The 72,089-nt window shown below is 36.0% G+C and overlaps 1 pseudogene; it reads left to right on the forward strand.

Annotated features, from left to right (window-relative positions):
- The first annotated feature begins 24,525 nt into the window (after nucleotides 1–24,525).
- LOC149199025 (UDP-glucuronic acid decarboxylase 2-like) lies at nucleotides 24,526–58,830 on the forward strand (annotated as a pseudogene).
- The last annotated feature ends 13,259 nt before the right edge of the window (nucleotides 58,831–72,089 follow it).

The raw sequence follows: 72,089 nt of genomic DNA on the forward strand, positions 1-72,089 counted from the left end.
CATTTTTTATGGAGACAGATGATATGAATGCTTGGTTCATTGATTCTGGTATATCAGTTGACATGGCTTGTATAAGGTTTGGTTTGATGAATACTATGAGAACATTTATGGAACATATGTTTATCTAGGAGATAACAAATAACTTAAAGTTCAAGGTTATGGAGTAATAAGTGTGAATTTGCCTAATGGACAAGAGAGACAAATCCATAATGTGATGTATGTTCTCGGTATCAAAAATAACTTAATTTATGCTTCTACTATTGATGATCAATATTTAAAGGTGAACTATATTAAATCACAATGTGTTGTTAAAGACATCCAAGAATGCTACAAGGTTATTGCCACATGTACCAGAGTTGGAGGGTTGTATAATTTGGATGTGACAGGACAAGTCATCAAGTGTTGGAATCTACAACAATGTCAATAGAAGAGCTATGGCATCAAAGGTATGGGTATTTAAATCACAATGATTTAATTTTACTTCAAAAGAAAACAATGGTTGCAAGCCTTCTCGTTGTGAAGAATGATCATGTTGAATGTGAAGCATGTGCACTTGGCAAGCAACATAGAGAAGAATTTCCTGTACATTATAGAAAAGGAAGAGGGAGATACTTGAATTGATTCATACTAATGATTGTGGACCTATGCAAACTACATTTCTTGCTGGGACATTGTATTTCCCTGTTTGTGTTAATGATAGATCTAGGTATACATGTTTCTATTTCATAATAAAGAAGAGTGATGTTTTTGAGTGCTTTAAAGAATTCAAAAATATGGTGGAAAAAACTGGAAAATGCATCAAACTTCTCATATTTGATCGAGCGAAGAATATAAATCAAGAGAATTTAATCAATATTGTAAAACAAATGGGATTCTACAACAATTTACAGTACCACATACACCTCAACAAAAAGGAGTTGCTGAGAGGAAAAAAATAACAATAGTAGTTGGGAATGTCGTATGCTTCAAGGTAAAAATGTCTCTCATGGTTTTTGGGCTGAAGCTATTGATACTATTGTTTGTTTTAAAAATAGGAGTCCAACCTAAACTTTAGATCTTAAAACACATTTTGAATAATTTTATGGGTATAAACCAAAAGTGATTCATTTAAGAGTTTTTGGATGCAAGTCATTTGTTCATATCCCAAAAAATGAAAGAAGAAAACTTGATGCAATTTCAATTAAGTGCGCATTTATTGGTTACCGTGGTGATGAAAAAACATACAAGTTGTTTGATCGTAGTTCACATAGATTGCTTGCAAGTAGGGATTTGGTGTTGCATGAGAATGGAAATGGAGGAGATAAAAGGAATAATACTACCACATGGCATACTAACGATTATGTCAAAATAGATTAAACATTTGAATGGGAACATGAACAAGCACAGGAACAAGTACAAGTTTAAGAGAAAGAAACATTAGGCAGTCATGACACTCCAAGAAGAGGAGAAGAATATGAAAGAAAGAAAACTCCAAGAATGTCATCGCATTAAATTTAGGCACCCATAAGGTATAAATATTATGCATTGATGTCTCATGTAATGAATGTTGTAGAAGCTTCAGGCTATGAAGAATCTAAAGAATATAAAGAACATAGAGATGCAATGAATGAAGAATATGACTCTATAATGAAGAATGACACATGGGAATTAACATAATTACCTAAAATTAAAGTTCCCATAAGATGTAAATGGTTGTACAAATGTAAGTTTAATGTTGATGGTAATATTGATAAGTATAAAGTATAAATCTAGATTTGTTGTAAAGGGATATTCACAAAAATAGGGAATTGACTATAAAGATACTTTTGCACTTATAGTTAAGTTGAACACAATTAGAATCATGATTGCATTATCTACAAAACATAATTGGAAAATGCGTCAGTTAGATGTCAAATTTTATTTTTTGAGTTACAAGAAGAAGTTTGTTTGGTTCATCCCGAAGGGTTTTTAAATAAGGAACATGGGCATCTTGTTTGTAGGTTAAAGAAAGCTTTATATGGTTTGAAAATTGATTAAAATTTCTTTTATGAGAAAGGTTTTGTGAGAAGAAAAAGTGATCCTAACCTGTACACCAAGAAAGATGAAGTCGTGAATATTTCTTTGATATCTTTATATGCTCATGATATTATCCTAATAGGTAGTGCATCCAAGTTGATTGAAGAAATTAAAAGTTACCTGTCATAGGTATTTGACATGAACGATCTTGGTGAATTGCATTACTGTATAGGTCTTGAGGTTTGGAGAGAATCTAGTAAGGAACAGACCACACAAAGCAAGTATACAAGGAAAATGCTTAAAAGAGTAAATATGATTAAGTGTAAAGAAATATCCACTCCTTTAGAAAAAAACACAAAATTGTATAGTGATGATGGAACTAAATATGTGAATGGAACTTTGTATCATCATCTGGTGGGAAGTATGAACTACCTCACCACTACCATGTCAGCTATAACATATTTTTTCAACATCCTTAGTCAGTTCATGGCTAAGCCTTGTGAAAACCACTGGAAAGAAAAAAATGAAGTCCTTTGATATCTGAAAGGAACACTTAATTTTAGTATTATGTATACTAATGAATATGATTTTGAGTTGGCAAGCTTTTCTGATCCAGATTGGGATGGAAATCATGATGACAGATGATCAACCCCTATGTATGCATTCAATATAGGATCGAGGATCCTATCATGGAGAAGCAAGAAACATCCAATTGTTTCTTTGTCATCCACAACAGTTGAATACAAAGCCTTCGCCAATGCAACTTGTGAAGTTATTTTGTTAAGGAGGATTCTTGAATATGTTGGAGAAACAAAAATATGCCCAACAAGCATCAAATGTGACAACTAGAGTTCCGTTAAGTTGGAAAATAATACAATATGGTATCAGAGCCATACGTTGAGATCTCAAAGACCAGATTTGGGTTGTTCGAATAGAGTGTGATCTCAAATATTGTGAGTGTGGTTTATTATATCTTCTGCTTCTCTTCTTGTTATTTCTTATTTCAACATGGTATCACAACTCTAATACCAAATTGGAATAAAATAAGAAAATACCATGATCCACCAAGAGATTTAGTTTGCATAGGTCCACATATATCAACATGAATCAATTCAAGTATTTCCCTCTATACTTCCTCTTTATGTAGAGGAAATTCATCTTTATGTTGTTTTCCAAGTGCACATGCTTCACATTCAACATTATCATTGTTCATAACACGAAGACCTTCAACTATTGTTTTCTTTTGAAGTAACATTAAATCATTGTGATTTAAATTGCCATACCTTTCATTCCATAGCTCTTCTATTGACATTGTTGTAGATGCCAACGCTTGATGACATGTCCTGGTCACATCGAGCTTATACAGTCCTCCAACCCTGTTACCTGCGACAATAACCTTGTAGCGATCTTGGATGTCTTTAACAACACACTGTGATTTAATAAATTCCACCTTTGAATCTTGGTCAACAATATTATAACATAAATTAAATTATTTTTGATACGAGGAACATACATCACATTATGGATGTGTCTCTCTCCATTAGGCTAATTCACACCTATTACTTTATAACCTTAAAATTTACGTGATATGTTATCTCCTAGGAAAATGTATTTTCCATCAATGTTATCATAATATTCATCAAACCAATCCTTATTACAAGACATATGGAGTGATTCACTAGAATCGATGAACCAAACATTCGCATCATCAGCTTGCACAGACAATGCAATATCAGAAACAAACAACCTAAGATTTTTAAATCTATCACTGATTGAGGTGTCTTTGTCCATAAAATTTCCATTGTAATTTATGTTTCTTTGTTTAGACTCATTATATCTTATCTTATAACAATCTTTAGAGTTATGCCCAGGTTTTCCACAATAACAACAATTGTCATTTTTCTTATCATGAGTTGGAAATTTAGATTATGTCATACCTTTCTAGTTTGCTTGAAACTTGTCTCTTTTGTTTTTTATCCCATGGCTTACCTCTATATGGTTGTTTACCCTTGGATACCAATTCCAAATATGAACTATTAAAGAAAAATTAAAACTCTTCATCCCCTCTTCCAGTTGTAAAAGAATTCCTATCAATTCATCAAATGTAGGGGGCTTCTCTCTAACTGGGAGACTTAGAATAAAGATTTGATAATGTTGCACTAAGCCTTTTTAATGTGATGGTGACCAAGTCAATATTGGACACATTTTCATCAATATCGCCTAACTTATCTTTGACACAGGAAATGAATTTGCTTATATTTTCATTTGTTTCCATTTTCTTTAGACAAAAGCTTAGTCTTAAAAAAAAAAACCGGGTTTGTATTTGTTGTTACATAGAAAACCTTGAGCACATCCCACATTTCTTTTGATGTCTTGTAATCTCTAATGTGAGGAATTATATTGTCCTTTATGGACATATGAAGCAACACCTTTGCTTTCAGTTTTCATTTATCCTATTCTGAAGGAGAAGCAACAACAGTGGGTTTGGGCTCATTCCCACTTACAATTGACCTAAATGGTAACTTTCCAATACTATTAACAACTTAAATTTCCACTTAACATATTTTTGGGCTCATTCCTACTTACAATTGATCCTAAATGGTAACCTCCCAATACTATTAACAACTTAAATTTCCTTTTAACATCAAGGTTAGTGGATTCATTTTAACATAATATCTACAATCAAGCTTAGTGGATTCATTTAAATATGTGAGATTACACTCTATTGTTTAAAATTTACCTATATAAAAAAATTTAAATAAATTTTGGACTTTTTACATTCTAAGAAATTGGATCTAATCTATTAAAAATAAACTATAGCACACACAACAAAGAAACCAAATCATAACATTACTTTTCTAGTCTAACTTCTCTAAAATCCGACGGGAATTTATTGAAACCACAAGCTTGATGGGTAATCTTTGATGGGTGTTAAATCCATATATGTAGTAAAAAAACTAGTTTAAATAACACAAATCAAGATTTCACCTCAAATTTGTCGGCTGGATTCAAGCACCGCAAAGCAGAAAGAAAATAACTTGTCAACCACACAACTCACAATTCTAGAACACTCTATTTCTATATTATTCTAACAACCTTTGACCATAAAGTATAAAAAATATATAGCTTAATTTTCCTTTTTAATATTTTGAATAATTTAAAAAAATGTTAAATATTTTAATAGAACTTCCTATTAATAAAATAGAACTTGGTATTAATAAAATCTCAATTTTTTATTTCAACCCATTAATTTATTATAAAATTGGACAATTCCCCGTAACTTAATTATATCTGAAACCATCATTAACCCAATTTCATATAATGATAAAGTAAGGTGAATTGAGTGAAACTCCATAATTAAAAATCTTGTTACATGTTTTGTTTTAAATTTATAAATGTTTCACTTATATATTAATTAATTTGATCACCATCAATAATAATAATGAGGTTATAATTTAATTCTTATGATTTTTTTTATATAAGAAAATAATGGAGGAGTGCAGAGGGAGAAGGCGTAAGTTGGGGGAGCCAAAACGTTCTGATTATAAGAAAGGGAGGAGGGCAAAGGGAGGAAAGGCGTAAGTAGTGGTATGAGGGACAACAAAAACTTTTTTATGAGAAAGGGGGAGGAGAGGCCTTAGCTTCAGGGTCACACATGAGGGCCATGTTTGACGTTTCTCATTGGTATATTAGACAGTTGTAAACAGTTTGACAATTTCTGTTCGTCCCGGCAGCTGATAAATTGGCGAATTGCACAACCTTCGCTGAAGTCCAGCTTTTCGCCGAAGTCCACCAGATTCTCAAAGCAGGAATCAAATGCTGCTGGCTGGACGTCTATCCCCTAGTAATGGTGGTGCCTCCACCTTAGATTCTGCTGTTGGCTCGGATGTTGCTGGTGGAACTGCTGCTAGCTATGGGTCTAAATATATTTAGTTGTTTCTATCCCACAACCTCTGCGCTCATTGAACGACTCTGCTGCAATGGATGGCAGAGGGTCCATAGTACCTTACCCCGAAGGCCGGGGGAAGCACTGGAGTGATCCAGTAGCCAGGAAGGGGCCTGATTGATAAGTGCCAAAATATTTTCATCGACTCCGAGACTTCATGTTTCACCCTTAGCACAACTCTGAGTCTTGTATCAGTCAAATGCATGGGGCACGGAATAAACCCATACGGAGTGAATGCTTCAATCATGGGATGCTGCCATGCGTGCTTTGAGGCTTGATAGCGATGCTTATATACGTTGCACCTCTATGTGCTACTATCTTCAAATTCAGGTATTAAATATGAATCTTCACTGAAATAAGCTTCAAAATCATCATCGCGCCTGGCACCAAGCTCATCTACTATTAGAGGACCATGTGTCTGGTACTTCAAGCCATTAGGAAAGGGTAATAGTATTTGGAATAATGCTTAATTAGTTATGTAAATTTCTGACAAATTAGTTAGTAGACTTTGTGTTCTCTGCAAAATTAAGGCAGCAAATTGTTAGGGTAGTCAGTGCTAGAAATTAGCTGTAGTAGTGCTGGAAATTAGCTATAATGCCAGTAGATTTATTTCAGATTTGATTGATAAAAATTAGTAATAATTTTACTATATAAGAATGTAGTTAATGGTTCAATTAATATATAAGATTTGCAACAGTTTTTAGCTCACACAATAACTGTGTTTTATTTGTTTTATTTTTTTTATATGTATTTTTCTTCATAGTATTGTTGGCTTATCAGTTGGCTGGAAATAAGTCATTTCATATTCTACAAGTGGTATCAAAGCAGGTAAAATTGTTTTGGGTTAAAGTTGTATTGTTGGAATTTCGCCAAAGTTAATCATGTCAAATTCTAACCAGATGCTAGTTCCAGAATTTGATGGGAACGATTATGATTATTGGTGCATTAAGATGCTAGCTTTTTTTATTGGAAAAGATTTGTGGGAGATTGTTGAATTAGGATATGAGGAGCCAGCTGATTGGAATGCCCTTACAACCAATGAAAGAACAACAAGAAAGGAAGCAAGGAAGAAGAATGCTCAAGCTTTGTTTCACATTCAGATAGCTCTTGATAAGATCTTATTTCCAAGAATATCAGGAGCAAAAACTGCCAAAGCTGCTTGGGAGACTCTACAAGAAGCTTACCAAGGTAGTAATCAAGTTATGGTGGTCAAGCTTCAGACATTGAAGCGAGAGTTCGAGAATTTGAAGATGGTGTGAGTGACTATTATGTGAGAATAAAAGATGTGGTCAATAAAATGGCTACACTTGGAGAAACTATAAGTAATGAAGTTTTAATTAAAAAAGTATTGAGATCTTTAACACATAGATGGAATCATGTTGCAATAATCATGGAAGAAAGTAAGGATTTGACAAAACTACAGTTTGATCAATTGGTTGGATCTTTGATGTCTCATGAAGAAAGATTGAAGGACACTTTTGAAGGTGTAGAGAAAGCTTTTTCCTCTAAATTACAAATTACAAAGAATGAAGATGCAAGCAGCAGCAATACCAAAAGAAATCAAGGTCAAGGTAAATGGCAAAGCCAAAATTATTCAAGAGGTAGAGGAAGAGGTGGCTCAAGTGGAAGAGGTAGTTTCAGAGGAAGAGGTAGAGGTAGATTTGATAAGAGAAATGTTCAATGTTACTATTGTAACAGGTATGGCCACTTTGAAAGAGAATGCAGATTGAAAGAAGGTAAAAATGCTAATTATGCTCAAGAAAGTGGTGAGTATCCTCCAGATCACTTATTTTTATCTTATGCCAAAGGTGAAAATACTAGTAAAGATGTTTGGTACCTAGATTTTGGATGCTCTAACCATATGATAGGGAATGAGAAGCTGTTTTTAGTAAAGGATGGAAGTTTCAAATCCAAGATCCAGCTTGGTGATGATAAATCATTGGAGGTTGCTGCCAAAGGAGCTATGGAGGTCCAAACAAAAGAAAGTATAAAGAGTATTCATGACATTTATTATACTCCACAATTGAAGCATAATTTTTTGAGCATTGGACAGCTATGCGTGAAAAATTATAAAGTAGTCTTTGAAAATAAGACATGTACTATCTATGATAAGAATAAGGGAAATAGGGTGATCACTGTTGTGCCTATGACAAGAAATAGGATGTTTCCCTTGAGGTTTGATGAACATAACAACAATCTTGCAAATATGGCTTATGAGGATTCAAGTTGGTTATGGCATCTCAAGTATGGGCATTTAAATTTTCAGAGTTTGAAGTTTCTAACCTAACATGCATTAGTTTCTGGTTTGCCCAAGGTAGAAGAGCATAAGGAGGTTTGTGAAGGGTGTGCTAAAGGAAAGCATGCAATGGAAAGGTTTCCAAAGGGTAGTGCATGGAGGGCTCTTCACCCACTTCAGATTGTTCATTCAGACATATGTGGTCCTATGCAGACTAAGAGTTTGGGTAAGTCATCATATTTCATCACTTTTATTGATGATTACTCACGAAATTATTGGGTATATTTTTTGAAGACCAAAAGTGAAGCCTTGGATACATTCAAGAAGTTCAAATCCCTTGTAGAAAACGAGAGAGGGTGCAAGATCAAATGTTTGTGGACTGACCGTGGAAGAGAATTCTTCTCAAAATCTTTCCAGAGTTATTGTGATATGAACGACATCAGGAGGCAGCATACTATAGCATACACACCACAACAAAATGGAATAGCTGAAAGATGCAAGATGCATGTTACAAACTAAGGGATTGAGAAACTCTTATTGGGGAGATGTAGTGGCTACAACAGTATACATCCTCAACTATAGCCCCACCAATGCACTCGAAAAGATGACTCCTTATGAAGCTTGGTATGGAAAAAGCCCTAATGTTAATCGTTTCAAAGTTTTTGGTTGTTTGGCTTATGTGCATGTACCTTATCAAAATAGGAAAAATTTAGATGCAAAGAATGAGTTATGTATTTTTATTGGGTATAGTGAGACAAGCAAGGCTTATAAATTGTATAATCCTCTAAATAACAAGCTTATTGTCTCAAGAGATGTAATTTTTTATGAAGGGGGAGTTTATGATCATCAAAAAGGCCATGATGAGAAGAAAAAATTTGTTTTGAATGATGATATAATTGTTGATAATGATCATGAGCAGCCAACTAATGTTTCTGTAACTAGTGGCTTAACTCCACCAAGCAGCCCCTCATCAATTTCTTCAACATCAAGTTCAAGTCCAACTTCTTCTCCAAGTTCTATAAGGAAGGTAAGAATATTGAGTGATATTTATCAGAGGAGTGCAAATCAAGCACATGAAGAAAGCCCAATAGGTGAGATAGTCAATTTTGCTTTATTAGCCAAGGCTAAATTTGAACCATCATGTTTTGAAGATGCATGTACTAATGAGGTTTGGATGTAAGCCATGCAAGAAGAGATGGATTCCATTCAAAGGAATGACACTTGGAAGTTGACAAAGCTTCCACATGACAAGAAAAATATTGGCACCAAATGGGTCTATAAGACTAAATTTAACAGTGATGGGAGTGTTGAGAGACACAAAGAAAGATTAGTTGCTAAAGGATTCACATAGAAGTATGGAATTGATTATGAAGAGACATTTGCACCAGTAGCAAGACAGGAGACCATTAGAATGTTGATTTCATTAGCAGCTCATAAAAAGTGGAGCATACATCATATGGATGTGAAAAGTACCTTCTTGAATGGGTACTTAGAAGAGGAAGTATATGTAGAGCAGCCACAAGGTTTTGAAGTGGAAGGAAAGGAGAATAATGTTTACAAGTTGAAGAAGGCTTTGTATGGCCTGAAGCAAGCACCAAGAGTGTGGTATGCAAGGATTGATAGATACTTTCCGGAAAATGGCTTCTAGAGAAGTAAGAGTGATCCTACCCTTTACTACAAACAAGAAAGTATTGATAAATTCTAATCATAAGTTTGTATGTTGATGATCTATTGTATATGGGTAGTAGTTCTAAGATGAATGATAAATTCAAAGTTGCTATGATGAATGAATTTGAGATGAAAGATCTAGGCATAATGAAATATTTTCTAGGAATGGAGGTTTATCAAAGTAAGGATGATATTTTCATTTCTTAGACAAAGTATGCACAGGATATGCTAAATAAATTTGATATGCTTGATTGTAATCCATCCCCTACTGTTATAGACATTTTTGTGCCTTACAGCATTGAGCATGAAATGTCCATAATCCAAGGGATCCAAAGTCCCTAAATGAGTTTTTCCTACCCCTAGAGGAACAAGGTCAACCAAAGACAGCTTCTCCCAGAAGTTCTCCACCAAAAACCACTCAGAAACAGTCAATTCAGGATCAATTCAGAGGCTCCACTAGCTGTCTGCGCTGAAATGCAGAGATTAAACTGGCTAGGTGCACTGCAACGCAGGTAGAAGCACTACCAGGGTGCGCTGAGCGGGAAATGACAAATGGCAAGTTCATTCAACGAGGTGGAAAGACCCTGGAAGCTTCCAGAATCTTCTCCAATGACACTTGCCTCAATGAATTCGACTAGTGATGAGTAAGAGGTTCTCAACCTCCAAGTGGAAGAAAGAACTGACAGAGAGAAGCCACAAGTCAAAACATGAGCTGACTCATCCTCTCTGCTCACATCTATATATGGATCTCTCACCCAGAGGTTCAGGAGGCTGGAATTTTGTACTTTGCAGAGAATTGCTGTTGGTTTGAGATTGAGATTAGTACATTGGGTGATTTATGCTTTGTTGGAGGAGAGGAAGGGATTCCTTTGCTGGGAGGTAGATGCTGTATCGGAACTCACTTGGTTGTATCTCCTCTTGGACTTTCTTATTTCATCAATAAACTATTTGAGTTTCTCCTACATGTTGTATACCAATGATGTTTTGTTATGCTTACATGTTTAGCTTAATCTGATCTTGAGCTTTTTATGAATGTATATCTGTATCTTTGTGTAGTTTCTCTCTCTTGTGATCTTGCAGGAATTCGGTGAAGCTGGGCCGGTGAAGGAGCAAGAAGCTGAGAGCTACTGAAGAGAGGAGCGATTTGGATCGACAAACTAGCGGAAGATACAGGTTAGTTAGATCCTTCTTCCTCACTTGCATTTCATAAAGAAGAATACTCGAATAAGTTTACCTGTTTGTTGCTAAGGCACTATCACCTCTTAGAGTGGGATAGGGGCATTCCGAATTGGATACTTTTCCCAACAACAAATTGGCGACTTCGCTGGGGAGAGTATCTTGTTAGTCTATTTGTGTTTCTATTGTTGTTCTTCTCATAAACTCAGGAGTGCTGAATCAAAATGCACTTGCCATTTTCAAGTGCAAAGTAGAGATCTGCCACTCTAGTCCACTCACTGGGCCTGTTTTTATGATCTGAACAAACTGATCCACAAGTGCTCTAACAGCCCTTTGTGATAGATCTTAGTCCTCCTTTAAATCATCCTCCTAATTGTACCTAATTAATAGCTTTGATCCGGCCAAAAACTGTTGATTTAACTGCAAACCGTAACCCAGAACCCAGAAACAACTCTCGTTTCTACTTTAGCGCAGACTCTGTGAAGAGGTTCTACATTTCAACGCAGGTCCCGTGAAGGCTACCTGCGTTGAATGTCAAAACCTCTGTGTTGGGAGTGCGCTGATCAGTCTTTGCCTTGTGCAGCTGTGGTTCCTTGCTTCCTTTTGCTCAGTTTTATCTCTTTTTTTTGCAGCCTGTTATCAGTCAGTGTACCTATCTGAAACCCCTTTTCTTTGCCTCAATTCCGCCTCAGTTGTATAAAGAAACTGTATTTGTTCTTTGTGTATTTGTTACATCATTTTCAGTTTCCCATTACAAAAGTAAACTAGTCATACTGTCACCCTTAGATCTAGACCTGTCATAGGTGTCGTTTTGATCTTAAGAGTGAGTTTGTTTGCTGTTCATAGTTGATTTAGATTTTACTTTTGTCGTTTGGTTTGAATTTATACATTTCTAGTGTCGAAGCAAGTAAATCATAAGGTGTCGTAATCGTCTTTTTGATTTTGAAAAAGGAACTTGTTTATATTTTCACTTGAAATCGAATTCAAGTTTGTACAACAGCTTTCTTTTTAGGCATCAATATTAAGAAAGCGAAAACAAATACATGCATTTGTGCATTTGCATTTTGATAGTTTGCATGCTTTGATTTAGGGAAAGTGCATTACAGTGTGCTCTATGCTCTTTGAGAAAAGTTTGTATCTTCCTTTTCCCCTTGTAGCTAGGATTTTCATTGTTGAAAAGATATAAAGCTTGCTTATCATCTTTAGACTGCATTTAGGAATTGTATCATACATCTCATGGTGATCCAAAAAGGCAAACTTCTAAGAAAGATCAACCTAAAATAAATTGAATGAACTTAACAACGCTTTGTAACTTAACGCACAACATAGAGGTCTAGGCTAGAGACGTGTTCTGGCGTCGTAAAACCTGGTGACTGTCGATCTCGCTGATGGTTGGGTGATTCCTCCTGAGGGACGATAGCGCCAGTACGGATTGTGCTCCCACGTACCGTCGAGTATATATTGGGAGACCCCTATAGGCATAAAACCTTTATCCTTAGGAAGCCGTGTCGGCCGCCCTACTGATCGCAATGCACTGAACATAGCATTCGAGAAGATTGACCGCCCATACCTTAAAAAGTATTCTGCGGTTTTGCGAAAAGTTTGGCGCACCCTCTACCTAGAACTCCAGAGCAGTTCCTTTTGGCCTTTTTTGGACTCTATAACGGAAAAAGTCCATCTGAGCATTTGTCACTTCGGGCTCGTTAAAACATCGAAGGAGACTAGAGTCATCTTTAGCTTTTTCTCGACTTTTTAAAATTGAAAAATCAAGTTGTGTCTAAAGCGTCGTTAAAATTTATTTTAAACGGAACAATCACCCTTTTTTCCTGCATTGATCTTTAGGTTGAGAAATGGAGCACACCAACCAAGGAATTCCCCTTGGTGGAAATCCTAGTCCCTTCTCCTCTTGGGGAGATGTTGGTGCGCCCCATATGGCCACATTGTCGCTTCCAGGACTGACAATTGGCTTGCCGGTCTGGCTCTTCTCAACCAATGTCGTTCAGAACACCACTATTCCTGAACAGTCGAATCAACAGTTAGACCAGTCCAGAGTTGCCCACCAGCCTTCTACTTCCTCTAATTCTTCCTCTCCTCCTTCCTCTTCGCTTGACGGAACTGGTAAAACAAAAAACCAAGTTCCTAAGGAGAAGAAGGAAAAGAAGAAGAAATAGAAGAAGAAGAAGGAGCCAAAAGCGACTGGGGGCAAACAAGTGTCGTCTGACAGAAATCCACACACCGCACTGACTAGGCCTAAATCGCCATGTGTCATATGGAAGGGAGACCACTTCCACAAAGATTGTCCCTGCATCCCTCGGATACTAAGGGACTGGTCTCCCCGTTTGCACAATCCGGTGGCATCAACCTCTGATAGCCATGTTGAATGCATACCGTCAACTAGCGAAAGTGAAGTCCTTGGACAAAAAGGGAGAGCTAGATCTCCCTGTAGACTGTGCGAAGGCAACCATGCCATCCACCGTTGTCCCTTCTTAGACGAAGCGAAAAGAGTTTTGGATGATCGTCCGGTTTCACCGTTACGACTTCCTCCTGGATATAAAAAACTCTTGCCAAGTCCTTCGTTAGTTGAAAATCCAGCTGGCCCGCTCAGGTGGTCAGCTGAAGCGTCGGTCATTAAAGATGAACCAGCTAAATCCATACTCGACGAAAGTCAAAAGGTCGAGGTGGCAGTTGACCCGGTCTTGCCTTCAGAGGATTTATCTTCGAATGATACAGTCACTGAAGAGAATAAAGATGATGCCATCCAAATTCTCTTCATCAGCACAGACTTCGACGAGCACGGGGGCACTCCCCCCATTCCTTTATTGCAGGAAGGAAGTTCGTCAGAGCGATACCCGGCCATTTACTCGGTCCCACCACCAAGCAACCTAGTTGTCTCCTTCAACTGGAACCAACTAGGCAGACCCCATTTGCCAGCAAGCATACCATTCAAAATTATCGTCCAAATATACAGAATAATCATGGCTGGCACCATCATTGATGAGGGGGCATCTGTGAGTATCCTTTCCTCCACTGCTTGGAAAGCGCTTGGTTCGCCAGCGCTTTTGCCTGAAATGAGAAATCTGACAGGCTTTGATAAAGGAACCAGTCGACCTTTAGGGATCCTCCCCAATGTGCCTATCACATTGAAAGGGAAGACCGTTCAAATGAATGTGATGGTCGTTCAAGGACCCTTGGATTATAACCTACTCCTTGGACGAGACTATATATATTGCATGGGAGCCATCGTCTCCTCACTCTTTAGAGTAATGTGTTTTCTGCACGAAGGAAGAGTGGTCAAGCTCATGGACCAGCTTTCATTTCCCGGATCACGCATCGCAAATAGTAATATACCTTCCCTAAATGGTCTCTTCATGCAAGAAATGTCTCAACCCACGGTCCGTCCTCCCGATGAGCATGAGTAATTCGGAAGGATATGACTGGAACCCAGGGGGCATGCGTCCTGGTCTGCTTCGGCAGGAAAACTTTGGGTATAAGGTAGGTTTCCGCGGGAGAATATGACTAGTCCGTACCCCGTCCGTGGTTGGAAGTGGGGTTGTTCTGGAATAAGATTCTCTTGTTAAAGTTATGTGTTTGGCGCTCGTTGTCACTCACCTTTGTCTATCTCGGTAGATATCGCCGAAGAAGTGTTTTGTTTGAAAGATTAACAGGACAATCTTTGGGTAACCTGAAAGAGGTAGGTCTCTCTCGGTAAAACAATTGTTTTAGCGGAAGTGAAGTAGAGGTAACCTTGAAACTCTGTTTTATACCTGGGGGCATGCAAACCTTTCGGAGTGCAAGCAAAGAGCGGTTATTTATCTGTTTTTTGGGTTAATCGTTTCCTAACTTGCATAAAGAAAGGATGCGGGGCATAGCTTTGGTAAGGCGCAAGCTCCATAAAAAATGGAATCTTACATGAGACATTCTTATCATATGACTGGATTATTGAGCAGTTTTAACACATAGTTCATGCTCGTTAAAAAATAAACATAAGACTAAGCAGTGTTTTTCCGCGTTTAAGCTCGTTAAAAAATGAACTATCTTCCGGTAAATAACCACCGTGAATGTAACATTATCAGCCATTAAAGCCTTGGTCGTGTTTGCACCGTCACCTCCACTTTTCCATTGGCCGATCGTTCACTTCCATATGATTGTTTACCCATTTTGAGGAACAGCTGCGAAGAGTGATTTCACTAGCCATCCTTGTGACACTACCGTGCTTGGAAAATTCCAACCCTTACCTGGAATCAGTTGCTAACCCGTTTCATTACTCGTTCCTCAAAAGATGAGTCTTCTTTAAGCTCTTTTCATCTGACTCGTAAAATATGAAAAGATTGTCGAGTTTTGGCCTTCCAGCACGTTAAAGCGACCGGAAGTGTTATCCCTCCTTTAGATTTTAATCTTTTTGGACTTGAGGGATTATTGCACAAAAAGATCGAGTGCTTGTTTTGTTCGGCTCGTAAAAACTATCGAAAATTCATCCCTTCTGTATTTTTTTATACTTTTTCGGACTTAAGGGATTAGATGACGAAAAAGGACTTTCGGAGTTAACTTTATGTACCTTTTCAGACTCTCTAAAAATGAAAAGGACTGAGTTATCTTTGTCGTTAGACTCGTTAAAATCATTAAATAGCGACAACTTGTCTTTAGACGAGAACGAGTTTCACTATCACTAGGCTCGTTAAAACATAGCGATGGGTTTGCCCGAAGGGCAAATTATAGAACAAGCATATGTTATCCTCCTCAAGCTTGACAAAAATAAAGAGGTACTGGTCAGCAATGACTGGGGAAAAATTGGGAAGAAACTCAAAGAACTTTATTGGTAGCAAGTCGCTCTTGAACATGACACTTCCACTCTGTGCCTGAGTCGGGTTGGGTTGTTTCATTCACCAGTCACATCACCATGGTCTCGCCAATACCATCCATCTTTGGGGTAAATGCTACCAATCCATCACACAAGTGTCGCCGATATGTTCAAGAGAAGTCATCCAGAGAAGTCAACCGTGTCCCATCCACTACCATACATTATCCTTCATTCTTTTCATGACCGCCACCCTGAACCATATATCATCAGATTGTTTTCACCTCCATAAAAATCATTTGCTCCGTTCCGTGTCACTGATGTGGGATACATTAAGGCCCTCCTTTGACGGATCGCTTCTTGTCGACATCAGCTCATTATCCAAGAAGTTGATCTAGGAACAACCCCTTCAGTACTTTGAAGCTTGCATGCCTCAATGGCAAGTTTCTCACTTCCGGCGACAGGTATACATCAATGACCTTCGACCGAAATATTTTGCGTGGTGTTCGACGCCAAGTCCTTTATTCACACCACGTGAATTGTACTGCAGTACCTTGAGGTTCATTATCGTTATCGTTGATTCCTCTCGCGCTTGTTAACGGTTTACCTCATTGACCGGTAATCAAGCGATGTCTTTCCATGTTCGACTTCAGAAAATTTCTCACATGGATCGACTTGTACTTAGAGTGAAGATCGGACGAGATTGAAGACCCCGATCTAGTTTCATCCATCCGGGCTGCGATATATATTCAGGAAAAATAAAGACATTGACATGTACAGCATTACAGCAGATAATCATCCTACCTAAAGGATGATGATTTCATCAAAATCATCAGTCTACCATCAGACGATTGTCTGTTCTATGTACAGAAAAATGAATTTATAAAGCTGAGCATGGGAATGCCCGCCTCAGCTAGATCATGAAAGCAGTATGAAAAATAATGTATTGTATTGTATCTTATTACAGGTCTCCTCCCAACACTGGAAGAACTTCAAATCCTCCTAATAAAGCATTTCACCCGATAAACGGCCTCATACTTTAGGGGGCAACTGTTATAGACATTTTTGTGCCTTACAGCATTGAGCATGAAATGTCCATAATCCAAGGGATCCAAAGTCCCTAAATGAGTTGTTCCTACCCCTAGAGGAACAAGGTCAACCAAAGACAGCTTCTCCCAGAAGTTCTCCACCAAAAACCACTCAGAAACAGTCAATTCAGGATCAATTTAGAGGCTCCACTAGATGTCTGCGCTGAAATGCAGAGATTACACTGGCTAGGTGCACTGCAACGCAGGTAGAAGCACTACCAGGGTGCGCTGAGCGGGAAATGACAAATGGCAAGTTCATTCAACGAGGTGGAAAGACCCTGGAAGCTTCCAGAATATTCTCCAATGACACTTGCCTCAGTGAATTCGACTAGTGATGAGTAAGAGGTTCTCAACCTCCAAGTGGAAGCAAGAACTGACAAAGAGAAGCCACAAGTCAAACCATGAGATGACTCATCCTCTCTGCTCACATCTATATATGGATCTCTCACCCAGAGGTTTAGGAGGCTGGAATTTTGTACTTTGCAGAGAATTGCTGTTGGTTTGAGATTGAGATTAGTACATTGGGTGATTTATGCTTTGTTGGAGGAGAGGAAGGGATTCCTTTGCTGGGAGGTAGATGCTGGATCAGAACTCACTTGGTTGTATCTCCTCTTGGACTTTCTTATTTCATCAATAAACTATTTGAGTTTCTCCTACATGTTGTATACCAATGATGTTTTGTTATGCTTACATGTTTAGCTTAATCTGATCTTGAGCTTTTTATGAATGTATATCTGTATCTTTGTGTAGTTTCTCTCTCTTGTGATCTTGCAGGAATTCGGTGAAGCTGGGCCGGTGAAGGAGCAAGAAGCTGGGAGCTACTGAAGAGAGGAGCGATTTGGATCGACAAACTAGCGGAAGATACAAGTTAGTTAGATCCTTCTTCCTCACTTGCATTTCATAAGGAAGAATACTCAAATAAGTTTACCTGTTTGTTGCTAAGGCACTATCACCTCTTAGAGTGGGATAGGGGCATTCCGAATTGGATACTTTTCCCAAAAACACCTACTCCAAGTGCTCATGGAGAGGTGTTATGTAGATATGATGGTGCTGATTTAGTTGATGAGAAAACTTACAGAAGTATTATGGGGAGATTGATATTTCTAACCCACACAAGGTCTGATATTACATATTCAGTTTCACTTGTTTCAAGGTATATGACAAATCCATCTGAAATACATATGAAGGCAGCCAAGAGGATTTTAAGGTATGTGAAAGGCACTCTAAATTTTGGTATTCATTACTACTCTTCTGAAAAGTTCAATCTTGTTGGATTTAGTGATTCAGATTGGGGAGGTAGTCTTGATGAGCATAAGTCGACATCTGGGAATTGTTTCTCTTTTGGTTTTGGTTTGATTACATGGAGCTAAAAAAAACAAAGCATTGTTGCCCTCTCATCCACAGAAGCGAAGTATGTTGCAATTACCTCAACAGGGACACAAGCTCTTTGGCTCAGGAAAATTTTGGAAAAAATTGGAGAAAAGAAAATTCAGCCTACAGTTGTTTATTGTGATAATGTAAGTGCCATAAAGTTAGCAAAGAATCCAGTTTAGCACAGCAGGACAAAGCATTTTGACCTGAAATATCACTTCATTAGAGATTTGGTGCAGAAGAAGGATATTGAATTGAAGCATATAAATACTCAGCATCAACTAGCAGATATCTTCACCAAAGCAGTTGCAAAAGATCAGTTTTTGGCACTACGAGATAAGATAGTAAATCCTCATTAATCATTAAGGGGGAGTGTTGGGAATAATGCTTAATTAGTTATGTAAATTGCTGACAAATTAGTCAGCAGATTTTGTGTTCTCTGCAAAATTAAGGCAACAAATTGTTAGGGTGGTCAGTGCTAGAAATTAGCTGTAGTAGTGCTGGAAATTAGCTGTAATGCCAGTAGATTTATTTCAGAGTTGATTGATAAAAATTTTAGTAATAATTTTACTATATAAGAATGTAGTTAATGGTTCAATTAATATATGAGATTTGCAGCAGTTTTTAGCTCACACAGTAACTGTGTTTTATTTGTTTTTATTTTTTTTTATATGTATTTTTCTTCATAGTATTGTTGGCTTATCAGTTGGCTGGAAATAAGTCATTTCATATTCTAAAAATAGATCATACGTTACATAAGGTCCCTCAATTTTAGCTTTTCCCACCCAAGTTGTTGTCTTAAGCTATAGTGTCAAAACGGATAGTTTATGCTACTTGCCTTAATCCCCTACAAGTAAGTACTACTAGCTTTAAAGACCGCTTTGCTTCATCTATTTCCGTAGTGACCTTTACTGCTAAGTTTAGCTTTTATGGAAGCTTTAACTATTTATGGACTAGTTGTGGCCATAGCGCTTCTATTTGCGAATCCCTTTGTTTAATCTTGAAAACAAAAGATCCCTACACCTCACCTAAGTAATTGAAATATGCAATCTTAGAGCATACGGGAACATACTAATTGAAGTGACGGCTACTAGTAGTACTACTCATGATAATGCCCAGATGAACCATGAACCCAGATGAGAATCCTCTCATGCTGACCTTACGTAACCATGATCTATGTCGGCGCTACGTTCCTCCTCCTCCACTTAGTGACAATATGTTGGCTGTAATCCATGAATAAGGGCTAGTCACACATGTGAGCACAAATCTATCCAAGAGGGCAGCCTGCCATGAGCATATTTAGCTAGGAGTGGTACTGCCTGCCATGTTTAGTCTGCCTGCCCTGCTAAAGGAACTCCTGCCCTCATATATTTAGTTAGGAGCATATCCCACTATCTTATTATCTCAGACCCAATAGCACTTTCCATCAATAGCACCAATAGTAGCAGCTCCCTGGCCAGCAGTAGATCCCACAGCATCAGTAGTGGTTTCTGCAGCAAGCAGATTTTGCAACGCTTGTTATAAAAATAGACATTTCCCCAAAACTTAAGTATATTTCACCTTATTATTATCCTACCTTCAGATGCAATTTGACTAAAAAAAATCAAATATTTTTTTCTAAAATTAACATTATAAAATAATATATATTTATTTTTTAGAATATATATATTTTAATATTTTATTGAGTATCCTCTTATTTTGCAATAATTTATTTCTATTCATTTTTATTAATGCAATGTACCACTGCTATCATAACAATAGCAGTAGTAAAATTGTTGTCCACATCCCAATGTTATGAGATGTTAATTAAAATTATGTTATGAGATGTCTATTAAAATTATAAATCTTATTTTTTTCATAAATAATTTAAACAATTACTATTTAGAAAAAAATTAAATGAAAAACTTATAAAATACATTTTAAATAATCATCAAATTCAAATTTAAACAAGTATTATGTTGATTGCTAATTACTTTGTTATTTGATTCAATCCAGTAGCATTTTTTAAAGTTAATATTATAAAAGTATATATATATATATATATATATATATATATATATATATATATATATATATATATATATATATTTAAATATTTTATTTAGTTTTTCTTGTATTTAACTGGCTATCATTTTGTATTTCAATGAATTATTTCTATAAATACAATGTATAATCACTGTGATACTAGAATTTTGGTTATAGGCTAGATATTTATGACAAAGATCCAATCGCTCTAGCTACATTTAATCACTCTAGCTACATTTAAGAAACCTCCCATTATTTAAAGAAAAATGGGCAACCAAATCATGAACTTTGCATTCAATAGAGTAAAAATAGCTCTCCTCTCTCAACATTTAATTAGCACTTGACTTGTTGAGCGCACATTGAAAATTACCCACATGCTAAGAGATGATATCTATCTATTATAAGCCTCGATTCTTTGAATAAATTTGTCCATTTTCAATCTTGTGCTTATGCAATAAAAACACTTCAAATATATGAATGTACCCACCTTCTTGATACAATCTCTGTACATCTTTGCATACAAAAGAATTGTATGTATACATAAGAGGTATATATATATAAACTACCCTGGACATGGACAAACTCTTTTCAGTTTGAGAAACTATGTTGCCAAGGTCCTAGGCGGTTCAAGTTTTGTCATATGTGCATGTTACTTGCTTGTGAGGCTAAATATATATATATATAACTTTTATATAATGCAATTGCTTTAAAGTCAACTAATTTATAAATAATATTTCTTTGCCTTATGTTATTGTGTACGATATGTTACAGTATGGAAAACTAGGAAAGGAGAGCTCTGGATGTCATAAACCTAATAATGGAAGCTAGAACCTTGATCCCGAATTGATGTCTCTATTTTCCTTGGCTTTGGGGTCCAAAAAAATCATAAAGTGTGGAAATAAGTATGCAAAAATTGTCCATACCCACCAAAACAAAATCTTTTTGTTAAGGTAAACAAATTATAGTTTTGTAAAACTATGTTTGCACATGCATTGAAATCAAAACCTTATTATCTAATTGCACAAATTAAATGTTTACCAATTAATATCGATCAAACATTACATGAATTCAACATTTTTACTCTAATTTAACTATATTTAAAATAAAAAACAAAAATAACTATTATATAACACTAATTATTAAAATTAAAACCTAGTTAATATATAAATAGACAAACCTTCTTAATGCGAGAAAATTTGGTGGAAGGACGTCAACTTTCGAAGTGCTTCATGCGGCCAATAAGACTCGTTGAGGCCGCGTTGGCATCTTACCCACGGTACAGGACACTTTAAGCGTAGTGCTTCACGACAGCAACCTGTCTTGATGTGTAGGTGGGTTTAATAAACTGTTCGAACTTTAACGAAAAGGCATATGTAAACAAAAAAAACAGTTTGAACTTTAACGAAAAGGCATAGGTTGAATCTATGGACAGGCTTCTCCTCAATCAGTTTGATATTTGCTGTTTTTTCCTTTAATATTAGTATTCTTCCACTGCATTTTACATAATAATATATAATTATTATTGATGAATGTTTTGATATTTTGATGCATGTATAAATCTTTTGTTAAAAAATTCAAGGTGGAAACATAATAATATATAATTATTATGAATGTTTTGATATTTTGATGGATGTATAATCTTTTGTTAAAAAATTCTAGATGGAAAATTTATTGATAAAATGAGGAGAAAACGAATACCAATAAAATAATATAAAAAGAAAAGTACGTTATATATATTAATAATAAAATAAAGGGAATAAATAGAATATAAATGAAATGAATATAAAAATATATCAATAAAAATAGTGGTAGTCTAATTAGATTGTTTTTTTTGAAAATCACGAAATTTTAAGTGATATTTTGATAAATTTCTGTAGGAATTTTTGTAAATCTAAGTTAAAGTCATTAAACTTCAAGATTTTGGATGTCTAGAAGTTTTTTATGGTGTTGAATATATTGCTACTTTCAAAAATATGATTTAAATACTACAAGATTTGTTGAAATTTTTTTGCCCATTTTCAGACCAAAAGTGACTGTCATTACCACTTACAAAAACATGATTTAAACATTGTTTCTGCAATATTTGTCGAAATTTTTTAGCTCATATTCAAACCAAAACTACCTCGGCCTCGATAGACTTGTCCATAAAAATATATTAGAATATATTCTTTTAAAATAAAAAAATAAAAAAATATAATTTTTAATATTTTAATAATTATAAGTAAATTAATTTTTTTTTTTTTTAAATTTAAATATCTTTTCAAATTTAAGATTTTTTTTCAAATACATAAAATAAAGTTCTTAAGATTTGATTTCTCTGACTCATAAATCAAATATTTATAGTGAATTTAAACCATGAAATAAATGTGAGTAAAAAAGGTCATTAGTTTCATTTCCACAAAGGAAGCTATTGTTAAAAGTATCTATGAAATACTCAGAAAAATTTAAACGGTCAAATAAATATTAGTAAAAATAATCATTGGTTCTTGTTTTGATTTCCACGGAAAAAATACCATGGTTATTTACACTCTGATAGGTTAGGATTCATTAAACTGCATCTCCAATTAATTAGAAAACTGATGTGTTACGATTTATTAGATTGCATTTTTAATTCATTAAAATATTACATGTTTTGTGCCGGTATGTTTTGTGTTGGTATATATGTATTTAGTTAGTTTTAATTAATTTGAATTTAATTTTAGTTAATTGAGTGTTTTATATGTGGTGTGTATTTGGTTTTATATGTATAACTAAATTTAATTTAGTTGTTTTATATATTGATTTTTAAAATCAATATTGTGTAATCAAATTCATTTTTCATTCCATTTTTTTTTTTTTTTAATTTTTTACAAATTTGTGTAAATATTCTTAGCTAAATCTGTATTTGTACTTTAATAATTCTATAACCTAAAATGAAATTTAAAATGTTTGGAAATTACAATAACAAAATCCTGCATTTCTTATTGAAATCAAGAGGCTTATACAGAGTTCAATGTGTGACTAATATCCGCAATGCACACCGATTGCATTGAAATTTGAGATTCCTGGAAGTTGCAGTAAAAATTCTAACAAAATTCTGCATTTCTGAACAAATTCAAGAGGACTATACAGTATTAAATGTGCATGATGAACATCCGCATTTAGGTCGAGTCTATGAAAATGCTTGAGAATTTGATGGGATCGTCATCGACTTTGAATGTGGGAACCAATTTTACAGTAACACTCTCCGCTTGATGTGCACTAAGAGATCGATGGCTTAACATGTCACTGATTCCCAACCTCAAACAACACCTCCTCGCTCTTTTCTGCTCAAAATCTGGTTTGCTATCGTTTTGGCGCCTCTGCTGCTTTGGGCGAGGAGGCATGTGAGTGAATGTGCCCGCGTATAATTCTTCTTCTTCATTATTATCCTCTTCTTGCCCTAATATGATATACACGTGGAAGCACAAGGGCTTTTCATTTGTTACCTCTATTCCTTCTAATACCAGCTGCTCTTCCTTATCCTTCGTCCGCTTCAATGCCGCTGGTCTTCTAACGCGAGCTGTAACGACTTCCTTATCATAGATTTCAGGAAGAAGTTGTTGAGGAGGAGGGACTGCAGCTACGCCAGAAAGCTCATCTTGGCTCTTGCTGTTTGGAGGCTTTAATGACTCCGGAGATCTGAGCCAGCAGAAGACGTCACTAATTTCCTGGCTGCCGTGTGGCGCATTCTTGAATTTTTCGGCTTCGTGCACAGCGTTTGCGAGCTTATGATAATTGGTGAAATCAGGAGGAGGAGGCATAGCCGCCATCATTTGTTGGGGTTTCAACGGCAATGATGTGGATGCCAGGAGCAATTGGCGACGATACATAGATCCTTGCGGGATTCGTTTCTCAGGAGTACAATGACAACGGATACAAGTAGCGTTTCTTTTCCATGACTGCATCCTATTCTTCTTGTTGCTGCCTCTGAAAGTGGGATTGGTGGAGGTTGGTAAGACTGGAGTCTGAATTTTTGTATTTGCGTTTGTGTTTGGAGGCCAAGCGATGAGGCCGGCTGATTTTGTGGAGGCCTTTAAGGAAGGAATCATGATGGCGATGCAAATTATGAAGTAATCAGTTAGGCAAAAGCCTTTTGATTATAAGAAAATAAGGGAGGAGTGCCGAAGGAAGAAGGCGTAGGTTGGGGGAGCAAAAACTTTCTGACGATAGGAAAGGAAGGAGGGCGGAGGGAGGTCGTGAGGTAATGAGGGACACCCCAAGCTTTCTTATAAGAAAGCGAGGACGAGAGGCGTGGGCTTCACGGTCACGCAGGAGAGCCATGTTTGACGTTTCTCGGTGGTGTGACAATTAGACGGCTGTAAACAATGTGACAATTTCTGTTCGTCCCGCCAGCTAATAAAGGCGCGTTTTAAATATAAATTGGTGAATTGCACACCCTTCGCCGAAGTCCACCTTTTCGCACGGTGGCGGTGGTATCGGAGGCCTCTGTTTTATTCTCGCTACGAGCCAGCGACGTGGTGAACGTAGAAAGAGATATTCCCTTCTTAGAGAGTGTGTGTGGAGGATTCAAAGGTGACCGGCCTAGCGGTTCTCTTTCAAAAGTTGTGAAATGAGATGGTGGCCATTTGTTTGCGTATCCAATCAGGCTGTGGCCATTTGTATCGACCAGAACCGGCTCATGAATTCATGGACCAAATTTAATTACGAAGAACTGTCTTCAGAGGCTTACACCTCTAACGTTTGTTCACATTTGCAGGATTTTCAATGTTTTACAACCAGCGAAGGCCCACGTAAACTTGGGTTCACTTTTTATTTATTGTCGCGATAGAGGTTGGGATAATTATTCATAGATGGAGCTTTTGACGAAGTTAGAGATATTAATTTTTAAAGAGAGAAATTTTACCTAAATGTTACTGGAAGTGAGCATCTTTGGTTATTAGTTATGGGAAATCACCGCTTTATACCATTGCAAGCAAAAATGTGAATTTTGGTTATTTATGTATTTTTAATAAATAAATAGATTTAATTATTATATATATATATATATATAATAAAAATGTATATTTAATTAAATATATATAAATTTAGGTGAGGTTGAAGAGTACGAAGAAGTGGTTTGCATTGAAGAGAAACTTTATAACAATTAACCCAATCATTTCAAGTATTATTTATATATCCATATTTTCTTGATAGGTCTTATTAACTTACAGTTTTTCTAATTCTCCAAAATTGAAGTAGAGTCTCCAAAATTAGGTCTTATTAACTTACAGTTTTTCTAATTCTCCAAAATTGAAGTAGAGTCTTCAAAATTATCCCTAGTTCTATTACTTTTAGATATTCTGAGAAGGTAGGGAGCTATTGCTACAATGATCTTTCCCTTAGATCTGTTAAACAATGTGTGGAAAAGTGTACATTATTTTCAAAGACTTAAAAGCAAATACATACTATTCATCTCAACAAGTAAGATAGAAGACTCACACCTAAAAACATTTGTTAATCGATGTGTGGAAAAGTGTACATGAATTACAAAGACTTAAAGCAAATACATACTATTTGTCTCAACAAGTAAGATGGAAGAGGTATACCTAAAAACCTAGTAGATTCGTGAAGTTTGTAGAACGTGTGAACAACTTTGGAGACTCTGCTTCAACCGGAAGATATTTCTCCTAGCTTCTTGATCCAATGCCATAGACACAAACATATCCAAACAAGATGATGTTTTTTTTCTTACCATGCACTAGCAATAATCAATACCACATACATATATAAAGACATGAAATGCGTGGGAGAGAACTTGCAAATATTTTCATTAATCAAAATAGCAAAAATACATTATACCTTGGTGTATAAATGAAGACCTCCTTGATCCTTGGCATGAAACTTCCCTCAAATTATTATAAGATAGGGCTCACCTCACATGAAAAGAAGTTTCAGTGGAAATGCACCAACATATTTCAGTTATCTTCTTTATTGATTTTGTTTTCCTTTTCACAGGGTCTTTATATATAGTTTTTTTTTCTAAATTGAGGAGGATGTACTTAGACACCTAGGGCTATGAGAAGTTATGTTTGATGGCATGTGAAATGGGTAGATACAACTGATGGATAGAATTAATGGCATGTGAACCAAGTAATTACAAGTCATGGACAAGTTTAGTGGTCAATTATGAGCTTTTCTTAACTCACTAAGAATCTTTTTCTTAATTATGATTTTTTTTCTCAATTATGAAATAAATTTGTATTTCATAATTATGAAATAATAACAAAATAATTATGAGAAATTACTCAAAATACTGGAGTCACAAATAGGGTTATAACACGTGCCCCATAATGCATGAGGTTAGAAGAGAAACTAATGGCTGAAATGCATTCTGAAAACATTTATCAGAATGTGAAGAAGGAGTTGATATCAAAATTTGAGATAGTGACTCTGTTGTAAGCTAGGCAGGAATAACACCAGTGGGTGCCTTAGTAAACCTTATTGGCAATAATCAAGCTTTGGTGCAAATCCAAGCTATTAGAGAACCACCGTAACCTCGACTAAGTGTATGTAACTATGCACATAATGCAGAGTAGGAGGAAGACCCTTTCTCTTATCCTCGGCCTCTTAGTCTTATCCATGATATTGGATGAGTTATTAGGCAGCATGATGGTCGACTTGAAAGCTTGGTTTCTAACCATATGACCATAACGCTAGACCAAGAGCTATAGTTCACATGATCAGCGACTAGGAATTAGCGAGAGACATCAACGACCAATGAGAAAACCGAGATGACGTAAGCCCAAAGGTTACGTCCTGGAAGCTTGGAAATGTCCATGTAAGGGAGAGACAAAGCTCACTGGCTAGCGTGAACAAGTTGGTAAGGTGGATAAGGTCGGGGTGAGTTGGAGTCCTTGTATTGGCCAGTGTAAGGGAGCCCAATAACCATGTGGAAGGTTTATCGCAAAAAAAAGGGTTGAAGATGGGCTTGCTCGACAGAGAAACATGCACGACAAATGACGGTAATATCTTTGTCTCGGAGTTCGTCTCCTGAAGGTGGCAATGTGTAGCACTCAAGGGAGAGTCAGGCTAACTTGGCCCCAGGCTCCCATTATAGAATTAGGGCCGTTAAAGTAGTGAAGTAAGGGGTGAGTCAATGGACTAATCAGGAGAATTGATGGCGCGGGGATATGGACTCGCCAGGACACATAAACCCAAAGGTTATTCCCTAGAAGTATAAAATGGAGTGTATACTGAAAGGAGGAGGATGTTGTGAGCCTGAGCTATGGTGTCATACACATGACCCTGATTATTTATTCATTGGAACAAGGGTGGATCCACCTTACAGGTCAGCCTGGAAGACTGACCTCGAAACACTCTCAGGTACATAAGAGAGGAGAGCTAGGTAACAAAGCCGGAATAAAAAAATTATTTTCGTGAACCAACAACATGTCAATTGAAATATATATTTTTGTGAACCAACAACATGTCAATTGAAATATATATATCTATATATATAGTCGGTGCAAACATTTGGGGATTCCAAACCATGAACGGGTCGACAACTAATATGACCCTGTCAGGTAATGGTGAGACATTGATTGGATTGTCGCATGGTTGCCACGTGGCCAAGGGATGATGAGGCAACCAAAAATATTGAAAAGCTATAACTCTTCTATTGATCAGATTTGGGAAAATTTGTATATCACCATAATCATCTTGATGAGATGAACACAACAATGATGTTTGTTGAGGCTTTAAGCTAATTAAAAAAAATGAAATTTTTAGACCCCATTTCTATAAAAGCACACTGGATATTAGGTCAAACATAGTAATCACCTCCTTTTAAGTGGTATTTCAAAAAAGATTTGGAAAAAGTGTGTTACATAATCAACAAAGGAAAATTTGTTTTGCAAAATTTCAAATTACAAAAACAATTTGCAAACATCTTCACCAAACCATTGGCGAGAGAAAGTTTTGTTGACCTACAAAACACTTTAAACACTTTAAGCATTGTGAATATGAATAGCTTTCAACTATTTAATACTTAATTTAATGTGTTGACTGTGAGCAAGTCATATGATGTATGCATTGAATATGTTACGTTGATGTCATGACATATAGTTTTAATTTGTTTTTGGTAGCCTATATGTTCACGTCTCTGGAGCTAAGATAGGTGAGCTTGTGAAAACAATCTCTTTAATCGGTTAAAACAGAGAGTAATAAACCTCTATAAAAAAATTATAGTTTCACTGTGGTGAATGTAGTTGAGATCTATAGTTTTAGTTTGTGAATGAATTTTGCTTTCATAAAATCATAATCCAAAGTATTTTTGGTTGCAATCATTTTGGAATGTTTAGATTTAATTATTACTTAGCATTACTATGTTTTAAACTGTATTGTTTTATGAGTTTTAAACTATCTTATTTGGCTATGGTACATGGGCAGTATATGTCTTAGGTTCATCTTAGGGTTCCTATATATTAGGATAGTGTATTAATGAAGCAATAATTCCAGAAATATTATATTAGGTTCATCTCAGGGTTCCTATATACTACCATAGTATATTAATGAAGCCATAATTCCAGAAATATTATATTTACTGTCGAGGGAAAATTTTAAATTTTATTTGATCCCATGGTATTGTCTTTTATTGCATCCTCTGCCTTTACTGTCACCTTCATCTCAGAGACATTGCAGTCTAGGAGCATGGCGATTACGGATTTTAACACGTAAACTGCAGCGACGTTGTTGGAATTCAAAAATGACACCAACGGTTCTCATTGCTCAGTCTGGTTGTGTAGATGCTTCTCATATCAAATCGGAACATGTGTACAAATCAGGTAATCAACCACCTTCGGTGTAGTTAACCTTTTCCTATGGTGGCGTTAGAGCGAGTCAAGTCCAGATGTGAGCACACCCCTCGTACCCACTACGTTACGTTTCGATGTTGACTGGGAGTATTTTGACAGATAAACATATACTCTCTGTCTGCAGCGCCTATACTATTTAGTGGGTGGTTCACTATATTTGTGGGATGTGGTTTTCATCAAATTACAAGGTTTTTGGGTCTTCATTTATGAAACGTTGGATTCTAGAAATATAGCGATTACAGGTAATAACACTTAAAAACTGTAATAACTGCGTTCATACTGTGCTGGAATTCAAAGACGACACTACCGATTCTCGTTTGTCAGTCTCGATTGTGTAGATTCTTCTCAAATTGAATCAGAATATATGTTCGAAGCTGCACCGCTAAATGCGGGATCCAGCTTGCGCTTGATAAAGAGTTGTTTTCACATGCTGCTTTATTAGAATTCACTTCGTTTACATTTCCAAGCTTTTCAATGTTGATAACCAGCGGATACCAACCTACGCGTGGTTCTATATGCATCTTTCTATTTATATACCGTTGATCGTTTCTGCAGATTTGAAATGCGATCCTTCATCGCACAATAGTCACCGCGGCGTTTTAGTTAAAGACTAGGACAGGCGATCAATTTCAATTAAATGAATATAACTTTAAATTTTAGTGCACACAACAAAACTCGCAGTATCAATTTCGAGTAAATAGAAATAAATGGTGTAAATATTTATTTTAAAAAATGTGTAATTTTAGCTTATTAAATCGAAAACCATTTGTGAAACCGTATATGATCACAATATAAACTCTAAGATAATAGTTATAATTGGTTTTTTCAAATTTTAAAGAAATTGAATTAAATGATAATTTAAATATAAATAAAAAGATAAATACAAATCTGGGATTTTTTCTTTGCCAAAAGAAATCATGGAATAAAATGAAATAAATTTATTTTAAAAAAAAACTCAAAAACCATTTCTGAAAATGCACATGATCAAAATATTTTAAATTAATAGTTCTAATTGTTCTTTTTAAAATTTAAAGAAATTAAATTAAATGATAATTTAAACGTAAATAGGCGACAAAGATAAAACATAAAATATAATTCAATCCGAAAAATGTATATGATCAAAATATTTTAAATTAATAATTTTAATTGTTCTTTCTATAATTTAAAGAAATTAAGTGATAATTTGAAGTAAATAGGAGACAAAGATAAATCATAAAATATAATTGATTAAACTTATTTTAAATAAGAACAATTTTTTATTTTTTTGGAAATCTACGAGGTCAATGAGTGGGTCCATTGTATTTTTACAAATCACTAATTTAAATCATAGTTGAAAATAATTAATATTATTTTGTATTAATGGAGAAATGATTACACAAGTTGTAACGTATCTCTTTAGTTTAGGATTTGTTCCTAGAGTTTAGGAGTTTGGTTGCAACTTCCTGATCTCTAGTAAAGTACTTAATGATGTAATTGCTCATTTGATGTAAGTAGAGTGTACAGAGAGAGTTCTCTTTGTTTGAGTGCAGTCTCCAGGTGCAGTACTCACCTGTGAGTTGTAACTCCTTCTTTCTCAATTCAAGTCTAATTTTTATCTTTGTATGAGAGCACAGAGTAGAGATAGCCTTAATTTTTTTTTTAGGATGCATCATTGATTACAGAACTATACTGGCGGTGGAGTATATAGAAGCATTCGCAGAATCAGGGGGACTGCAGTAACCCCTGAAGACAGGTCTTAGATGATTGATCATCTCTGAGCAGAAAATAGAGTTGGCGTGGTTTTATCGCGAATAGTCGCGCAATTTGGTGCGGTTTTGAGAGATATAGAAAGTGCTATTGGCGTGAAAAATCAAGCCTTAGTCGTGCCAATTTCGTAAGACGCATCGATTTTGTTTTCGGCGCAGTATTTCACCGTCGAGAAGCGCCAGCCTCTTTTTCTGTGGAAAATCTCCAATTTTTAGCAGATCGGAGTTGCCCGGTGGTGGCGCATTGAAGTTCCTGATCTACTCGGTGGCAGCAGATCGGATTTGCCCAGTGGTGGCGCATTGGAGTTCTTGATTTGTTCGGTGGCAGCAGATTGGATTTGCCCGGTGGTGGCGCATTTGAGTTCCTGATCTGCTCGGTGGCAGTAGATTGAATTTGCCTGGTGGTGGCTCATTGGAGTTCCTGATCTGTTTGGTGGCAGCAAATCAGATTTGCTCGGTGGTGGCGCATTGGAGTTCCTGATCTGTTCGGTGGCAGCAGATCAGATTTTCCCGGTGGTGGCGCATTGGAGTTCCTGATCTATTCGATGGCAGCACATCGGATTTGCCTGGTGGTGGCGCATTTGAGTTCCTGATCTGTTTGGTGGCAGCAGATCGGACTTGCCCGGTGGTGGCTCATTGAAGACTTATTCATCAGAGGATTAGAAATTTTATCAGTCCAATATGAATAACAGCGATGAGTACTTTCTTAAGCCAGAAAAGACGTGGTCTATTATCAGGCCAGTAGATTATTTACTCACGGAGCAGCGGCTGCTGTTTATTTTGATAGGAATCACCATCACATGGACTTTCTTTATCCTTCAGCCTATTTTTTTGGCTTCTAATGTCAATGAAAATGGAAGGTTTGTGCCTGACAAACCTCATCGGGTTGTTTATGAGACTCCTGTTTCTCGGTTTGCTTAGTATCATTCGGGTTCGATGGTAAATTCGGGGGCTAAAGTGCCCCTAGGTTTGAAGAGAAAGTCCCTGCGAGTTGTCGTGACGGGTGGAGCTGGCTTTGTTGGTAGTCATCTACTTGACAGGCTCATGGCAAGAGGCGACAGTGTTATTGTTGTCGACAATTTCTTCACAGGAAGGAAGGAGAATGTTTTGCATCATTTTGGCAATCCGAGGTTTGAATGGATAAGGCATGATGTTGTGGAACCCTTATTGTTGGAGGTTGATCAGATCTATTATTTGGCTTGCCCTACTTCCCCTGTTCATTACAAACACAATCCTGTGAAGGCTATCAAAGCTAATGACGTGGGAATCTTGAACATATCCAGACTTGCCAAGCGTGTTGTGGCACGTTTTCTGCTTACAAGCACTAGTGAGGTTTATGGAGATCCTCTTGAACATCCTCAAACTGAAGCTTACTGGGGCTATGTTAATCCCATCGGAGTCCACAGTTGCTATGATGTGGGTAAGAGAATAGCCGAAACTCTGACTATGGGAGCAAATGTTGAGGTTCGGATTGCTCGAATTTTCAATACATATGGTCCGCGAATGTGCCTTGATGATGGTCAGGTTGCAAGTAATTTTGTTGCTCAGGCTTTGCGTAAGGAGCCTTTGACAGTCTATGGAAATGGGGAACAGACACGGAGCTTCCAGTTCGTTTCTGATCTGGTTGAAGGCCTTATGCGACTTATGGAGGGTGAACATGTTGGTCCTTTCAATCTTGGGAATCCTGGGGAATTTACAATGTTAGAACTAGAATAGGTTGAAGAAGGAAAGGATGACTCTAACAGTGATTGGGACATTCCATTGCTAATGGAAGAAAACAGTAAGGAAGATGAAGAGCAAGAGCAGAAACAAGAAGAAGTAACAGGAAATGTAATCAATAATGCAAGCCCAGAAAAGGCTGAAATAGATAGATTTGAGGTAAGTCCCCTACCAAGGAGATCAAGTAGGAATACTCGATTACCTTCTAAATTGAAATACTATGCATTAATGTCAAAGTTTTTAAACATTGTAGAACCTGCAAATTATGAGGAAGCAAGTAAATCTGATGCATGGACGGCTGCAATGTATGAGGAAGTAGAATCAATAAACAGAAACCATACTTGGGATTTGGTTGAATTGCTTGAAGGTAAAACCTCCATAGGATGAAAATGGCTGTATAAACCAAAACTAATTGTGGATGGGAGTATAGAGCAAAGGGTTACTCACAGCAAGAGGGAATAGATTTTGATGACACCTTTGCTCCTGTAGCCAAATTAAACACCATTAGAATGTTAATTTCCTTAGCAACAAAATAGAAATGGTAGCTACACCAACTAGATGTTAAGTCTGCATTTCTGAATGGTGACTTGAAGGAAGAAATTTATTTAGTACAGCCTGAAGGTTTTGTGAAAAAGGGGCAGGAACATCTTGTGTGTAAATTGAAAAAGGCACTTTATGGTTTAAAACAGGAACCCAGGTTGTGGTATGAGAAAATTGACTCATTTTTTGTACAGCATGGCTTTCATAAGAGCTTGAATGATCCAAATCTGTATACCAAGTTTAATAAACAGAGGCAAATTATTTTGATTTCTTTGTATGTAGATGATATGATCATAACAGGGAATGCTAACAATCTGATCAAAGAAATCAGATGTCACAAGTGTATGAGATGGAAAGACCTCAGAAACCTTCATTATTGCTTGGGATTGGAGGTATGGAAAGACACTAGACAAACCTTTCTTACTCAAGGGAAGTATGCCAGAAGCTTGCTGGAAAGGCTCAGAATAGAGCAGTGCAGATCATCAACAACACCATTACAGCAGAACTTAAAGTTGAGCAGTGATGATGGTACTAAAGAGGCGGATGCAACCATGTATAGACAGCTAGTTGGAAGTTTGATATATCTGACTACAACTAGACTAGATTTGACATATTCTGTTAGTGTGTTGAGCCAGTTCATGTCAAAACCACTCGAAAGTCACTGGGTCGTGACAAAAAGTGTGTTGAGGTATATTAGTGGTCCTAGTAATTATGGCATTTTGTACACTGACACTTCTGATGTTATTCTAGCAGGTTTTTCAGAATCCGATTGGGCAGGTAACTTGGATGATCGAAGATCTATCACAGGTTACACATTTAGCATTGGATCCGGGGTCATAGAATGGAGCAGCAAAAAGCAGAGCACTGTAGCTTTGTTTCATCGAGAGAAACTACAGTCAAAAGAGATATGTGTTGAATATTGTAAAGCTTGTGATAACATGGCTGATATTTTTACTAAGCCTCTTGGGCATGTAAAGTTTGAATTGTTTAGAGGGATGCTAGGAGTTCAGGATAATCCTTTCTCCATTAAGGGGGGAGTTGAAAATAATTAATATTATTTTGTATTAATGGAGAAATGGTTACATAAGTTGTAACGTATCTCCTTAGTTTAGGATTTGTTCCTAGAGTTTAGGAGTTTGGTTGCAACTTCCTGATCTCTAGTAAAGTACTTAATGATGTAATTGCTCATTTGATGTAAGTAGAGTGTATGGAGAGAGTTCTCTTTGTTTGAGTGCAGTCTCCAGGTGTAGTACTCACCTGTGAGCTGTAACTCCTTCTTTTTCAATTCAAGTCTGATTTTTATCTATCATTATAATATTTTGGTATTTTTTTGGAAGTGTTTTGGATAAGAGTGTTCTAATTTTAAATTTAGTTTATATAATTTATTGTTATTAATTTGGATTATAAGATTTAATTAGAAAATTATTAATTTATTATAAACCTTAAATATTTATTTATGATGTTCTTAAAATTATTAAATATATATATATATATATAACAATAATTATTAATTTTGGAGTTTTATTTCACTTTATTATGAATATTATAGGTTTTGTTACAATATCATGGTTCAATACTATGGTTTATTAATACTAGATGTTCCAAAAATTATAACTCATTTTATAGGACACTTATTTATAAGATTTTTTTAAATTTATAAATTTAATTGAAAAGACAAAAAAATGCATAACTATTTTGGAAATAAAGAATATTGGCATTTGATTTGTGTATACTACTAAGAATATTCTAGAATATTTTATGAAGTTTAAATCTTGGTCATTCACTTCATTATTGTTAATACTTAAATTAAAGTTTTGGAAGTCCAATTCAAATAAGACATGTTTATTAGCATAAAGAGTAGTGCAACCATATAAATTAAATAGTTGGTAAATCCATAATAAGGATCAAAACAGTTACTTCATCATACATTTGCTAGACATGGGAATAACTACTTTCAAAAACAAATCTTAGACTTTGATTTGTGTCTACTATTAAGAATATTCTAAAATATTCTACCATCCACCTAACATGTATTGATAATTAAATTAAAATTCTAGAAACCCTTTCTGAAAATAGACATGCCTATGTTCCAGTGGTCTAAATGTAGTCTCAAATAAATGCAGAGTATGAGGGAGTTATAGTGTCTACTATACCTTTAAATGTTGATTGAATTAATAATAAAAACTTAAAATTAATAAAATTCAATTTGTTATATTATAATTTTGTTTTTATTATTTTAATATACATATCACATTAAAATATATTACATATAAATAGTAATTACAAATCAAGATTGAATTTACCATATAAATTAAAATAATGATTTTTGAACCATAGTTAAATTTAATTAATAAGCAAATATAAACTTAATACTTACAATATAACATGATTTTGGATTCACCCCACTTTACCATAAATATATTAATTTGTAAATAGGCTTTGTTACAATATCATGAACCACATAACTTGTAAATAGGCTTTGTAGCAACCTTCATAGTCACACAACAACGCAACACATTTTATGTTTCTTCATGGTGTATTCAATGGCTGCAAAGAATGTGACATCAATGGCAACCCGAGGTACCTAAACGTGGGTTTTATATAAATTCTTCAATTAAACATTCCCATGGTGGTGTTGGAGCGAGTCAAAGTCAAAATTTGAGCACAATACTTGCCTTTGTTTTCTAACCACTGCGAGTCGGCCACGTCGTGAACTGTTTTGATAGTGAGATATTTTTGTGCGCAACGGGTATACCATTTGATGCGGGTGGTTTGGTGTTCACATGGTCACAATACTTGTGGGTTTTTGGGTCCCACTTCATCTCAGTGATATTACGGTCTAGGAGCACGTCCATTATCGATTTTAACACGTAAACTGCAGTGACATCGTTTTTTCTTATACCAGTGTTACTGGAATTGAAAAATGACACTAGCGGTTCTCATTGCTCAGTCTCGCTGTGTAGATGCTTCTCATATCAAATCAAAATAAAAAATTGTGTACAAATGAGTTAAACTTCCACCTTCGTTGTAGTTCACGTTTTCCCATGGTGCGTTGGAGCCAATCAAGTCTAGATGTGAGTTGATATGTAGAAATGATATGTCCAAATAGAGTTGATGAGTTGTGTTCTCATAGTTAGTGTTTGAGTTTATTTGTCATGAGTTGTGTCTTCATAGTTTGTGTTGTGAGTTGGTCATCCTAATTATTTGGATCTACATTGTCCTAGAAGCTGCTTATGTGTGCCTATATAATGTATTGGTTGTCCAAGCTGTTTGTTTATATCTAGTGAGACTTAAGATCTCAGAGAAATAGGGTTCAGATCCGTGAAGGTTGTGAGATCTTATTGTTACTGTGTTGCTCCCAAGTTTTTATGTTTTGGTTGAGAAAAATTGCTGAAGTGTTCCCTGTCTGCAGTGTTCTATATAATCAAACTTCAGTTCTGGTTGGCTATCTGTAACCGTTGTGTGCAATCTGAATCTGTAGGTGGGATGTATTCTCACGCCTTGTCATAGGTTCCCTATAATAGTTCGGTTCTAGGTAGTGATGTGCAGATCAACTGTAGACACATTTGGGAACTCTTCGGTCAATCAAAACGGAAAAAATGGAAAGTGGAATAATAAAGTGAAGCATGCCGTAAGTAATTGTTGTTTTGTGAAAATCTAGTGTTTCCCAGTTGAAGAGTTCACTTTTCATCTTGAACCAATTCATTATTTTTTAAGTCATGTTCGTGTAAAAAGTTTTCATAAGGAAATTTTGTTTGTAAATGTTAAGTTTTTTAATGGAGAAATAAGGGATTAAACCTTTTTTTTATGGTGAAAATGAATTTACTAAGGAGTTAAATATTTTCTTTTGGGTGAAAGTTAAAAATTGTGTGTATTTGATTAAAAAGGAAATTAAAATTATGTGGTAAAAAATGGAGAAATAAGAAGCAATTTTGGCTTTGTTTTTTTATTGGAAGCAAGATTAAGTCTTGTTTTTTTAGATCCCATGCATTTGATTTTGGATCTGGTGAATTTGGGTGTAGATCAGGTGAGTTTGGGTGTAGATCGGGTGATTTTTTTTGTCATTATGTCAAATTTGTTGGCTGAAACTTATTTGAATGAGTCCACAAGGCTTAATGGAGGAAATTATGCAAATTGGAAATTCAAGGTATTAACAGTTTTAGAGGGAAATAATTTGTGGCGCATAGTGAGTGGGATGGAGCCCAAACCCACTGGTGTTGCATCTATTCAAGATTGGGAAAAAAGAGAAACAAAAGCAAAGACATTGCTACGAATGTCAGTTAAGGACAACATCATTCCTCATATTAGGGATTGTAAAAAATCTAAAGAAACATGGGATGTTCTCAAAAACTTGTATGAAACATCTAATACTAACCAAATTTTGTTCTTGAAGACCAAGCTTTTGTTAATTAAAATCGAGGCCAATGAAAGTATAAGAAATTTTATTTTCTGTGTCAAAGAGCTAAGTGATAAGTTCGGAGGCATTGGTGAAAAGGTGTCCAATACTAACTTCGTCACCATCACATTAAATGGCTTACTGCAATATTATCAAATTTTTGTTTCAAGTCTTTTAGCTAGAGAGAAGCCTCTGATTTTTGATGAACTTACAAGTATTCTTCTACAACAGGAAGAGAGGATGAAGAACTTCAATTTGGGCTCAAACAATTCAGGTTTGGCATTGGTAGCCAAGGGTAAGCAACCATACAAAGGCAAGCTATGGAACAAAAGCGAAGGAGGAAAGTTTTGAGCAAAGCACAAAGGTATGGCACAATCTAAATTTCTAGTTCATGATAAGAGAAATGATGATTGTTATTATTGTGGCAAACCTGGACATCATGCTAAAGATTGCTATAAAAGGAAATATAATGAGTCTAAATAGATAAACAGAAGGCATAATGGGAATTTTGTGGACAAATACACCTCAATCAATGATGGATTTAAAAATCTCAAACTGGTTGTTTCTGATGCTGCATTGTCTGTTGAGACTAATGAAGTGAATGCTTGGTTCATTGATTATGGTGCATCAATCCATATGTCTTGTAACGAGAATTGGTTTGATGAATATCATGAGAACATTAATGGAACATGTGTTTATCTAGGAGACAATAGATCCCTTTAATTTCAAAGGTATGGAATAATAGGTGTGATGTTGTGTAATGGAAAAGAGAGACAGATCCATGATGTGATGTATGTTCCTGGTATAAAAAAAAATTTAATTTATGTTTCTACTATTGTTGATCAAGATCTAAAGGTGGAATTTTTCAAATCACAATGTGTTGTTAAAGATATTCAGGATCGCTACAAGGTTATTTCCATAGGTACCGGAGTTGGAGGCTTGTATAAGATGAATGTGACCAGGACAGGGCATCAAGCATTGGCATCTACAACAATGTCAACATAAAAGTTATGGCATCAAAGGTATGGTCATTTAAATCACAATGATTTAATATTACTTCAAAGAAAAGCAATGGTTGAAGGTCTTCCTGTTATGAAGAATAATCATGTTGAATGTGAAGCATGTGCACTTGGAAAGCAACATACAGAGAAATTTCTTATACATGAAGAAAAGAAGCAAAGAGAAATACTTGAATTAATTCATACTGATGTATGTGGACCTATGCAAACTAGATCTCTTAGAGGAGCATTGCACTTTCTTATTTTTGTTGATGATATATCTAGTTACACTTGGGTCTATTTCATAAGAAAGAAAAGTGATGTTTTTGAGTACTTTAAGGAATTTAAAAACATGGTGGAAAAAAAACTGGGAAATACATCAAAATTCTCAGATCTGATTAGGGGGGAGAATACAAATCAAGATTTTTTAATCAATATTGCAAAAGTCATGGGATTCTACAACAATTTACAGTGCCTGATACACCTCATCAAAATGGAGTCGCTGAGAGGAAAAATAGAACACTAGTGGAATGTGCACGAAGTATGCTTCAAGGTAAAAATATCTCTAATGGTTTTTGGGCTGAAGCCATTAATACTGCTGTTTATTTGAAAAATAGGAGTCCAACCAAAATTTTAGATCTAAAAACACCTTTTGAAGCATTTTATCGATATAAACCAAAAGTGAATCATTTAAGAGTTTTTTGATGCAAGGCATTTGCACATATTCCAAAAGATGAAAGAAGAAAACTTGATGCAAAAATCAATTAAGTGCACATTCATTAGTTATTGTGATGATCAAAAGGCATACAAGTTGTTTGATCCTACTTCACATAGATTGCTTGCAAGTAGGGATGTGGTGTTTCATGAAAATGTAGATGAAGGTGATAAAATGAATAACACATGTGTATGGCATGATATTGATTATTATGTCAAAATAGAAGCATGTTGTAAACAGTAACATGTACAGGTTCAAGAGCAGGAAGCATCCAACAGTCATCACACTCCAAGAAGAGAACAAGAGACTCCACAAAGCAGGAAGAAGGATGAAAGTAGTAAAACCCTAAGGAGGTCATCACGTCAAATTCATCCACCTATAAGATATAAATATTATGCATTAATGTCTCATGCAATGAATGTTGTAGAACCCTCAAGTTATCAAGAAGCTAAAGAATATAAAGAATGGAGAGATGCAATGAATGAGGAATACAACTCTATAATGAAGAATGACACATGGGAATTAACACAATTGCCCAAAGATAAAGTTTCCATAGGATGCAAATGGTTGTTCAAACCAAAGTTTAATGTTGATGGTAGTATTGATAAGTATAAAGCTAGATTGGTTGCAAAAGGCTATTCAAAAAAATAAGGCATTAATTATGAGTATAATTTTGCGCATGTAGCTAAAATGAATACAATTAGAATCATGATTGCATTAGCTACAAAACAAAATTGGAAAATGCATCAGTTAGATGTCAAATCTGCTTTCTTGAATGGTGAATTAAAAGAAGACATTTATTTGGTTCAACATGAAGGGTTTGTAAAGCAAGGAGAGGATCATCTTGTTTGCATGTTAAACAAAGATTTGTATGGTTTGAAACAAGCACCAAGATCTTGGTATGTGAAAATTGATTCATTCTTTCATGGAAAAGGTTTTGTGAGAAGCAAAAGTGATCCTAACTTGTACATCAAGAGAGATGAAGATGGGAATGTTGCCTTGATATCTTTGTACATTGATGATCTTATCATAACAAGCAGTGCACTTAGGTTGATTGAAGAAATTAAAATTCAGTTGTCACAGGTATTTGAAATGAAGGACCTTGGTGAATTGCATTATTGTTTGGGTCTTGAAATTTGGAAGGAATCTGGTAAGACAATCATCACACAAAGCAAGTATGCAAAGACAATCATTGAAAGATTTCATATGTTTGAATGCAAACTAGTGTCTACTCATTTGGAACATAATGCCAAGTTGTACAATGATGATGGATCGAAATAAGTGAATGGAACTTTGTATCATGAATTGGTGGGAAGTTTGAACTACCTCACCACTACCAGGCTAGATATAGCATATTCTGTCAGCATCCTTAGTCAATTTATGGCAAAGCCTTGTGAAATCCATTGGAAAGCAACAAAGAAAGTCCTTTGATTTATGAAGGGAACACTTTATTTTGGTATTTTTTATACTGATGAATCTAATGTTGAGTTGGCAGGTTTTGGTGATTTAGATTGGGCTGGAAATCCTGATGATAGAAGATCAACCTTTAGATATGCATTCAATTTAGGATGGGGGGTCATATCATGGAGCAGTAAGAAACAACCAATTGTTTCTTTGTCATCCACAAAAGCTGAATACAAAGCCTTGACCAATGCAACTTGTGAAGCTATTTGGTTAAGGAGTATTATTGAAGATGTTGGAGAAAAACAAAGAGGACCAACAAGCATCAAATGTGGCAACCAGAGTTCCATGAAGCTAGAAAATAATCCAATTTATCATACAAGAACTAAACAAATTGAAGTCCAACATCATTTTGTAAGAGAAAAGATAAAATCAAATGAGATTCATTTAGTCTATTGTAATACAAGTGAGAATGTAGTTGACATATTTACCAAGCCTCTTGGAAAGATGAACTTTGAAATATGTAGACAACAACTAAGAATTGTTGAAAATCCATTTCTCCATTAGGGCGGATGTTGGAATAATGTAGAAATGATATGTCAAGATAGAGTTTATGAGTTGTGTTCTCGTAGTTAGTGTTTGAGTCTATCTATTGTGAGTTGTGTCTTCGTCGTTTGTGTTGTGAGTTGGTGATCCGAATTATTTGGATCTAGATTGTCCTAGAAGCTACCTATGTGTGCCTATATAATGTATTGGTTGCCCAGGCAGTTTGTTTAATGAGATTTGAATTCATTCTTGTGCATCTCTCTGATTTTCTAATACTTTCTACCTACTAAGTTTAGCTGTTGGTTTGGAAAATTTTGATAGAGAAAGAGATACTCTTTGTCTGCAGCGCATATACTATTTAGTGCATGGGTTTTGGCGGTTTCCTTCAACACGAATATGTGGACCTTTCTTCATTTCATTTGGCAGGTGAGATGTGGTTTTCATCAAGTTACAAGGATTTTGGGCTTTGATTCTTCCTTGAAAAATGAAAAACCATTAAACTTTTTATTATTAAAAAGAAACCAACAATTTTTCTATTAATAGAAAGCTTTTTATATATGTAAAATGTGTCTAGATATACCTCATATTTGGTATATTCTACTAATAAATTTAAACTTGTACTTGAGTAGTAAAAGAAAACCACATACAATACTTTGTACAATGTTTATGTATAACCAAATCTACATAGTCCAAATTTTTTATGACATGCCACAAAATGTAGTCTCTCATGTTGACATATTATTTTTCCCAACATCATCTTAATCACACAAAAACTATTGCCAGAAATATCAATTGTGTAACATATTTTACTAAAATTGTATATGTAATAGGTATTTTCCCAACTCTAAGAAGAGTATCATTGCAAAATAAGAGAAAGTGATGTCCCCATAAATTTTGTTGCACTCTTATTTGGATAAGGCTTCAGCTATGGCATTCTGCTCCCTGTAAATGTGATCAATAGTCAGTCCTTGAAAAAGACCAATCAACATTTTAATATGTTTCATACAATTTATAAGCATGAGAGGTGAAAATGTAGTTCTCATCAGCACCTAGTCGATAAGCACTTTAGAGTCTCCATAGACATCCATAGAATTTATGGACAACCATTTTGCACATAATAGAACCACCCAAAGAGCAATGATCTTTGCATGGGTATTGAAACCCACCCCACCATTACAACTAAAGTGATAATAAGTACATATATTTATTACTATATGCCCCACAACTAGAAGTATTATTGCAAGTGGTTCCATCAAAGAAACAAATTGGATATGTGCACCATATTTCCACGACTTTTATACATCTTGAAGATCCCTTATCAGATATAGTACCAATTTCATTGTAAAATACAACAATCTTCATATAAGTATTCATGATGTCTGTTGAAACATCCTCAAATACTAAAAAAAAAAATCAATACCTCCATGTGCCCCATAATATGTAAAAATGAATTGTGTGAATTTTTTTATAAATCAAAAACCATTCTAATAAACAAGCCTCCACATAAGTATGAATCCACTCGGTAGTAATATGGAGAAAAATCAACACAACAAACCAAATGGAAGTCACAAAATGAAAATTGAAGAAAAGGTGTAACATGTCTTCAAGCTCTAATTTAGACATGACAAATCTCCAAGGTCCTATGTAGCCTCTCTTACATAAGTTGTCCCATGTTAGAATTTTGTTTTTTCGTGTCAACGAACCAAAACTTTGAGTTTGAGGGGGGGGTTCCACTTCCTTCTTTTTCAGAACCAACATTGATCCCCAAAAGGAAGTTGTGCATGAGAGATATAACTATATGCCTCCTTCACCGTGATTTATCCTTGTATAGTTTTTACATCCCATAATAGGATATCATCACTTTTTGTCAAAGTGATACCTGCTAAGTATAATTTTTGAACATATTTTTCCCAAGATACTACTAGGTCACCAAAGAAACCAATATCCCATGCACGAGTCTAAGATGGTGTCATTGTGATAGGATCATGAGAGATTTCAATTTGATTTAAATAATAGATTCCCATATTATAAATACACTTGATAAATGGAGTAGACAAAGAATGATCCCCATAAAAACATTTAATGGGATCCTAACCAATCTCAACCATTGTGCTTGTTCCAATCTCCTACTGCAAATTCCCGATCAACTAGTGCTTAAATTTCATCATATTTTTTCATAGATATGAAACTGAGTATGGAATATGAGCCCCTTCTCTAATGCACACCAAGAATGATTATAGGTAATTTTCTTTGATGATCATATTTCATATTCTATTACCCTTTAAGGCCTGCGACAACCTCTTTACCAACAAAGCCCACCCAAATTGTTTAGTGTTTCTTAAATACCATCTCCCATCCTCCTTAGAGATATTTCCTCCAAACAAACAAGATGGAACATTTTGGCTTCCCTAGACCCTGCATAAATACATATTGTTATCTAAGAGTTTATCCACTTAATGATATTCTTTGGCATCATATAAAGATCCATCCAGTAGATTTAGATACTTTGTCGAACTGACTAAACCAGTACCAATATTTCCCCCATAGTTATCCATTTATGTGACCACAATGCCAACCTCTTTTCAAATTAATCGATCAACCACTCCCAACCTCTAATACCATATTTTATTGGTTTCAAAATTAAACCAAGGTACTTGAAGCCACTGCCCATTGGAGTATCCTCCAATTTTTTTTTTTTGCAATCTCCTATACCAATACCTCATCTAGAGTCATTGCAATCAAAGAGGATTTTGTCTTGCTCATATAGAGACCACTAGCATCACTAAAGGAGAAAATAATCTGATGTAAAATATTCCATTCATAAATAGACACCTCCCCTAATATAATAACATCATCTACACAAATAATGTGTGTGATGGATATGTATTTTGTGAGTTTGCATCCCAATGTAAATCCACAAGAGTGGACCTCTAAAAACCTCCTATTCAAACCAACAATGACCAACAAGAATAAGAGAGGGGAGAGTGAAAAACCTTTCCTTAATGCTCTTGAGGCCTTAATGAAAGATGAAGGAACCCCATTTATTAATACCATAAAATTTACAGAAGTGATGCATGCCATAATCCAACCCACTATTCGCATAGAAAGACTAATCTTGTGCAAGATCATTCTTAAAAATTGGTATTCATCACAATCATATGCTTTAATAAAGTCTAACTTCAATAAACACATATTCTTATTTTTTACCTTGATTGAGCACAAACATTCTTATGCAATAGCCACTGCATCCTATATAATTCAATTAGCCAGGAAAAAAAATTATTCAGGAGAAAAACATTTTGACAGAGTTGCTTTTATCTGAGATGTGATGATCATAGAAATCCATTTATAAATTTTATTGCAAATATATATGGGGCTATAATATGAGAAATTTGTAGCATTTGAAACTATGGGGATAAATACGATGAAGGTTTCATTTGAAGCAGCAAAGATAGAACAAAGGGTCCTAGATTGCTCCACCATTGATAGCATATATGGACCCGTGATATCCAAGAAATTGAGAAATAACTCAACATACGATCTGTCTAGTCTCGGGCCTTTGTCCCTAGACACAAAATTTAGAACCGAAGCCAATTCATAAGAAGATATTAGCCTCCCTATATAATCACTTTCAACATCACTACACATTTTTGGATATAATTGAATGTACTCCATCAATTCTCCATATCCAATCCTACATTAGCACGATATTGGTTGCCAAAAAACTCTACAACTTCATGATAATGTTCTTTTGTGATGTAATAAATATTCCCTCATTATTATGGAAACCCCAAATAGTATTCTCTCTTCTCCTTTCTGTGCAAAAATTATGGAAAATTTTCATATTTTTGTCTCCCCTTATAGTCCAGATTGCATGGATTTTAAGTTGTCGTTATTCGTCTTGTAGGCTTAAAATATTTCATTTATGACCTTCAAGCTCTAGGGCCACCTTTATTTGTGATCTTGAGAAGTAGTCTAACACAGAAGCATTAGATAATTCCATGAGTATTTTGTCAATGGAAATTAATTCTTTAATGTTGGAATTAATTTTTTCTTGTTCCCAATGTCTCACGACATTTTTTAGATAAAATATCTTCTGAAATAATTGGTCCATTTAAGAGGTGTCCAAATTATTAATTGAATTTTTCCATGAATCCCAAACAAATTTTATGAATTTCATTTCCTTGAGCCTTGAATGATTGAATTTAAAAGGTACGCCCTTCCAATAACATTCCCCACAACGTTGTAGGAATATATGATTATGATTTAATAATAATGTTGGGTAAACCCATGATCGTAACAAGCCAAGACGATCCACCATATTTTCATGGACTAAGAAATAGTCCAAACTCTTTGAAGTCCCATCCACATCAGATCGTTCGTTCCTCCAAGTAGATATTTTTGGATCCAAAATGATGTCCAAAAATAGTTTTTTTTCCAAAAATTACTTTGAAGAATCCCCCCAACTGGTCCATTTTACATTTTGTGCCCCATATTTTGTTTGCATCCATGATCAAGTTTAGGTTCACTGCCAAAACAAGAGAGGCTATCCTAAACAAATCACAACAATTGTTGGGTCCCTATAATACTAGTGATTACCCCATTACTATTGTAGTTGTACCCCTTATTAATATTGTTGTGCCCCTATTGCCCCCATATTGTTATTACTGTGCCCCATAGAATTCCTCTATTGTTATTTTTGTGGCTTTATATTATTATTGTTAGGTCGGCTGGGTTATATTGTGACTCCTTAGACTCCTATTTATAGAAAGGAGGTTTTGTCATTTGAATCATCAAAGAATTGTTCATTTATGTAATGTAAAGGAGGTTGCCCCTCAAAGAGGCTGAATTTTAAGGCGTTGATCTATCTTTTCTATCTTTTTCTTGAGTTGGTTTCATAACATTTGGTATCAGAGCTTTGGATTCTAGGGTTTCGCTGCTCCAAACAGGTCATCGTGGAATTTTCACTATAACATTTTTTCTGTGACGTTTCAGAAGCTAAAAAGAAACCCATTTGAGAAGACATCGCGTGGAATTTCGGGTCCGAATTTCAGAGCTTTTTTCACTATATTTGCGGAGATATGATCTGAGGAAGTTGGTCTTTTTGCAGACTCTTGAATTACATTCCAAAGAGGTGACTTGGGGAAAATCATCATAACATTTTCTCTGAGCATTGGATTGAAATTTCGTAAGAAGGTGCAGAAAGAGGACGGATTGTAGTTTCTTGTAGATATTATTTAGAGCCAAAGGACGAAACAGTGACTCGTGGCACGTCGTACAAGTTTTCTCTACTGAACTAGTCTATAATCAGGTCACTGTGGGAGATTTCAAATAACTATTCCTTGGAGAATCCAATTTGGATCAGACCGGTGGCATTGGAAAGAGGACACAGAGGGCTACCAAATATTGCAATTTTAGAGCTGTATGATCTGAAAGTATAGAGATACATCAAAGGCAATATCGAGCTCCTACAAAGTGAAAAAAAAGGTGTGTATATTCTTTTAAATTTTTGCTTAAGATTGGTTTGAAAATTTATTTTGAAGGAACTCAAAGGGCTAGTAGAGAATTATTATCGGTAACTGATGCCCCGAGGAAAGAAAATGCAAACACCTAGTAAGGAACCTGAAAGCTCTAGCATGACTCATGAAGAAGAAGAAGAAATGCTATATGATATATCAAAATTACAAGAACAAGTGCAACAAGTGTCACTTGCACAAAAAGCAACAGAATCTAAGATGGATGGTTTAAGAAAAGATGTAGAAGCTAAGATGGATGGTTTAAAGAAAGGTGTAGAAGCTAAGATGGATTTTTTAAAGAAAGGCATAGAAGCTAAGATGGATGGCATGGAAGCTAAGGTGAATGGAATGGACGCTAAAATTGATGGCATGGATGATAATATGGAAGAATTGAAGATAAATATGAATAAGTTGCTACAAGAAATGGTCACTAATGGTGAAAGGGTACTAAAGGAAACTCATTATGAGAACAAACAAAATGTTAATCATGATTCCATAGACTCTAATGTTGGATCGAAGACCCACCATATTCCAAAAATCGATATGAGGAAGTTTGATGGCAAGGATCCCACAACATGGATATTATAGATGGAGCAATTTTTCAATCTCAATAATGTGCAAAACACACAAAAGGTACGTATGGCAACTTTATATTTGGAACCAAATCAATTTGTATGGTATCAATGTCTTTGCTCTCGTAAACAATTTATCACTTGGGCAATTTTTACGGAAGAATTGATAGCACATTATGAGGATACAAAAAGCAACACTTTTTTTAGCCAATTGATAAGTCTCAAACAAAAGGGTTCAATAATGGAGCACATTGAGGAGTTCCAAAAATTGAACATAAGGGTAAAAGATATTACAGAGGAGCATAGGATTGATGTGTTCATAGGGTCTTTAAAGGATAATATCCAACATGATGTTCGCCTTTGGGAACCTGATTCATTAGAGAAGGCATTCAGGTTAGCAAGAAAAATGGAAAGATAATCAGCTCTAATGGTATGACAAAGCTTCTAAAAAAGGAACAAAGAGGTGTAATTGCACAATTATGTTCGCTAGATGTTTCCACATTGGAATCATCTATTTCTCTAGATCTCCAAAAAGTCATGACAACCATTCCAAGGCATTTGAGACTCCCAAAGGTCTCCCACCTATGCGTGATCATGATCATGATATTCAACTTATTCCAGGAAGTGTTCCCCCAAACATCAGGCCGTACAGATATCCCTATGTCCAAAAGAGTGAAATTGAACGTATGGTTGCAGAAATGCTAGAGGCTGGTATAATTCAACCGAGTCAAAGTTCTTTCTCTGCTCTAGTAGTATTGGTGCACAAGAAGGATGGATCATGGCGCATGTGTCCGGATTATAGGAAGCTCAACAAGCTCACTATTAAAGATAAGTTTCCAATTCCTGTCATTGATGAATTACTGGATGAATTGTATGGATCAATTTACTTCACCAAGTTGGATCTTCGTTTAGGATATCATCAAATCAGAATGAAGACTAAAAACATTCCGAAAACAACATTTAGAACTCATGAGGGTCATTATGAATTTTTGGTCATACCTTTTGGCCTTACCAATGCACCTTCAACATTTCAAGGTTTGATGAATTCAATTTTCAAACCATTCCTTAGAAAATTTGTGTTAGTATTTTTTGATGATATACTAATCTACAACAAGTCTTGGAAGGATCATGTTGAACATGTTGACAGGGTGCTACAACTATTGGAGGAGAAACAATTATATGCAAAAAGATCCAAATGTTTATTTGGAGTACAAGAGGTGGAATATCTGGGTCATATTGTATCTCATGAAGGAGTTAAGGTAGACCCTAGCAAAATTAAAGCCATTAAGGAATGGAAAATTCCCACATCCATAAAGCATCTGCGAGGATTTCTCGGGTTGACAGGGTATTATCGCAAGTTTGTTAAGAATTATGGGAGAATAACTATTAGCCTCTCTCATAAAACAATAATAAATCCAAAAATAAATAAATTAATTAAATATTCCAAGTTAGGAATTTGTGCCTAACTCTTGGGTTGTTCCTCTAAGATAGGAGTTAGTTTAGGTAACTCCTATATTGGTGTGTGTCTGGTGAGGAATTATCTCAACCAAAGGAGAAATCATCTCAACCAAACATGTCTAAGATAGCACGCACTATCTTGAGACATTATCTCTCATCTATTTATTTGTAACACTATATTCAATTATTCAAAAATAGAATGAAAATGTGAGAGAGAAGCATGAGGCTTCAGCCTTTTTCCGCCCATATTTTGTGTCTGGTTTTTATATGTGTTTTTCTGTAATCTGTTTGAGTTAATTTCATTTTCAATATGTGGTATCAGAGCTTTCCCTTTTTTTAGATATTTCTTTTCTTTGTGTCGGATGTTGTTAATTATTAGTTCAAGGCCACGACTTCGCTGATTCAAGACTTCCTTTCAATCCATGGGCTTTGAACAAAGCGTTGTTGTTACGTTGAAACAACTCGTAGGAAATTGGAATGCTAATTTTGGTGCAGGCACAGTCGCCAAAGCGTCAACCGTGGTGAAAAATTGAAATATATTGTTAGGAGTTACAGGGTACGTGGCAAAGCTGCTTAAAAAGAAAGACCATAGCAAAGCCAAACTTTTCTGGTGAAATCGCTGGCAAAGTTGACTTTCGATTTTGCAAAACATTATCAACAATTGTGATTTCCTGCCGAAATCCCGGGTGATGGAAGCTGTTGTTATTAACCAGATAAGAAATGGCGAATTATATTGGAGCAATGCATTTGTTCAAATCTGGCAATGGAGAACTGCAAGATAAACATTTGGTAAGATCGTTTAAATCTGGGTGAGCATGTTCCTAAAGATTCCTCTTATTGGTTTTTTTTCAATGAAATCGCCTGTTCGCTGGTTCCAAATTTGAAGATCTCTTTTCAGATCATCAATTGTGTTTTCCTATCTGGAAGAGTCTGTTTTGTGGAAGAATCCAAAGAAGCCTCACAGATTGTCTTTCAAGATTTGATTTGGCAGAATAATACATGTTGTACGTGGAGATTGCGTGATTGGAAACAACATAAATATCATTTAATTTTGAATGTGGGGAAGAAATTACATGTAAGTGAATTAATTTTCACATTATGTGAATATATGTGAAGGTTTATTAAAAGGCTCATGAGAGAAAATAAGTGGACGAGAGAATAAGTGCATTATTATTATATATGGTGGTGTTTTATATTCAAAATCATAATTCCCTATCCTATATATTATAAAGGGAAGTGTTTTGTAATTTTGGAGAGATACAAGTATATTTTGTAATTTTGGAGTTATAAATATTTTTGTATTTGGAGTGATAAGTGAATTCCTTTTTAGAGAAAAATCAATCATGTACTCCAAAGTAATATTTTATTTTGAGAGAGATTTTGAGAGATTGAGTCAGTGCAGGTAATTTTTGAAGACAAGTTACTTCAAGCATTACTGAGCTTGACATTTTCGTTGCTTCAGAAGTTGAAAAATGATGTACTCCAATCATTAATAAAAACATATTATTTGTGGTGATGATATGTCCTAGATCCGCCCGAAATTGAATAAGGGGATCTTAGGTACACGAAGAGTGTTTTGATGATGGTGCATGCTTCATGTTGTTGCATTTTTATTTGTGTCTAGTTTTGACACATAAATGATCTCATTTAACACACATAAAGTTCAATGTAAGCAAGCACAACACATGTAATGAAATAGCTGCAAGGAAGGATAATTAAGCTCCACACATACAACAACTCATCAAAGTTTTCAACATCGGCATTCTACCTCAACAAACAAATTCACTCAATACAATCAAGTTCATGAATCTGCAAACTCCAGTATTTCAAAGCAAAGTCTACATCACTACATTCAAGTTAATGAATCTGTAAACTTCAACGTTTCAGCGCACAGTCTACATCAACATTGTTGAACTTGTAATCAAACTCAAATCACATTGAATTGTAAGGGTGCATTCTCGGTTGAAACCGACACCCAAGTCTTGAATTGAGTCAAATTGCATTCATTGTCGTGAATCATTGAAATCATTGTAAGCTTTTTTGGGTGCATTTTCGACAGTGTTCGACACCCTTCCTTTAAAGCACAATCAAGTGAGTCCATGAGTTTTAACTCCAAATGAAACAAACAACAAGTTCACATCTCCTGCAAGCGAGCGTGAGTATTCATTCAAGCAATTTGCATCAAAATAGTACAAAGTTCAAACCTTCAAGCGAGCCAGAGTGAAGTTCATTACAGCAACGATCAAAGCAACCAAGCGAGTTCCACTCTACCACCAATCAAGCAAGTTGAGATCAACATCAAGCGAGTGTGGCTATTCCTTCAAGTAAGGAAAGTGAGCATTTATGCAAACACTATCATCATCAAGCGAGCGTGAATTCCAGAGTTTAAGCAAGAAAGTTCTATATCTCTAGCAAGTGTTCCCAGCAAGTGCAATAAGCAACAAATCAAGCGAGCATGCCATTCAAGTCCCATAGCAAGCGAGCTTGTCATTCAAGTAACAAAATCAAGTGAAACGGATCAAAGCACAACATCTATGACAAGAGAGCCTGATTTCAAGTGAGCAAGTTCAGATGGCGCAACATAGTCAGTTATTACACATTCTTCACAATTTGATCATCTCTAGTGATAAAGACATGGTGCACATCAGCAAAGAAACTCTTGCTGATCTTTCACGGCATCTACAACAAACACATGAAACCATTGAGTTTCTTCAACTAGAGTCGCAACTACAAAGAGATGAGCTGCAACAAAAGAGTGCTTCTTCCAAGTCATTCAACCATACAGATGAAGATAAAGATGTTGATTCCAAATCACTCATCCAAACAACTTCAAGTGTTGAAGTTGTTCATGATCAAATTCAAATTTCTTCCAAACCCATCATCAAGCCCTGGGAAGAGATTCAAAATAACAAGAATCGACGAGGCTTAGGATATGTCACTGATGACACCAACTTACATATCCCAGATTATTCCAAGCCAATTAAGTTTGTGAGTGCAGGATTTCTTGAACAACTCACCTCAGTAGGTTCTGAGAAAGTTGCAGACAAACAGAATTGCATGCAACCTGAAGTTGATGTCCAACCGAAATGTTCTCATTGTCAAAGAACTGGTCATATGGAAGATCATTGTTTTGATCTCCATCCTTGTTGCCATTGTGGCAAGCCCAATCATTCCTCAGAAAAATGTAGCAACCAACAAAAATCAGCCAGATTGAAGATACATTATGAATGGATCGATCCTTGGGAATGGTCATCCACAGTCAAAAGATTGTCTCAGTTCTACAACCGACTACAATCACACATAGTGCAGCCAGCAGTGAACCGATGATGGTACTCTCATGCAGTTGAACGAGGTAGTACAATAGTGAAACTCTCCTACACTTGAAGGGGGGGAGTTCAAATATATTTTGGCGAAGATTGTCTCTCCTTTCAGTTGAAAAAGGGGGGAAAATGTCAATGAAATTGGCAAGTGGTTGTCAGACTGAAAGTCTCGAGAACATCAGCGAAGTAGCTAGTGGGCATCTTCATCAGCCAGTGGGCATTTGTCATCAGCAGTGAGCATCAGCAAATTCGCCAGTGGGCGATCGACAGCCAAAGCAGCAGTGAGAAGCTTTCATCATAGCAAAAGCAACATTGAGTTGTTTTTCGACATCTTTAGCGAGTGGGCAATCATCATCAGCAAACACGCCAGTGGGCGTTCATCAAATTGTGTCAGTGGACACCGGACGTTGTTCTCAAACAAAGGACAGTTGGATCCTTTTGTGGCTTGGCACGTGATGGAGTTGTCAAGCAACATTCAGAGATGAATCAGGCATGCAGCTGATTCATGTTCTCTTCAGATTTGACTTTTTTCCAGCATCCAGTTTTGGTGGTTTTTTCAGGCAATGTTTTTGAGGATCAACATGAGAACTTGGAAGATGGTTCCTCGTTCTTATTTTGGATTTATCATTGAAGGGGGAATGTTAACCTCTCTCATAAAACAATAATAAATCCAAAAATAAATAAATTAATTAAATATTCCAAGTTAGGAATTTGTGCCTAACTCTTGGGTTGTTCCTCTAAGATAGGAGTTAGTTTAGGTAACTCCTATATTGGTGTGTGTCTGGTGAGAAATTATCTCAACCAAAGGAGAAATCATCTCAACCAAACATGTCTAAGATAGCACGCACTATCTTCAGACATTATCTCTCATCTATTTATTTGTAACACTATATTCAATTATTCGAAAATAGAATGAAAATGTGAGAGAGAAGCATGAGGCTTCAGCCTTTTTCCGCCCATATTTTGTGTCTGGTTTTTATATGTGTTTTTCTGTAATCTGTTTGAGTTAATTTCATTTTCAATAATAACAGCACCTCTAACAACATTATTGAAGAAATATGAATTTTCATGGACTCCAAAAGCAACAAAGGCATTCAAACATCTTAAAGAGGCAATGTGCCAAGCACCAGTCTTAGCTACACCGGACTTCACAAAAACATTTATTGTGGAATGTGATGCTTCAAGAAATGGAATTGGTGTTGTTTTAATGCAAGATGAAAGACTCATTGCTTTTGAAAGTCGTCCAATCAAGGAATGTTTTTACACAAAGCTATTTATGAGAAGGAAATGTTGGAAATACTCCATGCACTTAAGAAATGGCGACCCTACCTAATGGGAAGACACTTCAAGGTAAAAAGGGATCATGATAGCCTTAAATACTTTTTAGAACAAAGATTATCCTCTGAAGAGCAACAAAAGTGGGTCACAAAGATGTTTGGTTATGACTTTGAAATCATCTACAAAAGAGGAAAGCAAAATGTGGTGGCAGATGCACTCTCAAGAAAGGATGAGGATGTGGAAGCATTTTTGTGTGCCATTTCTATTATCCAACTAGATTGGATAAACGAATCAAGGGAGGAATGGAAGAATGATGAAGAAGCGTGGGCACTTATTCAAAAGTTAAAACAAGATTCCAGTATGTTTAATACATTTAGCTGGCAAAATGATTTGTTATGGTACAAAGTTCGCTTATACCTCTGTAAGAATTCCCAGCTAAAACAAAAGATTCTTATGGAATTGCACACTTCTACCTTAGAAGGGCACTCAGGATTTTAAAAAACTTACCATAGGGTTAAGAAGGAATTTTTTGGGATGGCCTTAAATCAGATATTCAAAAGTTTGTGGCGGAATGTTTGGTACAACTACAATACCCGTCACAGATGATGTGCATTCTCAAAACCCTCTTCACAAGAGCTTTAATAATATCATACACTAATCATGTTGATGAAGAAATTGAGTATTTAAGAAAGGACTTTGTGAACATTGGGTATACGAATAAAGACATCAGTAAGACCATCAAAATACCTAGAACCAGAAAGGGAGTAAGACTTCTGATAACAATCTCCCAAGCTTCTTACAATAAGACTTATCCTACCATAAATTCAAGGAGTCAATGATAAAATAGCCAAGTTTCTCAGAAAGAAAGATATTGAAACTTATTTTAAACCCTTGTTAACTATAAGACAGAATATGAGATCAGTCAAAGAAAATCTGGATCGCCTACAACAGAAGGGTGTTTATAAAGTCATGTGTTCATGTGGGGAATGTTAAATTATATAGATGAGAAGATCCTTCAAGATAAGACTCAAAGAACATGGTGCTGACATTAAAAATGGTAGAACTCAGTCTTCAGCAATTACAAAGCACTCAACAAAGACATGTCAACATATGTGCCTTGAAGACACCAAGATAATCACCAACGAAAAGCATGAGTACAAATCGAAGATCCGTGAAGCCCTTGAAATTATTAAGCATCCTCACAATTGTAATAGAGATAGTGGTTTGGAGGTAAGCAGGAGTTGGATCCCCTTACTAACTGAAGACCCCATAGCTTGCAACTGTGACTAAACCGATTCCCTTCTCCACTTTCCTTTTCTCCCTATTAATTCTCTTCCTCCTTCCCTCACATTCTTCCCCTTAAAGATATTTTCACTCCAATCCCTTTCGTCTTCCCTCCCTAACATCCTAACTAATAAGAAAAACAATAACATAATTCCAAGATCCTATTATAAGATATAAGTTGATAGTTCATTAAAAATGATTATTAACTCTATTCTTAGATTTAATAATAAAATATAATAACAATGATAACATAAATCATCACAAATTATTAATAATTAAACCCTAACTTTATAAGACCTAATAAATAAAAACATTATTATCAATATTTATAAGCATTTCTAATATAAATAATCATTCAAATTTATTGATCATTCATCCATAAAATTAACAATGAAATTATCATATTATGAATTAAACTTCATTAATAATAATAAAAATTATTATTATTACTAATAATGGTAATAATTAATTCTTATAATAATCTAAGATTATTAACTCCAATTTTCCTTGATATAAATTATTATTAATATTAATCCTAATTCTTAATATGAAATCCCCTATAATAATTAATTTAAAATCTTTCTTTTCATAACAATCTTTCCTCTAATTAATTAGTGGGTTATCTCGTCAGTTCTTTTTCATTTGTCATCCCCTATTCCATATTTATTGACCTTCAACCTTTCTCTTCTCTATGGATTTGTCCTAAAGATGAGTCTTGTTATGGACTTGAAACGTTGACACAAAAATGGCCAATGTGGTTAATAATCCGAATATGCAAGATTCTCAAAATCCATATGATTCCATAATTCTATTATGGATGTATATCTAGCATATGTATTTAATATATGGAGACGTGAAATAGATCCCCCGGAAAATCCTCAAAGTATAATCATTGCAAAATATTTATATGCCCGAAAATTAATGACATGTGGATTCGATAATGCAACCAAACCTCCAGATTGTCTAGAGGCATCCATCACTTAGACCCTCCATCATGGGAAAAATTATAAGAAATAGGCCCAAGATGTTTCCCATACCCCCATACTCTCCTATACAAGGATGATCATGGGTTGATGAACTGTAATTAGATGTCATAGGGATAGCCTCTTCTGCTAGCCAAAGAACCCTAATTTGTGTTGACACATGTAACAACCAAGTAAAATAGAAAAGGTGTTGTTGAACATGCTTGAAAAAATTAAAATACTCTTGCAGAATGGAAATACAAACTTGTGTGAATTAAAAGGTGCACTACAAAAATGAAACAGACTCGGCTAGGAAGGAATCCACACTTCATAAAAACTTCATAATAAAGATAGGTGCACCACACACTATCAACTAAAGATATAACATGAGCTAAATAACATGGAATTGATTAATCCGTGTAACAACACACAATAAATCTCAAAGCAGAAGTGTATCTATCCCACAATAAACATGTACAACAATAATAAGAAATCCACATTTAACACACGAAATAAATAAATATTCTAACAACATTGTGATCCCTACTAAAGAGGAGGGCCCTTCCTCCCTAGTAAGGTGCAGGAAGAAAATGAAAACTTAGTTAAGAATTCAACATAGAAATTGCAGTAACATCACCAGATAAGCTTATATTCAAAATAGCTGAAGAGTACACAATAAAAATGTCAGTATTGTCTCCATTCTGTCTGTCCCCTTCACATCAGACTAAGATATTTTTATAAAGTCTTTACAAAGTCCCAAAATTAGGAAAACGAATTAGTCATGAGAATTTGTGATTCTCACGTTGATTAAGCTAACATAAATAATAAAAAGATATAAACTGTTACAAGTTGTTTCAATAGAGATTTGTTGTGGTTACACCACTCTTGTTTTAGACACAATTGTAAATGCTAATATGTTCTTAACTATCCATGTGGAATTACTTTATGCAACCCTTGACAGTTGTCTTTGAAAATAGCAGCTATAGTCTTGACAATTCGCGGTATAACAACAACTTCATGGTGTAACAACAACTCAAACCGTGTTCAACAGAAAATTACAAACCTGAGGTGTAACAACAACTTGAACCATGTAACGGGAAGGAATAGAAACAATCTTTCATCCATTTCTATCGATAGCTATGGAAATACCTGAAAGAAAAAAATTATGAAGAACCCTTCCAAAGATACCCTAGTTATTCATCCCAAGGAAAGCATCGTTTCATTCAATACTTAGCAGAAAATAGCATAATAATATGTCAAAAAAATATTGCTTCCTTATTAGAGGGAGTGACATTGTACTAGGGAGATTGTAAGTTCAAATGAGGGAAAATGGACAAAAATGGGAAAAGGATGGTTGAAATATCCTTAAATGTTGAACCCAACATCTCCTCCCAACTGAAGCCACTACATCTCCTCATGCAGACTCTTCGGAATATTCAGGGTCCTCATCTATTGTGACACTGACATGTTTCTAATGAAGTCTTCTGAAATCATAGGTGCCAACAGTGTCTTCGTCGTCTTTCCTGTACCCCTGGGTAGACACAAGTTGAGTTGTCCATGAACGTTCATCATATATGTTTAAGTGGAAGTGAGGATGGAATTTCTCAATTGGGAGCCAAATCAAAGGAAACTTGAATTGAGCCCCATCCAGAAAGCTCCCATCGTTTTGAGAATTTGTACATACTCGGGGACTCAAGTAACAACAATCACGAAATTGGGGTATCCAAAGGGATCCCCTGCTTGTAATGTGTCACTATAAACTTCCCATTGTTTCAGGCTCCCAACCAATGCTCTACTTTTCAATTGTTCATGAATATTAAAACAAAACCCAAAAATCCTTCTCGTGTAGAGGGACAATTGCTTTATCATGCCAAGGTTACTGAGAAACTTCTTGCATTCCCGCCTCATAATAGTGGCCATACCAGGATCTGATCTTATCATCAAGGTTTCCTTTTCTTCATTCATAGTAGATGATTTTTTTTTTCCAGTGGAAAAATCTGTAACCTTTTATTAAAGAATGAAAAGTTACAATTGCAGATGCATGATGCATTTCCCTAAGCTGCCCAATGGGCTCCAGTGCCATGGCACCCGACGCACCGTTACATGACTAACGTGCAAAAAATGATGAGAAGAAAATAGCGGGAGAGAGAGAGAGAGGAAAAGTGATGAAAGCAAGAAAAATTGAAATATACACACTTCAGGTTTTTCTTCCTTTTTTCTTTTCGACCTTGCGCCACTCTCCTTGGGTGGGCTCGATCAAGGCTATGACTAACTGTGTTTCAGCTTTCTGTGAGCTTGATTCCTTGTCTGAATCTGATGTGTCTGAATGGTGGTGCCGTTTTATCCCTCCCATATTCTGGTCATCGTTTATCTTCTCTGCCTGATTTGGATGAAACTGTGGAGCCTTGTTTTCTGATATGTTTTCCTTCTGATTCCCTGTTTCGGCTTCCTCTATGATGGTATCATCCTCTTCTGCTTCTGATTCTTCGTCTTCTGATATCGAAGAGGCTTTCTTTTCCGAGGCTCTCTTCTTTGCGACATCATCTATATTCTGCCATCCTTTGGGCTTCCTTTGCTGTGGCTTGCTCTTGTTGAGGCTTTTACATGCATTGTACAGATGACCTGTTTGTTGAAATCCCTTGCATCTGAAAGTTGTATTCTCATAGTCCAAAGATTGTTTCCACTGTGAGTTGTTGAAGTTCAGAATGATGCTTTCAGGTAATCCTTGGCTAAGATCTACCTCGACACATATTCTAGCAAAAGTAAAGATTCCCTTTATGTGTCTCTCTGTATCAATCTTTAACGTTCTCCCGAGGGTATTCCCAATAACTAATAAGGCCTTGGAGTGCCAAAAATGTATCAGGAGATTATACAGCCTAACCCATACTGGCATCCTTGATACCACCATAGTATTGGCATCAAACTCCAGGAACCATGGGGTAACAAAAAGTCCCGCACTGCCCCAGAACCATGGCCCTTGATTGAGAATTTTTTCCTTTTCTTCTTCTAAGAGGAAAGTTACTATGAAAAAGCCCTTAGAGAATAGGTGTATTTGGTAGTTTTTTGTCCAGACCGTGTGGATCCATTGGTGTAATGCATCGGTTCTGGGCCAAAAACCGTTAAATCTACAAATAACAACATTTTTTTGTAGATATGAGAATATGTACTTTACCTCTAGTAAATCCAGGGATATGGAGGGATTCTCTGGCGATTGATCCACGATATACTGCCCTGGAAGTACATTAGCAGCTGTAGATTCTTTCCCCTTTGGCTGCATCGCGATAGGTACCTGAAGGTTTTGAGGAAGCTCCCTTAGATCCACCTCGCAATCGGAGATTGAGGATAATAGTTGAGTCCTTTGCAACCCTGTAATGCTGGAGTGTGTATTGATCCTGCAAGCAGAGCCCTGAAAATAATAGATTTTGTAATGCAACTGGAATTCCCAGTTTGTCCTGGATCTCTTTTTTTAACTCCAATACACTCATCCGTTTCCAGATCTGCACACAAACGTGTCTGCCTTCTGTTGATCTGATAAAGATTTGCTTCAGATCCGCTGTGTCTACCTTGATCAAGTCCCGATTTCCACCGATCTGTTGCCTGTAACTAGACGGATCGGATAGATCCGTCCCGGATCTGCAATATTTGGCCCGATCTGTTGTGAGAGGGGGTAGATCTGCTGCATGCAGGCCCGCGCCCCTCTGAATAGGGCCAAAACCCCCTTTGCCCCCTCTCAAGCGATGGCTTTGTGGGTACCAGCCGACGCGGCCAGCAAACGGAGGGGCGTCTTCTGCAATCTGGCGGATGCCCAAGACTATCCTCTGAAACTGCAGGGGGACTTTAATCCGGTCGAAAAACCTGTCCTTCAGATCCAAGACCGCTAGGTAAGATGTAGACCCCTGCATGCATTTTGTTCTGCCGTCCAAACCCTTAGCGAAGATTTGATGCTTGACAAAGGGTGGTCTCAAAATCGAAACCTGGGAAATCCGCCTTTCGACCCTAACTTGTTCATCGTCAGTGCTGGGGAGATCTCTGTAGCGCTCTACATCAAGTTCCTCCTGGGTACCATCGGAAAAAACGGAAACAGGCGGTGTCGCGACGCACTTCTTTCTCCAGAGAACGGTGAGATCTCGAAGCAAAAGCCTGGCATCAAAACGGTCTATCACGAGGTTAGGGTCGCCGATCCATGGCATGAGGGCGTCCTGTGAACTGGTGAAAACCACAGTCGAATCATCGTCGAAGAGGAGAGCGTGCCTGCCGGCGATCTCCAAAGACAGGGCAGAGGAAGGGCTGCAGATGATCCTCAAAAGCTGCGGGGGAGTTTTGATCTGATCAAAGAGCCTGTCCTTCTGGTCCGACGCCGCACAGTGAGATGCAGAAACCTGCATGCGATTGTTTCTACCAACCAAACCCTTAACGAAGAAAGGCTGCATGATTATCGGAGGTCTCACGATCGAAACCTGGGAAACTCGTTTCGTTCATAGTAGATGATTTTGTGGTAAGGTTCCAATCAATTTGATTTCTCATAAAAGATATGAAATCCCGTAGTTTCAAATATCCAACATAAGGGGAGATATTTACAACCATAGGTAAACTCAAATTCTCAATAAATATATTATGTAAAAAGAGTTCACATAACAAACTCTGTTCATCGAAATCACATGAGTGAAATACCTCTCGAAAATTTTTAGTGGAATTTCTCTCATAGGCTCTGTTCTCATAAATGGGTTTCAATTAGAAAAAATAAAAATTTTCCCATAAAAAGATCAAGTAGGATGGCTATGGTGACCTACAACCCAAAAGGTTTAGGGCTAACTCATACATTTTACCTTCTCTTCTGTCAACCTCTTGCCCTCTTGTTGTAGTTGTTGTCTCTGTTTTTCCTTCTCCATCTCAGCTTTCCTTATTTCCCACTTTATCAAATTTTATGTCAGCAATTCCTCAGCTCATTGATCCTTAAGGTTATGAATAACCTTCTAATGTACTTCAAAAGAAATCATTCCCTTTTTTAGGGAAAGTGCCCTTTGTTTCCAATTTTGCAGTTCTGATATGAACACCAGTTTTTCTAAATGCCACCCTACTTAGGGTCCTGTGCAATTTCATGTTTAATAGCAGTAGAGTGTGTAACAACATCTCGTGTTTTGAGTTGCTCTGCCTTAGCTTATGGTTTTTGTGTATCAACAACCTCATTGAAAGGTTCTTGTGGAATAACTCTCAATTCTTCTTCGTTAAAAACCTCTGTCTCAACTGCTAGTTCTTGTGTTTGAGCAACATCGTTGACAGGTTCTTGTGTGACGGTTTCTAGGTTAAGCTTCATGGGGTGCTCCATTTCAACTACTAGTTCTTGTGTTCTAGCACATCATCAATGGGTTCTTGTGTGTCAGCGTCCCATGGTTTTGTTCGGGTTTCTTCTGAGATGGTTTTTGAAACACAAATTTTATACCCTGTTGTTGCCAAACCTTTACACATGTTATACATAAAGGCCCCATAGGTGGTTTTTGATCCTAATTTATCAACAACCTCAGCCAATGTATCAAGACCTGGAACCTTCATTTTCATTTTTCTACCTCCTAGTTTTGCTTTAATTTCTTATTTTATGCTTCAAATTTCTCAATTTTAAGCATCAAGATTCAGGTTTCGTTCTTACCAGGTGAAGAAGTGTCTTCCTACTTGGTCTGTTTCCTCTCCTTCTGCTTCCCCTTTTGTTCTTTTTTCTCACTTGGTCTCTTCTTGGATGGTAGCGAGGGTTTTGGCTTCTTCTTTGATGGTGAGGGTTATGGCTTCTTCTTTAGCGGCAAGGGTTCTAGTTTCTTATTTGGTGGTGAAGGTTCTGGTTGAGAAACAACCTTATACCTTTTCTTTGGTACTCTACCACCCACTGATTTCTCAAGTGACCTTTTCTTGACTCTAACTATTGGATAGCGTCCCTCCTCCTTAGCTGTATTAGCTTCCCCCGGAGCATCTGTAGGAATTTCACTGATAAAATTTTCCCAACTTCTTCCTTGTTGCTCCAAAGCTTCGATCATGATCAAATTTATGAGGCCATGATTGGCAATGCATCTATCTAGGTGCAAGGCTACCTTTACCACTGCAACCATATGTTTCAAATTTTCTAATAGGAAATAGGGAATATTGACCAATTTTCCATGCCGAAGATCGCTCAACAAAAGAAAATGATAGTTGAATACTATCATTGAGTGCCCCTCACATGTAATGTACTTAATAATGAATAGGGAAACATCGTTCCATAGTTGAGGAAGGGAAAGACAGTCAATTCCTCTTCCCTTCTTGACCAATTTTTCTTCTCCCTGCAAGAATTCAGCTTTAAGAGTTGGTTCATTAATTTTCTGATTGAACCACCTCTTCCCTTCTAGTCGAAGTGCTCTTACTCTGGAAAATATTTCCTCTGTAATCTCCAGTTTTAAGCTCCTAACCTCTGTTTGATTCTTGTTCAATTTTCAGGAAAATTCCAGAGAAAAAATTTCATCTGATCCCCTAAGTCACTCTAAGAATTCAATGCATCCCGCTTCTATGAAGATTTTATATGCTTTCGGGAATTTTTCCATAGCCTCTATGGAATCTGGTTCATGCCTTACCATTTCTCCCCCCATCCTTCACTATTATGGACCCTTCACAATCACTATGATTTTTCGCCTGCTGACCATCACAATTCTTGAAAAGTCTATACAATGAGGGTGCAGAGCTATGTTGGGGCAGATATTAGGGTGATAGGAAAGGATATCAAGTTGGAAAGTTGTGTAACACGGTTTATCATTTCATCATTAATTCAAGGGTGTGAAAATTTAACTTGGATACAATTAGAATCAATGAGGTAATCAATCATGCAGGGTGGTAATGATTAATGGGTATTGTCACTTTAAACCGGGTTATGTCATGGGTCACAAAATGATTTGTCACCCCTCCGCACCCCCCAACTTAAATGAAAATGCCTTCCTTGGCCATCAAAACGAACTGGCATATTAACTGCCATTATTGCTAAATAGAGGAAAAATCAATATTCCTCTTTCGAATGACTTATTGGAGCATGATTTGATTGATTTCGACAACAGAGTGCTGGTGATGGTGATTATTGAAGTAGACAATTGCAACTGGTTTCATGCGACAACTATCTTCATCGGACCAACTATTACAGGGGTAACAACAAAATAATTTCTCCATGATGATTGAATAATGTTTGCAGTAGTACCTTATTACAATAGTGTATTCCTTTGAGGCATTACAATTTTGTGCCTACAAAAGAATTCTCAAAATAATACAATGAAAATAAAATAACGGCCTTTTAATAAGCATGTTGTTATAGATATATTATAGATGTCATGCTGTTACAAAATTGATCAAAAGGAAAAATGTGTATCAGCTGCCGCAAAGTGGTTTTCAGCTGGTAAAATTATCTACCTGCACCCCACAAGGGGTTTTCACAAGCAGATTTATTTATTTATATGTTTTTTCTTTTAATTATTTCTCTCTCTTTTTTTGTATATCAGATGCCAACATAAGTTGGTTTTCAGCTCCTACACTTATTGGAATTTAAGAATTTTACTGCACAGGAGAATTTTCCCTCGCTCTCATCACTTGGAGATCAAATCCCGAGACAATTTTAACAAATGAATCCCTTGAGGTTGGTTTATGATATAACCGAAGGCGATGCCCATTGGCAAGGAATGACACTTTAGTACTGTCTATGGTAACTAATCTCACAATGCCATTGTTAAATATTGTATCTACCTCATAAGGACCTAGCCACCTGGTGTAGATATTCCCCTTAAATTCTTTGAATCATGAATCATACAATAGAGCCCAATCACCTTTCTGAAACATCTTCCTTTTGATAAACTTGTCATTCCACTTAGCTCTCTATCACTCGATGATGTATGTTTGGTGGATGACAACGAATCTCTTCTCATCTAGTTCATTTAACTAGTTCAACCAATGTTTTTGAGCTGTAGTCAAATCCAGGTTCACTTGCAATGTTGTTCTGAGTGTTTTTATTTCAAACTCAATGGGAAATATTGGATTTTTACCATACACCAATTCATATTGTGAAAATCCAGTAGTATTTCTCCATGTAGTTCTATATGCCCATAGTCCTTCTAGATGTTCATCAACCCAGTTTCTCTGGTGGCTGGCTACAATCTTAGTGAGAATTCCTTCAATAACCTTATTAGTGCTCTCCACTTGACCATTTTCCTAAGGATGATATGGTGAAGTAATTCTGTGACAGATCTTGAATTTCTCAACTAACCTCTAGATCAAATGAGATGTGAACTATGGTCCTCCATCTGTCACTATTTCTCTAGGTACCCCAAAGTGAACAAAAATGTCTTCAAATAAGAAATATGAAACAACCTATTCAGTTTCCCTAGTTAGTGCCTTTGCTTCAACCCATTTTGTGACATAGTCTGTACAGACTATAATGTAGTACTTCTGTTGAGATGAACGATTGATTGGTCCTACAAAGTCTAAGGCCAACTTCTCAAATGGTTCCAAGACTATTTGAGGTTGTAAAGGCATTTCATCTGACCAGAGTGGTTGACCCATTCTCTAACAACTATCACATCCCTTTACAAATTTATTTGCATCCTGGAATATGGTAGGCCAATAATATCCTGTTGAAAGTAATTTATGCCCTATCCTTTTTTTAGTGAAGTTTCCTCCACAAGCTTCTTCATGGTATGCTTTCAGGATGTCAAAAATCTCATCCTCTCTCACACAACGCCTGATATGATGATATGAACCTGTGTAGTAGAGGTATCCCTATACCCAAGAGTATCTTGCGCTCTACTAAACAATCTTACTATTTTCTTTTGAGGGTAGATGTTGTGGAAATATCCCTCAAACAAGGCAGCTAATTATGTCTGCATACCACAGTGAGTGAGTTGAAATAGAAAAAAGATATTCATCTGGAAAATAATCCTCAACGAGCATGCAATCACTATTGACAGTTAGCCTAGAAAGAAAATCAACCACTACATTATCTTTTGTAGGTTTATCTAAGATTGTTATATCAAATTCTTGTAACAGCAGCAACCAACGTGTAACCCTACCATTAGTACCATGTTTATTCATTAAGAAATGAATGGAAAAGTGGTCAGTGTGCACAAAAACTTGATAACATGCAATGTAGTGTGTAAATTTATTAATGGCATGCAATACTGCAAGAAACTATTTTTTTGTAACTTTATAATTTAACTTTTCTAGAGTCAAATTCTTACTGATGTAATAGATGGCATATGGCTTCTTGTCTTCTAGTTGGCCCAACGCATCTCCCACAATAGTATCGTATGTGTTTGTTGCTATGTGAAATGATAGGTCCCAATTCGATCCTCGCAAAATAGGGGTTGTTGATACACATTGCTTTAACTCTGTAAAGGCACATTCACATTTCCCTATCCAAACAAATTACATGTCTTTAGTAAGGAGAGAAAATAATGGAGATGCAACCTTTGAATTTTTTTTCTATAAACCTCCTGTAATACACTGCATGTCCCAAAAAACTATGCACCTCCTTCTACATTTTGGGAGTTGGAATTTTCAGAATTACTTCTATCTTAGTAGGGTCTACTTTTATTCTTGCAACATAAATATAATTCCCAAGCACAATTCCTTCATTCATCATCATGTGACATTTTTCAGTGCGTAAAGCAACATTAGTTTGTTCACATCACTCTAGCACTTTTTTGAGATTAGCTAATGCTGGTTCAAAATAATCACCATAAGGTGTAAAGTCATCCATGAATACTTCTAAAATATCATTTAGAAAATCTACAAATATCCCTAATATTTCGCTCTGGAAGGTTACTAGCACATTACAGAGTCTAAAGGGAGAACTTTGTATGAAAAAGTCCCCCAAGGAAAAGTAATGGTGGCTTTATCCTGATCGCTGGGGAAATCTGTATCTAATTATATCCACTAAACCCATTAAGAAATGAACATATTTTTTTCCAGATAAGGTGTCAAGGACTCGATTAATAATGGCAAGGGGAAATGGTCATTTTGAGTGGATTTGTTAAGTTCCCTATAATCTACACAGATCCTCCACTTGTTTTTCTTTTTAGGAACAATAACAAGTGGAGATACCCATTGGTTGTTAGAAATGGGATAAATGAAGTTGGCATTTAGAAGTTCTTGTAATTTGTTATGAAACCAACGAAACCAGCTCACAAAAAGATAGAAAAGAGAGATCAACGCCTTAGAATTCAGCCTCTTCAAGGGGGCAACCTCCTTTACATTACACAAATGAACAATTCTTGGATGATTCAAATGACAAAACCTCCTTTCTATATATAGGAGTATAAGGAGTCACAATATAACCCAACCGACCTAACAATAATAATATAAAGCCACAAAAATAACAATATATGGATTCTATGGGGCACAGTAATAACAATATGGGGATAATAGGGGCACAACTACAATAGTAATGGGGTAATCACTAATATTATAGGGACCCAACATGCCCCTCTCCTTCAAAAAATTGTTGTCCTCAATGCTTGAGAAGTTCTGGATGCTTCTGTATAAAATTATCATCCTCCCATGTGGAATCTTCAGTGGATAAGTTCTTCCACTTGATAAGATACTCCGAAATTGATCGATTTCGTAGCTGTCGAGTTCTTGTTTCTGTGACTGCTTCCGATTCCAATATAATTTTTCCTTCCTCGTCAAGTTCTGGCAATATTGTTTGAACTGGGAGCTTGTCACCTATAACCTTCTTTAAACATGAAACATGGAAAATTGGGTGCAATCGAGAAGCTGCAGGAAGCTCCAATTTGTATTCCATAGTACCAATCTTTTGCAACACGTTGTATGGACCATAATACTTTGGTGATAATTTATTATCCTTTTTAGCTTGCTTGAGGGACATTTGCTTATATGGTTTTAGCCGTAGGAATACCCAATCACCTACATCAAAACTTCTTTCGCTACAATGTTGATATGCCTGTTGTTTCATTCTATTATGTGCCAACATGAGGTTATCCTTTAAGAGTTGGAGGACTTGTTGTTGATGTTCGATGTGATGTTCCACAACTTGAACCTTAGAATTTTCTCTTAAATATGATGTGATGGATGGTGGCTGATACCCATAAAGTGCGATAAATGGGGTCATTTTTGTTGTTGTATGGAAGGAAGTGTTATACCACCATTCAGCCAAAGGCAACCATTTGACCCATTGTGTTTGTTTATGAGATACAAAGCAATGAAGATATACTTCCAAACATTTGTTTATTATCTCAGTTTGCCCATCAGATTGAGGATGATAAGATGAGCTATGAGCTAACCGAGTACCAAGACAAGAAAATAATTCTGTCCAAAAATTTCCAGTGAAAATGGGATCTCTGTCACTTACAATAATCTTTGGGTTTCCATGTAGCTTTTGAATTGTTTCCATAAATGCAGTAGAAACTGTACTGGCTTTAAATGGATGTGATAATGCACAAAAGTGTGCATACTTGGTAAGTCTGTCAACTACCACCATGATGACTCTCTTTCCCTAAAACTTGGGTAAACCTGTGATAAAATCCATTGAAACCTCCTCCCAACGTTGGCTTGGAATGGATAAAGGTTGCAATAGGCCTGGTGTCTTAATTGTTTCAACTTTATTTTGTTAGCAAACCAAACATTTCGCCACAAACTTTTGAATATTTGATTTAAGGCCATCCCAAAAAAATTCCTTCTTAACTCTATGGTAACTTTTTTAAAATCCTGAGTGCCCTCCTAAGGAAGAAGTGTGCAATTCCATAAGAATCTTTGTTTTAGCTAGGAATTCTTACAGAGGTATAAGCGATCTTTGTACCATAACGAATCATTTTGCCAGCTAAATGTATCAAACATACTGGAATCTTGTTGTAACTTTCGAATAAGTGCCCACACTTCTTCTTCATTCTTTCATTCCTCCCTTGCTTCATTTATCCAATCTAGTTGGATAATAGAAATGGTGCACAACAATGCTTCCACATCCTCATCCTTTCTTGAGAGTGCATCTGCCACCACATTTTGCTTCCCTCTTTTGTAGATGATTTCAAAGTCATAACCCAACATCTTTGTGACCACTTTTGTTGCTCTTCTTAGGATAGTCTTTGTTCTAAAAAGTATATAAGGCTATCATGATCCGTTTTTACCTTAAAGTGTCTTACCATTAGGTAGGGTCACCATTTCTTAAGTGCATGGAGTATTTCCAACATTTCCTTCTCATAAATAGCTTTGTGTAAAAACTTTCCCTTGATTGGATGACTTTCAAAAGCAATGGGTCTTTCATCTTGCATTAAAACAACACCAATTCCATTTCCTGAAGCATCACATTCCACAATAAAGGTTTTTTTGAAGTCCGGTGTAGCTAAGACCAGTGCTTGGCACATTGCCTATTTAAGATGTTTGAATGCCTTTGTTGCTTCTGGAGTCCATGAAAATGCATCTTTCTTCAATAATGTTGTTAGAGGTGTTGCTATTCTCCCATAATTCTTAACAAACTTGCGATAATACCCTGTCAACCCGAGAAATCCTCGCAGATGCTTTATGGATGTGGGAATTTTCCATTCCTTAATGGATTTAATTTTGCTAGGGTCTACTTTAACTCCTTCATGAGATACAATATGACCCAGATATTCCACCTCTTGTACTCCAAAGAAACATTTGGATATTTTTGCATATAATTGTTTCTCCTCCAATAGTTGTATCACTCTGTCAACATGTTCAACATGATCCTTCCAAGACTTGTTGTAGATTAGTATATCATCAAAAAATACTAACACAAATTTTCTAAGGAATAGTTTGAAAATTGAATTCATCAAACCTTGAAATGTTGAAGGTGCATTGGTAAGGCCAAAAGGCATGACCAAAAATTCATAATGACCCTCATGAGTTCTAAATGTTGTTTTTGGAATGTCTTCAGTCTTCATTCTTATTTGATGATATCCTGAACGAAGATCCAACTTGGTGAAGTAAATTGATCCATACAATTCATCCAGTAATTCATCAATGACAGGAATGGGAAACTTATCTTTAATAGTGAGCTTGTTGAGCTCCCTATAATCTGGACACGTGCGCCATGATCCATCCTTCTTGTGCACCAATACTATTGGAGCAGAGAAAGAACTTTGACTTGGTTGAATTATACCAGCCTCTAGCATTTCTGCAACCATACGTTCAATTTCACTCTTTTGGGCATAGGGATATCTGTACGGCCTGATGTTTGGAGGTGCACTTCCTAGAATCAGATGAATAGCATGATCATGATCACGAATAGGAGGGAGATCTTTGGGAGTCTCAAATGCCTTGGAATGATTGTCCAAGGCTTTTTGGAGATCTGGAGAAATAGATGATTCCAATGTGGAAACATCTAGCGAACATAGTTGTGCAATTACACCTCTTTGTTCCTCTCTTAGAAGCTTTGTCATACCGTTAGAGCTGATTATCTTTCCCAGTTTCCCTGCAATACCCCTTAATTCAACTTCCTTTCCTTCCACAGAAAATTTCATGAAAATTTCTTGAAATTAAAAGCTATTGTACCCAATGATTGTAGCCATTGGACTCCTAGTACAACATCAGCACCTCCCATTGGAATGGAAAGCATTGGGCTAGTCAATACATATTCTCCGATGGATAGCTTGATATTATGGCACTTTCCTGAGAAATTTATTGTTCCTCCATTTGCAACCATCACTTGACACTCTGGTGCTGGATATAAAAAGCTATTCAATTCTTTTGCTACCTTACAATGAATAAAATTGTGGGTACTTCCTGAATCAATCAACACTATTACCTTTTTCTTCTTGATTTGTCCTTCTATCTTGATGGTTTGAGGAGTGGTAATTCTTGCCAATGCATTACAAGATATGGTCAGATTCATTTCTTATTTATCTAGGCTTTGTTCCTGGAGTATATCCTCTTCTTTTTACCTTTCTTTCTCCTTTTCTTCTTCCTCTTCACAATCTATGTAGAATAATTTTTTCTCAGCACACTTATGACCTTTAGTGTATTTGCTATCACAACTGTAACAAAGCCCTTTTGCTATTTTTTCTTCCAATTGTTTTGGTGTCAACCATATAGGTTGTGGAAGACTAGGGGTAACAACACTACCATATTTATAGTTGTGAGTGGTGCGCTTCCTGGTTGCCATAATTTTGCTTTCCATTTTTCTTGCTAACCTGAATGCCTTCTCTAATGAATCAGGTTCCCAAAGGTAAACATCATGTTGGATATTATCCTTTAAAGTCCCTATGAACACATCAATCCTATGCTCCTCTGGAATATTTTTTACCCTTATGTTCAATTTTTGGAACTCCTCAATGTGCTCCATTATTGAACCCTTTTGTTTGAGACTTATCAATTGGCTAAAAAAAGTGTTGCTTTTTGTATCCTCATAATGTGCTGTCAATTCTTCCGTAAAAATTGCCCAAGTGATAATTTGTTTACGAGAGGAAAGCCATTGATACCATACAAACTGATTTGGTTCCAATATAAAGTTGCAATATGTACCTTTTGTGTGTTTTGCACATTATTGAGATCAAAAAATTGCTCCATCTGTAATATCCATGTTGCAGGATCCTTGCCATCAAACTTCCTCATATAAATTTTTGGAATATGGTGGGTCTTCGATCCAACATTAGGGTCTATGGAATCATGATTAACATTTATTTTTTTCTCATCATTAGTTTCCTTTACTACCCTTTCACCATTAGGGACCATTTCTTGTAGCAACTTATTCATATTTATCTTCAATTATTCCATGTCTGTCTTCAAATCTATCTTCCAATCGTCCATCTTAGCTTCCATGCCATTCATATTAGCTTCCACACCCTTTATCTTAGATTCCATTCCATTTATCTTAGCTTCTATTAGCTTTTGTGAGATTGACATTTGTTGCACTTGGTCTTGTAATTTTTATATATCATGTAGCATTTCTTCCTCTTCTTCATGAGTCATGCTACTGCTTTCAGGTTGCTTACTAGGTGTTTGCATTTTCCTTCCTCTAGGCATCAGTTACCAATAACAATGCTCTACTATGCCCTTTGAATTCCTTCAAAATAATTTTTCAAACCAAGCTTAAGCAAAAATCAAAAAAAATCTACACACCGTTTTTCACTTTGTAAGAGTTCGATATTGCCTCTGATGTATCTTTGTAATTTCTAATCATCCAGTTCTGAAATTGCGACTTGTAGTAGCCCTCTGTGTCCTATTTCTAATGCCACCAGTCTGATCCCAATTGGATTCTCCAAGGAAGAGTTATGTCAAATCTCCCACAATGACCTGATTATAGACTAGTTCAGTGGAGCAAACTTGTATGACATGCCACGTGTCCCTGTTTTGACCTTTGGCTCTGAAAAGATATACAAGAAACTACAGTCCATCCTCTTTCTGTAGTTTCCTACGAAATTTCAATCTGATGCTCAGAGAGAAAGTTTGACGATTTTCCCCAAGTCACCTGTTTGGAATGTAATTCAGGAGTTTGCAAAAAGACCAACTTCCTCAGATCATATCTCCGCAAATATAGCGCGAAAAGCTCTAAAATTCAGACCCGAGATTCAGAACGACGTCTTCTCAAATGGGTTTTTTTTTAGCTTCTGAAACGTCGTAGAAAAAATGTTCTAGAGAAAATGCCACAATGACCTGTTTGGAGCAGCGAAACCCTAGAATCCAAAGCTCTGATACCAAATGTTATGAAACCAGCTCACAAAAAGATAGAAAAGAGAGATCAACACCTTAGAATTCAGCCTCTTCGAGGGGGTAACCTCCTTTACATTACACAAATGAACAATTATTGGATGATTCAAATGACAAAACCTCCTTTCTATATATAAGAGTATAAGGAGTCACAATATAACCCAATCGACCTAACAATAATAATATAAAGCCACAAAAATAACAATAGAGGGATTCTATGGGCACAATAATGACAATATGGGGATAATAGGGGCACAGAAATATTAATAAGGTAAAAACTACAATAGTAATGGGGTAATCACTAGTATTATAGGGACCCAACATAATTCTTCTTTTATTACTTCTTTAAGTGTTGGGTTTGTGCGTCGTTGTGGCTGCCTAACGGATTACGACCTTCCTTCAGTAAATTTGGTGGGTACATAGGTTTAGGTGAATGCATTTCATATTTTTATAATTTTTTATGTAATTTGACCAAGTCAAAATGCTTACATAGCATAACACCACAAAATCTCAACTAATTTATGTTGATAAACATCTTTATTCTGGAAAAGAGTTTCTAAAGTTTTATTAATAATTGTTAGGTGGATGGAAGGGATTTAAACTCCATAGTATATTCTAGAATATTTTTAATACTATACAGAAATCAAAGACTAAGACTTATTTACAAAGTAGGTATGCATTTTCTGTTTTTTAATTAAATTCATTAATAAAAAAATGTCATATGAACAAGTGCCATATGACATAATGGGATTTTGGACATATGGTATTATAAGTTTTGGTTGGCCAATGGTATTATAACAAAACTTATTACAGATTAAGAATCTTCATGA

This window comes from Pinus tabuliformis, chromosome 2_1, assembly GCF_031772625.1.
Source record: "Pinus tabuliformis cultivar Carrire ecotype Pingquan chromosome 2_1, CPIR1, whole genome shotgun sequence".
NCBI lineage: Eukaryota > Viridiplantae > Streptophyta > Pinopsida > Pinales > Pinaceae > Pinus > Pinus tabuliformis.